The 72,089-nt window shown below is 34.0% G+C and overlaps 5 protein-coding genes across 8 annotated transcripts in view; 1 reads left to right on the top strand and 4 right to left on the bottom strand.

Moving 5' to 3' along the window:
• LOC105338525 (probable G-protein coupled receptor B0563.6) overlaps positions 1-6,248 on the top strand; it is a 22,209-nt gene extending 15,961 nt beyond the window's left edge. For 3 of the 4 annotated variants that reach the window (XM_066066912.1, XM_066066910.1, XM_020071523.3), the window contains one exon: positions 3,325-6,248. In XM_066066912.1, coding sequence (XP_065922984.1) covers positions 3,347-4,372 — 1,026 coding nt within the window. In that variant the 5' untranslated portion in view covers positions 3,325-3,346 and the 3' untranslated portion in view covers positions 4,373-6,248. Of the gene's footprint in view, positions 1-611; positions 736-3,324 lie in introns of those variants that run through there. The other variant, XM_066066911.1, reaches the window with a different exon arrangement.
• Positions 6,249-21,147: 14,899 nt separating this feature from the next.
• Positions 21,148-46,194, bottom strand: LOC105331781 (glutathione hydrolase-like YwrD proenzyme). The gene is made up of 11 exons (XM_034455807.2): positions 46,058-46,194; positions 44,485-44,638; positions 41,530-41,686; positions 39,258-39,348; positions 38,222-38,337; positions 37,098-37,338; positions 34,200-34,371; positions 32,841-33,000; positions 30,588-30,696; positions 27,336-27,480; positions 21,148-22,169 (listed from the first exon to the last, which is right to left on the bottom strand). Exons 1-11 carry the CDS (start codon positions 46,149-46,151, stop codon positions 21,923-21,925), a joined length of 1,686 nt encoding a protein of 561 aa, XP_034311698.2. The 5' UTR covers positions 46,152-46,194; the 3' UTR covers positions 21,148-21,922.
• A 2,422-nt stretch (positions 46,195-48,616) lies between these two features.
• On the bottom strand, positions 48,617-51,146 carry LOC105338537 (RYamide receptor). The gene is made up of 2 exons (XM_011443717.4): positions 49,257-51,146; positions 48,617-49,091 (listed from the first exon to the last, which is right to left on the bottom strand). The coding sequence occupies exons 1-2, from the start codon at positions 50,028-50,030 to the stop codon at positions 48,747-48,749; spliced, it is 1,119 nt and encodes a 372-aa protein (XP_011442019.3). The 5' UTR covers positions 50,031-51,146; the 3' UTR covers positions 48,617-48,746.
• Positions 51,147-51,290: 144 nt separating this feature from the next.
• Positions 51,291-55,438, bottom strand: LOC105338528 (nucleoredoxin). The gene is made up of 3 exons (XM_011443696.4): positions 55,280-55,438; positions 52,886-53,085; positions 51,291-51,658 (listed from the first exon to the last, which is right to left on the bottom strand). Exons 1-3 carry the CDS (start codon positions 55,368-55,370, stop codon positions 51,518-51,520), a joined length of 432 nt encoding a protein of 143 aa, XP_011441998.1. The 5' UTR covers positions 55,371-55,438; the 3' UTR covers positions 51,291-51,517.
• A 2,959-nt stretch (positions 55,439-58,397) lies between these two features.
• Positions 58,398-70,561, bottom strand: LOC105338527 (tryparedoxin). The gene is made up of 3 exons (XM_011443695.4): positions 70,375-70,561; positions 60,776-60,972; positions 58,398-59,561 (listed from the first exon to the last, which is right to left on the bottom strand). The coding sequence occupies exons 1-3, from the start codon at positions 70,559-70,561 to the stop codon at positions 59,415-59,417; spliced, it is 531 nt and encodes a 176-aa protein (XP_011441997.3). The 3' UTR covers positions 58,398-59,414.
• Positions 70,562-72,089: the final 1,528 nt, after the last annotated feature.

The raw sequence follows: 72,089 nt of genomic DNA, 5'->3' as shown, positions 1-72,089 counted from the left end.
TGACACTTGACCTACAAATATCCATCAAGCTCACTACATACCCTTTGATCGTAAGCACTCTGTGAGTGAAGTTTGAGCCAGATTGGACCAAAGGGAGAAAAGATATGCTCCAGACAAGGGGGTTTCATATAATAATCCTATGACTTTCATATTTGACATTGAAACTTGGTTCAAGGTCCCTGTAAACCCATTACCCTAAAGCTCTACTTATGTGAAGTATGAGCCAAATATGTCTAAGTGGACAGTATATTTGCTCTGAAAAAAGAATTTTTGCGTGATCCATTATGACCTTGAACCTTGACCTACAAACTTCATTTAAGGTCACTGCACACTCTTTTACCATAGGCACTATGTGAGTGAAGTTAAAGCTAGAACGGACGAAAGGGAGAGAAGATATGCTCCAGACAAGGATTTTTCATATAATTCTGCTGTGACCTTTACATTTGACCTTTGAAATTGGTTCAAGATCACTTCACACCCATTACTCAGAAGCTCTATTGATGTGGAGGAAGAGCCAAATAGGGCTAAGACAAGTGGAGAATAAATATGCTCCGACAAAAGAATTTTTGCGTGATCCAATATGACCTTAACCTACAACTTAATTCAAGGTCACTGACTTTGACTCTGTGAGTGAAGTTTGAGCCAGACCAAGGGGAGAGCAGATATGCTCCGGACAAGGATTTTTCATATAAATCTTCTATGACCTTCAGCTTCGACCGAGAAACATGATTCAAGGTCAGTGCACACTCTTTACCCAAAGGCACTCTGTGGGTGATGTATGAGCCAAATTGGGCCCAGAGGAGAGAAGATATGCTCCGGACAAGATCTCGGACCGACAGACGAATGGACAGTCGGAAGGACGGACGGACAGACTGATTACTCTAGGCCCTATTTAACAAATATATGAATATTCTTGTGCAAAGGGTATGCAGAAGGTGACTATTGAACATTAAATTTTGTGCAAAAAATTAGCACGAATGCACATAAAAATAACATGTCAGATTCCAAAACGTTCTTGTGCAGTTGGTTATATTAACATAATCATTCAAACATAAATTTTATTATACTGCTAGAAGTAACTATGTTTTAAAAATAGAGCTCGCTATAAAATAATTGCACAGTTGCGTTGTTATTTAAAAAAAATAGGAAAAGAAAACATTTTTTACGACATCCCTCTTGTAATTAAAAAAGAAACTATTATTATAGACAAAACGCGCTTTTTATCTTATCGATTTTTTTGGAAGAAAAAGTTGAACTCGGCATTAAAGATGAAAGTTTGTTGATGGTTTGATAACTTTGAAAACATCTTATACAGATTCCTACAGTTTACTTCAACTAAACTAGGTTAACATACAGGTAAATAATCATAATAATAAACAAATTATTATACACACGGAGCCTGTATATATCGATGTATATAAATCAAACCCAAACACATTTATGACACCTTTTGCACCTAAGAATACTTGTATTTGATCGAACTCAAAGTTGCGTGTCTAATAATTAATTGAATGTCCCTTTGCTATTAACGTTATTACAAACATGTTTTGAAAATGGTTCTTCATCATTTAGAAAAACGCTTTATTTATGAAATGTCGCTTGAAAACTGTCAATTATTAATAGGCCATGTAAGTGGTTCTAAATGGGTTTTAGCTGAAACGCGATCTTCCAATTTACCGATTTCAATGTACAGTAAACCTCGGTTAAAGCGAGGAATATGCACTGTGTTACCTTATCTATATCCGCAATTCATAGTGTGGATATACATAGATTTAATATTCTCATTTATTTTTGATGTAATAGTTAATCATTGCTATTAATCACGTTAAACGAAATAAGATATTAACAAGAACAGAGGAGCAAGATTTATTTTTGAATCGTAGTTCAAACCCTGCAACTTTCGATTACAAAATTCTTCTAATAAGAGACTCGGTTCAATCACAAAAACTGGAATTTCAATTCCAATTACGACATTAGCTGTTGGTCTTGTAGTTTGAGTACATGTATGAAATTTTAATGATGTTTGTAACCAAAAAAATGAAACTTTTTTATATCATAAAAACATATAAGTATTGAAATTTTTATGAGCACCCTTTGAAGATTGGGCGATGAAAGAAAAAAAATTAGTATCACTCAAGACAAAAAAATCCAGGAAAGATGAAAAGAATTTCAATACCCACAATCAATACAGAATAAAAAATTAAATATCCAAATAGCCCGTTACCAACGCTATCAATAGTACTAGTGTTTTATTTCCGATCGAATACGCGAGTTCGAGTTCTTATAGTCCTTAAACAAGCAACACGTGTACGAGATTTTGAGTTTAACATATCCATCGCTACAATTGTATACTGTAATCATTCTGCTCCTGGTTATTATGAATCCAAGCGTTCATCTAAAGCGCTTCTCCAAATTGATCTCTCGTCACCGAAATCATTTGATGTTTTGCTGACGTCCATGTATAGAATCACCGGCTATTTTTTAATTATTTCCCGAACTTAAGAGGTAAGATTAAATTTTGCTGCTATTTTAAGAGACTACGAAATATTCTATAAATTGAATGATCTTGCTGTAGCACCCGAGATACACGTACATGTAAGGTGTTGCACATCGATCTGTACATAAATGTATGGGCGCGTCATAGCGGTATTGCTCTGTCTTTATTTTTTCAATAAAATATCTACCGTGAAATAGTGATGTGTTTCAAGCAAAGATGCTAACACTACGAATTAATGACAAAAATAAACTTTAATTGTTTAATTAAATTTTGATTTTTAAAAAGTTGAAAATCAATAAACTGACACATGTACTAGTAGTCAGAATCCCACTTGGTTCAGATAATTCGTGAATTTGATACTTTCCCCTTCGGCTTTAAATCGTTCTCCCATTTTTAACATCAAAATCAAATGCCTTTCATAATTTACAAGAGCCCATGTTAATTAAAAGAGCGGGGTGTGGAAAATAATTTTTAAAAATTCATTCTTGTGGCCTTCTTTTAATTATGAATAAACAGGGGGGTTTTTTTATCAAGAAAAATATATTCCTATTATACATATACCTGGTAACAAATTATATTTATTCAACTTTTGTTGGACCTGAAATTGACATGTTATAAGACATTTAATAATTTCTTTATATCCAATTTCGCGCATATTTAAAAGCTTAGCCTTTAAGAAATGACAAAAGTCCTGACATGACTTCTGTCGTGACGTAATTCTGTGGCAAGCTCGCGCGGAAATACGCAATCGCACCAATCACTTGCACCCAAATAAGATAATATTCAAATGAGCTGACAATGTAATGTGTTTGTTTTCATTTTTACAGCTCATCCGAAGCTGACAAGACAATGAGCAACATCACAGAGCCGTACAGCGTCGTTGTCAATTCAACGCAAGCCGTAACGAGCAGCCCTCCGCAATCTCTGGAGGACTTCATCGAAATCCTGTGCAACAATTACATCGCACCTGTTATCTGTGGAATCGGGATCATCGGGAATATTATCAACTATGTCGTCTTATCTAACAGGAGACTGAAGAAAGGATCGTATCTTTACCTGAAGGCTTTGACCTTGTTTGACCTAATGGCCTTGGTGTTTTCCATCCCCTACATGGTTGTGGGGGTCCGAAGTTCGGACTACTTCTGGATGTGGTACTCAGTGTACATATTCTTGCCCATGGTGAACTTTTTCACCGCGTGCAGTGTTTGGATTACTGTTGTCATGGGGATCGATAGATTTATCTTCGTCAAATGTCCGACCTGGTCCCGCCGGAGGAACTGGAAGTTGAAAACACAGATCAAAATTTTCGCAGTTATAACTTTCTCCATTATCATATGTGTTCCAAAATTGTTCTGCTACGAAATTATCGAAAATGGACCGACAGCTCGGATCCGGGACTCTGAATTCCGCCACAGTCTGTTCTTCCGGTACACTGAGATAGTATCTACCGGCGCCCTCCACTTCTTTCCGTTAGTCATTTTGTCCGTTGTAAACACATACCTTGTGAAGAAACTTCAGTCGGCCCGCGAGATTAAAAAGGAGATGAAGTCGTTGAACTCTGAACACGAGACGGAGTGGCAGAAGTCTCAGCAGACCTTTACCGTCACCCTGGTCAGCATAGTCATCTTGTCCATCATCTTCATCCTCCCGGCGTCCATCGTCGACGTGGCGACGTTTGCCGATCCTACTTTTACCCACCTTCGGACAATGAGAAACTTGTCAAATCTGCTGCTGTGGTGTAACTTATCGTTTAACTGTTTCTTGTACTGTATATTCAATAGACAGTACCTCAAGGTTCTGAGGTACGTAATCGACAGAGGTTGTGACCGTGTGAGGCGCTCGCCAACACGGTCCACCGATTTTCAGATGGCGTAGAATTTTTCATGGAAATGTTTTTTGTGACTATCTAGACTCTTCATACAATGTTGCTTATTGCGTTTTTCTTACAGAAATAGAGCGATCGACATTTTCTAATTTGAGATAAATAAAAATTTGGAAACAGATTCTAAATACAGAGACATATTCTTTATATCATACAAAGGAAATATATGATTGTGTAAAACTGTATATGGTACAAAGAGAAACAGAGGGATTTATCAGAGCTTTGTATTGTTAACGTTTGGCCAACTCCCCGCCCGTTTTAGGGTTTTTTTTCAAAAATCGCCCAAAATTAATTGAATTATAGTATTTATTAGTTGTCTTGATGTTAAAGAAAACTTCACTTCATACAAGAAGTTGAGACACGTGGAACCAATACTTTGCCATTTCACGAAATGAATGAATCAATAATAGAGTGCTTAATGAATAAAAATCATACACCATGTAAATACTGTTTCACCCTAAAAACTGATTTTTAAAAAGAAATATTTATAATACTTTTAATTAATGTTAGCTGTAGAAATTTAGATACATGTATTTCATGAGAACGTTTTTCAACTATGGGATTGTTTTAACATAAGCTTTAAGCATTTAAATGTTAAGACAAAAATTATATAAATTACCCATGAAAATGTATAAGTTTACTTTTATAACGGACTCACTGACAGGTGATATAAGAGTTTCATTGTAACGTCTTATGATGCTATATGTATCTGAAATCATCGAACAATCTCCTACAAATGCAAAGTTAACAAACAAAACAAAAAAACAAAACAAGAAATTTTATCGATGTTTGCCGTTTGAAATTTTGGCAATCACTGTTTTAAAGCGAGCAAAAAAAGCAAAAAACAAACAAACAAACAAACCCTAAAACAGAAAAGACCATACGATTTTAGGGAAAGTGCTATAGACGATTATAGGGAAAATGCTATAGAACGATTAACGAACGAGCATCTTGCAACCCATGTGCGAGAATTAATCATGAACTGTAGACCAGCTTCTGTTTCGTTATACCAAAAAATGTCATTAAAATGTGTTTATCCTTTTCACATAGGTGTCTACAATTCATTTCCTACTGTTCTGTCTTGCTTCATATAAAATTTTGGTCTGGTTTAATAGATAGAACTTTATTTTTCTATTTTGTCGTCTTTTGAATGATCGATGAGAATCAAATATCGTCCCTATTTTGTACATTATCAAATGATAGAATTACGTGACTTAATATTTTGTCGTCTTTTGAATGATCGATGAGAATCAAATATCGTCCCTATTTTGTACATTATCAAATGATAGAATTACGTGACTTAATATTTTAGACGGACTAACCCAAAGCAAATGTTTTACAAAATAATAATATTTATCGAAACGAGGAAAAGAATTTTATGAAAAAATACGATAAATATTTTATAAAGAAAGAAAAAGGAAAATGCAAGACTTAATCATTTTGATGACCGATATTTAGTGCATTAGATATTAACATCGTTCTCAAACTTGATAAGGGACGAAATAACGTTTTACCCTTAAATGTAAAGTTTGTTTTGTAATCAAATTTTGTATTTCATATTCCCATTGAAGTATGGTTTAAGTGATCGAGAATAAAGCCTATTGTCATACAGTACATACTAAATACATGTAAAACAATCCTTTAAGAGCGTACATAAAATTAATTATTATATTTGATTATAATAGTTTAGGAAATTATTTTACAATTGATCATTATGATAAAGAGTTTTTATATCATTGATTTATTTTCTTTTTTTATATATTCTTGGAGATATTTCATTTTTACTTTTCATGCATATACATTCTAAGACTGTTCTTGATAGGCATATGTTTTGAAACACTACGTATTGAATAAAGTTTTTATAACGATTTAATGCATTTATTGGTTTGTCGCTTGATGATAAGAAATTATAAAGGTTCAACGCCAATTTTTAACAGGACAGGGGTTCAGCAAATGCATCCGTTAATAATATACATTTACCTTGAATCCTCAAAGAAGTGTGCTCCCGTTTTGCTCACATTTGAAGTTTTGGTATCCAGCAATGAAAATGTTCCCGTTTTGCTTACATTTGAAAATATGGCATCGATACATGAATTTAGTATTGGAAAATACACTGTTAAATGCAATTAATTCAAATTCATGTGATAAATAAACCACTGTATCGAAAACGAATTGGAAGTAGCTCAGAATATAAATAGACAAAGATAAACTCTTGGGCCTAAACAAGTAGCGTGTAGGCTCCATTTCTAACCTCTGCAAATTGTGATTGACTTAAGGTTCTCAAGTCCTCAGCCTCAAAGTATTTTTTTCATCATTAAAACGTTATTTATCATTCAAACTTAATGAAATAAAATGAAATGAAATTATTTGATGATATCCATCCATTTTATGAAGCTATTGCAGTTTTGGCCACGATGGATATAATGGAATAAATATACAAGTTTAGATCAAATTAGTTTTAAAAAAAACGGTTGTACCTGTGCATCGGTGCCTCAATCTCCTCTTTCTTTATGAAGTTCCGGATAATTTAAAGTTATCGAACATTGCTGAGGATCGGAGATTATAAAATGCTGCCGTGTTCGATTATTACAGAGTGTCCCAGAATATCTTATACCATTTGAAATTCCTATAAATTAAATAACAATTGACCAAAAATTGTAAATTGTGATTAAAAAAGGAAACTCTTTTAATGTTTTCCACAAAAAATTGGGAGAACAATGTACTTTTATTAGAATTATGATGTTACAAAACAGCATCATATTTCTTTGATTGAATTAAATTTTTATAAGGAATAAGGAATCATTCTTTGAGTATTATGAGGGGATAATTTTGGTCGGGGCGTGATCAAATCCAATAAAGCCCGAAGGGCTTTATGATAGATTTGATCACGCCCCGACCGAAATTATCACCTCATGATATTCAAAGAATGATTCCTTATTACTTATATTTATATAATTTTAGGCCATCGTGCGATTAAATCTTTAAATATAAATAAGCAAACCCCACCGGCGCCTCAATTTGGCGTAATGTGTATTATGGGTTTTATAGTACAAAATCGATACGTAGTGTTATCACAGGCAAAGACACTGGAAAATGTAAATATATCAAGATAAATTAGATACGAGAGCAGGCATCTTCCGTTTTAAACTGTATTACCGAACACACACTCTTGATAAAGTTGTAGGAATTACGAAAAAAGAATACCCTGGGGAAATTTAAACCAACTCAACAAGCAACAGATTCTTTCAATTGTTAAAAGATTTGAGAAAATGGGATCCATACAGTGGCTGTTGTTAGGAATTTTAGTAATTGAGTTGAGGCTGTCAATGAAAAAAAGGAGGACATTTGGAGCACTTTCTTTAAATTTGCATTGTTTCTATAAACAATGCTGAATTTGTCATAAACGTTTGAATGTTTGTCAAATTTGTTGAGCGAAAATTTACATCATTTAATCATAATTTTATACATTTATAAAAAATCTTTAAATTTTGATTTCATTTTGGTCAAATAAATTAAATCAAAAGTTATTCAAAGAGTAAACGGTATCAGATATTCTGGGACACCCTGTACTTTTGCACTTTACATAAAGGAGATGCTGTGAAACCTGGTTTATTTAAGGAATGAGGAATCATTCTTTGAGCACTATGATGTGATATAATACGGTCGGGGTGATCAATTGATGGATTTGATCATGCACAGCCGTATTTGATGACCAGATACTATTCAAAGAATTATTTCTTATTGATTATATTTATATGATTTTCAGTAATGGTACGATGAAATATTAAAATTGTCATTGATGAAATGTATTGGAGTGTACATTATACAATACGAAACCGATTCGTAATATTCCACAGACAATGACACTGGAAAAATATTTTGTTTTGGTGAAATTTATACCTTAATTGTTATTAGTCCAGATGATGGTTCTATGATAGGAGCTATGGTTATGCCAACAATTACTTTTCCATAACAAGGTAACCGATAAATACAAAACGGATCATTAATTCAGAAGTGTGCAAAACGACCCTAAAAGCTCTATTTTTTTTAAATTTAATCTATTATGATTTCATTTTAATATTCTTGCCGATTGAAATGAAATCATATTATTTATTTCTGTGGTAATATAACCCTTCCAACACCAAATAAAACGTTTGAAAATATATATCTGCTTCAAAATCTATTTTACTTATTATTTTATATTCAGTTTGCTTACCTTATCAATACTTAATGGCAAATCGCTTCAATTATATATCATTTTTTTTTTATATCAGTTTTCCTCTAAGGGGACAAAGTCTTAATCCAGACAAAATAGAAAGCCCTTCACAAGAAAAAACTTCACATATAAAAATATTTTTTTAGAAATTAGATAATGGTTAAATACACCAATATTGACAGTTGAACTAAATGATATTTGATTTAAATCTCAAAAATCCTTGCTGAACATACACCAAACTTGGTGCACAGGTTATTGAAACTAATCTGATGGATTAATGGAGAGATTTACAGACAGACAAAACAGATAAATATGTCCACAAGGTACTGGCATGATGAATAATCCAGACGCTTTAGACGATTTTTGTTTTCCTGTTAACAGCATTGGGGTCTTCTTTTATGTGCCACTGAGGTATTTAAATACAACGTTTAGGTTACAAATTTACAATATACACTAGGTACTTTAGGGTTTTCAATGCAAATTGTTTCGTTCTTCATTTCCTCTTTTTGAACCGATACATTCCTGGCTTTACCGTAATTTTATTAGTATTAAATTGCGTTAAAAAAAGTATTGCAGGAAGGTTTCAAAAAATTGTTTACAACTGTTAAATTCCTAAACGGATTTAAAAAAAAAACGACGCATCTAACAAAGTAAAATCATTTTTATGGTAAAATCTCAGACATTAATAAAATAATGATTGCAGATATTTACACAATATAAAGGTTTTATTTTAAAGCAGTCGATGGTCACCAATAGCCAAGTTCTGAAAAGATAAACAACTAAACAGGTCCGGATAAAACCCCTTAAGTCCGTGGAAAATAATTACAACAAACTCAGATTCAACAAACTGTGTAAACCCTTGCTTCTAATCTGAAAATTTAAACTTTTTCTCTTTCATATGCACAAATTTTTGTTTTTAAAATCTAATAATTCGTTTATATCAATTTACATGATTGTACGCTAAATCAATTAATATTGTTGTTTTAAATTGTGCGAGTCACGATCGCTAACAGCTCATGTATCACCGTATGAAGCCAACAGAGCTAGACACCAAGTGTGACATAAAGACAAATGCGAGATAAAACCTTGATATAATTGATGATTCTATCACACCATTTGTTTCATCCGATCTGTTATTTTATTGCCATTCTATCGACGATGTCTGCGCATTAACAGATGAAGGAAGCCTTCAGACGAAGTGTCAGGGAGAATTACTGGATGATCAACAGACAGAATCAGAAGCATGTAAACTATCAGCTGCCGAAATCACACCCTAGGGATTAACCGGATAATCCCCACAAATCCCTAACCTCAATTAGCGTTCCAATTCTTGGCGGTCTACATCTGATTCATTGACAACCATCTTTAGTTGTTTTTTGGATTTCTGAATCCTCTTGAACTTTTGTATCCATTCTCTTCTCTGTTCAGAACTGTTAGACCATTTCCCGTGTGCACCTTTGATGTAAAATCATTTCTTTGCAATTTTTATGTCTAATGCGTTCCGGATTTCTCCCAAAGATCGCCAGTAGACTAAAAAGGTGATGGAAATGACTTCTGAAGGATTGTGGAACAATGGAGGAATTTCCTAAAGGGGCAATGAAGCACAAGTTATAGTGATTTGAAATCGATCTCTTCACAAAGGTGTTTAAAGAAATTGTGCAACAGTTCCATGTAACAAGATCTCAAGACGAGTGATACGAACCCGGGTTCTTTCAAGCGACGTCGCGCACGATACTGGTCTTATTAATGTATGGTAGTAAATGTTCTACGATCACATTATGTCTGTAAGTCGACCAACATGTAAGAAATATAAGTAGCAATTGTAAAAAGTGTACATCTTCATTTGAATAACTCAATCATTGTTTTAAAAAAAACATTTTGCAGAATTTGAATGTGATTTTTAGTACCTTTTCAGCTACATGTATGCCTATAAATGCAATTAATTCAAATTCATGTGATAAATAAACCACTGTATCGAAAACGAATTGGAAGTAGCTCAGAATATAAATAGACAAAGATAAACTCTTGGGCCTAAACAAGTAGCGTGTAGGCTCCATTTCTAACCTCTGCAAATTGTGATTGACTTAAGGTTCTCAAGTCCTCAGCCTCAAAGTATTTTTTTCATCATTAAAACGTTATTTATCATTCAAACTTAATGAAATAAAATGAAATGAAATTATTTGATGATATCCATCCATTTTATGAAGCTATTGCAGTTTTGGCCACGATGGATATAATGGAATAAATATACAAGTTTAGATCAAATTAGTTTTAAAAAAAACGGTTGTACCTGTGCATCGGTGCCTCAATCTCCTCTTTCTTTATGAAGTTCCGGATAATTTAAAGTTATCGAACATTGCTGAGGATCGGAGATTATAAAATGCTGCCGTGTTCGATTATTACAGAGTGTCCCAGAATATCTTATACCATTTGAAATTCCTATAAATTAAATAACAATTGACCAAAAATTGTAAATTGTGATTAAAAAAGGAAACTCTTTTAATGTTTTCCACAAAAAATTGGGAGAACAATGTACTTTTATTAGAATTATGATGTTACAAAACAGCATCATATTTCTTTGATTGAATTAAATTTTTATAAGGAATAAGGAATCATTCTTTGAGTATTATGAGGGGATAATTTTGGTCGGGGCGTGATCAAATCCAATAAAGCCCGAAGGGCTTTATGATAGATTTGATCACGCCCCGACCGAAATTATCACCTCATGATATTCAAAGAATGATTCCTTATTACTTATATTTATATAATTTTAGGCCATCGTGCGATTAAATCTTTAAATATAAATAAGCAAACCCCACCGGCGCCTCAATTTGGCGTAATGTGTATTATGGGTTTTATAGTACAAAATCGATACGTAGTGTTATCACAGGCAAAGACACTGGAAAATGTAAATATATCAAGATAAATTAGATACGAGAGCAGGCATCTTCCGTTTTAAACTGTATTACCGAACACACACTCTTGATAAAGTTGTAGGAATTACGAAAAAAGAATACCCTGGGGAAATTTAAACCAACTCAACAAGCAACAGATTCTTTCAATTGTTAAAAGATTTGAGAAAATGGGATCCATACAGTGGCTGTTGTTAGGAATTTTAGTAATTGAGTTGAGGCTGTCAATGAAAAAAAGGAGGACATTTGGAGCACTTTCTTTAAATTTGCATTGTTTCTATAAACAATGCTGAATTTGTCATAAACGTTTGAATGTTTGTCAAATTTGTTGAGCGAAAATTTACATCATTTAATCATAATTTTATACATTTATAAAAAATCTTTAAATTTTGATTTCATTTTGGTCAAATAAATTAAATCAAAAGTTATTCAAAGAGTAAACGGTATCAGATATTCTGGGAAACCCTGTACTTTTGCACTTTACATAAAGGAGATGCTGTGAAACCTGGTTTATTTAAGGAATGAGGAATCATTCTTTGAGCACTATGATGTGATATAATACGGTCGGGGTGATCAATTGATGGATTTGATCATGCACAGCCGTATTTGATGACCAGATACTATTCAAAGAATTATTTCTTATTGATTATATTTATATGATTTTCAGTAATGGTACGATGAAATATTAAAATTGTCATTGATGAAATGTATTGGAGTGTACATTATACAATACGAAACCGATTCGTAATATTCCACAGACAATGACACTGGAAAAATATTTTGTTTTGGTGAAATTTATACCTTAATTGTTATTAGTCCAGATGATGGTTCTATGATAGGAGCTATGGTTATGCCAACAATTACTTTTCCATAACAAGGTAACCGATAAATACAAAACGGATCATTAATTCAGAAGTGTGCAAAACGACCCTAAAAGCTCTATTTTTTTTAAATTTAATCTATTATGATTTCATTTTAATATTCTTGCCGATTGAAATGAAATCATATTATTTATTTCTGTGGTAATATAACCCTTCCAACACCAAATAAAACGTTTGAAAATATATATCTGCTTCAAAATCTATTTTACTTATTATTTTATATTCAGTTTGCTTACCTTATCAATACTTAATGGCAAATCGCTTCAATTATATATCATTTTTTTTTTTATATCAGTTTTCCTCTAAGGGGACAAAGTCTTAATCCAGACAAAATAGAAAGCCCTTCACAAGAAAAAACTTCACATATAAAAATATTTTTTTAGAAATTAGATAATGGTTAAATACACCAATATTGACAGTTGAACTAAATGATATTTGATTTAAATCTCAAAAATCCTTGCTGAACATACACCAAACTTGGTGCACAGGTTATTGAAACTAATCTGATGGATTAATGGAGAGATTTACAGACAGACAAAACAGATAAATATGTCCACAAGGTACTGGCATGATGAATAATCCAGACGCTTTAGACGATTTTTGTTTTCCTGTTAACAGCATTGGGGTCTTCTTTTATGTGCCACTGAGGTATTTAAATACAACGTTTAGGTTACAAATTTACAATATACACTAGGTACTTTAGGGTTTTCAATGCAAATTGTTTCGTTCTTCATTTCCTCTTTTTGAACCGATACATTCCTGGCTTTACCGTAATTTTATTAGTATTAAATTGCGTTAAAAAAAGTATTGCAGGAAGGTTTCAAAAAATTGTTTACAACTGTTAAATTCCTAAACGGATTTAAAAAAAAAACGACGCATCTAACAAAGTAAAATCATTTTTATGGTAAAATCTCAGACATTAATAAAATAATGATTGCAGATATTTACACAATATAAAGGTTTTATTTTAAAGCAGTCGATGGTCACCAATAGCCAAGTTCTGAAAAGATAAACAACTAAACAGGTCCGGATAAAACCCCTTAAGTCCGTGGAAAATAATTACAACAAACTCAGATTCAACAAACTGTGTAAACCCTTGCTTCTAATCTGAAAATTTAAACTTTTTCTCTTTCATATGCACAAATTTTTGTTTTTAAAATCTAATAATTCGTTTATATCAATTTACATGATTGTACGCTAAATCAATTAATATTGTTGTTTTAAATTGTGCGAGTCACGATCGCTAACAGCTCATGTATCACCGTATGAAGCCAACAGAGCTAGACACCAAGTGTGACATAAAGACAAATGCGAGATAAAACCTTGATATAATTGATGATTCTATCACACCATTTGTTTCATCCGATCTGTTATTTTATTGCCATTCTATCGACGATGTCTGCGCATTAACAGATGAAGGAAGCCTTCAGACGAAGTGTCAGGGAGAATTACTGGATGATCAACAGACAGAATCAGAAGCATGTAAACTATCAGCTGCCGAAATCACACCCTAGGGATTAACCGGATAATCCCCACAAATCCCTAACCTCAATTAGCGTTCCAATTCTTGGCGGTCTACATCTGATTCATTGACAACCATCTTTAGTTGTTTTTTGGATTTCTGAATCCTCTTGAACTTTTGTATCCATTCTCTTCTCTGTTCAGAACTGTTAGACCATTTCCCGTGTGCACCTTTGATGTAAAATCATTTCTTTGCAATTTTTATGTCTAATGCGTTCCGGATTTCTCCCAAAGATCGCCAGTAGACTAAAAAGGTGATGGAAATGACTTCTGAAGGATTGTGGAACAATGGAGGAATTTCCTAAAGGGGCAATGAAGCACAAGTTATAGTGATTTGAAATCGATCTCTTCACAAAGGTGTTTAAAGAAATTGTGCAACAGTTCCATGTAACAAGATCTCAAGACGAGTGATACGAACCCGGGTTCTTTCAAGCGACGTCGCGCACGATACTGGTCTTATTAATGTATGGTAGTAAATGTTCTACGATCACATTATGTCTGTAAGTCGACCAACATGTAAGAAATATAAGTAGCAATTGTAAAAAGTGTACATCTTCATTTGAATAACTCAATCATTGTTTTAAAAAAAACATTTTGCAGAATTTGAATGTGATTTTTAGTACCTTTTCAGCTACATGTATGCCTATAAATTTGTCGTTTATTGCATGCAAAACGTTAAAGTGAACACATTCGTTCAAAACAGTACTGGCCCTAGTATCCATTTCAGAACAGATGTAAACTACTGCACTTGATGGCACTACTTCTTTTCTCCTGAGTATAAGTTTAAATGACAGGGGATTCAATTGTCACAATAAAGTTCCGTGATGACCTTAATACCAGCTGGGGGAATTGAGTCTCGTGCAACGCTGTTTTTACGCGATAGCTGTTTAAAATTTTAACTTTTTCCGGAACTTTTAAATAAAAATAGTCATGATCTTGCCCAACCGCATGTACAGCAATTACCTGACCCTAGGATACAAGTTCGGACAAGGGCGCCTCTTCATTATCCCGTTCCACGTCAATTGTGTTACATGTATTTGTGTCCTTGGCCAATGGATGAAGTTGAATTTGTTCAGTTCTTCGAAAATTTACGCATTCATGATTATTCTATGAATCGCATTTTTGCCAAAAGCAGGACAATTCTCGTATGATATTGGCCGATAAATTGTCAACAATAACTTGATGGACAGATAAGATGTTTGAAATTGGTTTGAAGCTTAAATTGCCTTCTCTTGGTACAAAATCAAGAAACAAAAAAGCTGTCTCCAGCAAACAGATTTTGTCCGCACCAAACTCGGGTTCTTTGAAGGGCTCTAAAGTTTTGAGATCCCGTGAGAATTCCCAATCAATAGTCACCAAATCCCTAAAACCCTGTCATCAATTTCTTTTGTTATTGGGGATTTATCCCCCTTTCTCAGACTGAAGAAAATAGCACAAATCTGTAATTTGAGCCCAATTTTATCCTTAAAACAACGAGTTACAAAATCATCTTGGTACCAAATCGGAGTATATACATTCTTCTTTACATCAAATTAAAACGATGTCCTAAGTCTCTTCACTGTGCAATAACTGCATAACAAAGAAGAAATTTATCTCTATTGTTCATACATTATATATCTGTATTGTGAATTATCAGGTAAAACATTAAATCTGTATATAGTAAATTTATATATCAGGTAAAGCCTGTTTACTTGTCTACACACTGCCATACTCACTTTGATCTATAAAAAGTAGCATGGTAACACAGGACAGCCCAAATGATATCAGAATGTAATGGAGCTCAGATCTGCTCAGACAACCATATATCTTGCTTTTAAGATAAGAAATGTAAAAGAAAAACTCGGATGCAACTTCATTTTGTGATTTATATTATAATACCATCTGTAGAGCAAAAGTGTAGCCATACATTTTCAATTGGACACACTTAATTAATAATACCTCTTATTAGGCTATTTAACCCCTATAGGATTTGAAGAGAATTACTGGACAATGATGATTACCACATGATGATTGTTTGTCGTCCGTTTTTCTGCCTGTATAGCTAACTCAAGCTTGACGGATCAGGTGAGCCTTTCTGATCAACCTCTGTTTGCCGACATAGCTTTCAATTTAGCTCACGTATCAGGCGAGTTTTTCTGATTATGTTATGTATGTTGTCCGTTTGTTTGCCTATATAGCTGTCACTCAAGCTAACAGATCAGCTGAGCCTTTCTGATCATATCACATTTGTCGTTCGTTTGCCTGTCTGTATTAATAGCTTTCACTGTCTGTCTGTGTAGCTTTCACTCAAGCTGACAGATTAGGCAAGCCTTTCTAATTATATTATGTTTGTCGCCCGTTTGTCTGTCTATATTTACATTCTACTGTGTTTTTCCATTAAATTCCGTGATGTTTAAATGCCTCTAAATGCAATACCTATTCACTGCGTATGGATTTACGAGTAATTTACATAAGTAGTTCTCAAACAGTGATTTCTATGTTATCAGTTAAAAATGTATTTCATGAATGTTGTCAAAACACCATGTTTTATAATTATTCAACAAAAAAGTTGACTTTATTGTTAACAGCAACATTTCAAGAGTTATTTATCATGGATTATATTTTCATGCTCGTCGATCTTATCTCAACAGTCTATGTGAAAACCAGTTTAAACCGATTTTACAAAACAGCTGTTCTTGCTGTTACTTATTCACTCCCTCCGTGATCTGCACTTTATATCGATTTATTTAATAAACAATTGATTTCTTCAGTAAGGGAATGTAAATATAAGCATTAAATGATTTATTTTTGACGTCGTCGTGTCAATAACTGCCGTCAGGTGAGCAGACAAATTATCATAACGCGCTAACGCGCGTTATTCAATTTGTCTGCTCACCTGACGGCAGTTATTGACACGACGACGTCAAAAATAAGTCATTCAATGCTATAGTATAGCTTTCGCTCAAGCGAACAGATCACGTGAGCATTTCTGATTATGATATGTTTGTCGTTCCTTTGTCTTTCTTAGCTTTCACCTCAGCTAACCGATCAGATGAGCCTTTCTGATTACACTTTGATTGTCTGTATAGCTTTTCTCGTAATTTAACGAGAGCTTTTCTCGTAATTACGAGATACAAATATTTTTATGTGGTCCTATTCGTCTTTTGTACACATCTTTGATGTATGTTTAACTGATCTGCAAAACAACAACTTTCTATTATGAAAACTGTAGGAGGAGTTTACTGTACAATAGGTGTACCTATATGCAATATTCTGCAAGAAAATGACTTCTAGTAAGTTCAATAGCTAGTCTTCTTTCCATAAATTATCAAAAATCAAAATCGAGTAATATGCACACCTCATATATATGTACAATTGATCTGCAAAACAACAACTTCCTATCTTAAAAACTTTTGGAAGAGTTATCCGTACGAGAGGGGTATTCTTTCGGCAGCCGTCGGCCCGCCCTTTTTAACATAATTCAATAACCGGATTTTCCCCATGGAAACCCAGTTAAAATCAGTGGTAAATACTGCCATTTAATGTTTTCCCTTTTTGTTTAGATAATGTCATTTGTCGAAAATTTTAAAAACTATTTTTATTTTCAATACAATTGAAACAGAACACTACAATTAAGTTTTCTTATTCGACAAACAATTAAATGCGTTTCGATAACCTTATTGCGATTGACTGTTTCACTTTTTCAAAATTTCTCTTTATTCTTTTTATTAATGAAACTAATGTTTTAGCTTTTTTTAACTTGTCAATATGTTTCTCATTATGTTTTTGTAAATTTTAAAAGATATATTTTATTTCAATACCTCGTCGCTGAAATCCAGTTTTCACGGCAGAAAAAAAGCCAAGTGACATTTGTGGATAGAGAATCTGGTAAAAGTTTATTATACATGTATCTGATCAGGATAGAATCAATATGTACTTTACCTGACTGTACAGTCTCTACAAGTACGTGTACCGAGAAATCTTCCAAATAGGGCGCTGATAATATTTAATATAAAATTAGCATAGATGGAAGGATAGCGATTACCTCATTGATTTCCATTCAACAATAATCTTGAATAGGAGGAAATGGCCTCCGTTTATTTGAATATAGGTAATGATATTATTTTCATTCCAAAGGAAAAATCCGATTATTGAAATAGTTACGATGTCTGGCGGTCGGCTGTCAAAAGGATAACTTCTCCTACAGTTTTCAAGATAGAAAGTTGTTGTTTTGCCGATCAATTGTACATATATCAAAGATGTGCATAATACTTGGATTTTGATTTTTGATAATTTATGAAAAACACCAGCTGTTGAACAACCTAGTCATTTTCTCGCAGAATATGGCATAAAGGGTACTCCATTCCTCTTAGATACTGGAAAGGTAGTGTTTATTAATTCATGGTTGACAAATGGATTATAAATACAGATCACATACAAGAAAACCCGGTTTGCTGTCACATTGACAGCTTTCCACTTGTCATAAGCATATCATGTACATAATTAGATGGGAGAAATATAATATTACCCGGTATAGCAGTGAAAGTAAATTTAATTGCATTCTTCATCAAAATAATTCCCTAAGCACGATATAGAAGCATTCTTACGACTAAGACATATCTTTCAGGCAAAAGTCGGTCACATATATTATTCATGTAAAGGAGGACATAAAATCTGTATTTCAAGATTTCTCCTTAAGACATGCCATGAACCGTTCTAAAATCAAATTACGAATTATCCTATTATATTACAAGGACCTTGAACGTTACATTCCTTTACTCTTCAAAAATCACAAAGGTATACGATTTTCGCTCCATTTTGGGACAAGATCTAAATTTCAAACAGATAAGTACATTATATTAATGCTGCTGCTTCTTGGTCGTTGGTTATAGACCCCTTCACGTTAACTGCGGTACTGCTCTCTTGCAGTTTAAATTGATAATACTTTGCCGAAGTTTTAGTAAATAGATAACTAAACGAAGTAATTTAAACAATTGACGTTACGTCATATTTCACCCAACTATGTCATTTCGCCCTGCAGAGGAGTAGTGCCGCTGTTATCTTGAAGGGGTCAATGGCGTTTCCTTTTATTTTCTCAATAGAAGTCGCTCGCTTACCTCTCTTAATATTTATTGACTATATTAATCTTTTGTTAAATGATGACCTCTGTTTAAATGGTTAAAATCAGATCCACTATCCGCTCCTTTCTACAAGTTGACATGTTTATCAAATCAGTATGGTCAGTGTAGAGGGGGTTCTCATCACTGGGTTAGAGCACATTTTCGTATTGATTTTCAATATCAAAATGCAATGATATCAATCAAGAAAGAAATACTTGTTTATCAAAGTAAATTTTGTTTTCAACGTATTTTAATCAATAGAAAATCACGGTTTTATTTTCTTTAATTTGATATCAACCCGCACAAGAAAAATCTAAAATACTATAGTATTTGGAATTGTTCTTTATACAATAAATAGTTTATGGCAAAGAAGATTTGAAGGCAGATCTGATGGGCAATTTGTTGATCCTCCAGCTTCCTAGAGACCAGAAAGAGATTGATGGTGAGCACTTCTTTTCGGTAAAAAAGGGAGAACAAAAATTTTGTTTCCGGTAACCACGCATCTGTCAACGCCATATTTTTGTCAATTACTGACAACTCAGCGCCAAACTTGTTTTATTGTGCATTCCTGTGTTATCGCCTTTTGGGCAATAATTAAATTAAGCTCCATGGCTATTACATGTACTATTCGTTTGAAGTTTGTTTTCTCAAAAATATGTTGATTGAAAACTACTAATGAAAATTCAAACATTTCACGAAACATTTAGTGTACAATAACAAATTTTGAATTTTGAAATGTCATGTTAAACATACCAATAATCTTTTTTTAAAGTATAAAGTCTCGAGAGAGTTGTCGATCTTTGACAGTGAATAGAATAATATAAAATAACACAATATTTAAAAATATAATCACCATTTTCAGCAAATAGTTATTTGGCTATATAAACACAATGATAAAAGAATAAAAGGATTTTAAAGTAAATGCATAACGAGACAATTATCGATAACTCTAAAATGTTTTTGAAATTTTAATTAAAATTACATATTTTGCAGTAAATTTACAACTCATATAACTTTGATATATATATATATATATATATATATATATATATATATATATATATATATATATATATATATATATATATATATACACACACACACACACACACACACACACAATGGTTGGCCATAAACGAGTTCGCAAAATAGCCGACGTTTACGTAGGTCTCGTCATCAGCTGAATTTTTTGGACCAATTATTTATAACAACAAAGTAAAAATGACTTAGCAGACATATATGTTACTGTGTATTATATCCTTGGGAGTGAAATAATCATAGAATTTTTTAGGTGTAGCGATGTACAGGCTTTGTATTGAATAAAACGGGAGACTACTCGAAATGTAAACAACAACTCTTCCTAGGTCACAAAAAATGCGGGTTTCATTTTTAGACCTTTGTACTTGTGTAATCAATATTTTTCCAACGGTTTAATGATATTAATGTCTGAACGTTATGTATGCCCAAAATTGCGTTGATATTGTGTTCCTTTACGATTTAATTGGACATAGAATTCGTGTTATCTTTTTTTGGACAAACTATCGGCGATTTGTAAAGTGCCGAACAACGACCGATGAGAAGCAGTCTGATTACGGTTTTATTCAACACCATAGACTCTGATCTTGCAGTAAATCAAGCTTTTCAGTTCTTAAAAGCATATTTTCTGTTCTTTTTTGGGGCTCTAAAACGGCATTCGGTCATCTAGCGGTGCCCTTTTTCAACAACTTTTAGCCTACTTCGAGTTACAATTTTAGCCTTATCTGACATCTGTATGACGATTTGTTTCTGCCTTCCCCTATTTTTTCTCCGCTTGGGTGCCATGTCGGTTTGCAGACGATAATTGTTTAACAAAGGGAGATAACTTAAAAAATAACATCGGCAAAAACAGTATCGATAAAAAAGTCGGAGAATCACCGGACGATTTTTTGATTCTGGTTATCGTAGAAAATAGGCTTTATTTTCTTTTTTAAATCTACCTTACAGAAAAAAGTATGTTACGGCGGCCATTTTGCGAACTCATTTATGGCACGCGACTGTATATATATATATACACACCATCAATGATATCTACTAATTATGCCATAAAGGATTTAGCATTTTTTATTACACTGTACTTTGCAAATATAACAATTCATCTAATACATTATCAGAACAAATTTATTTTCAATCAACCTTAAATATATAAATCAAAATATATAAATCAATATATAATCAACCTTAAATATATAAATCAGTAAAAAAAAAAAGGTGGCGTCTACAATGTAAAATAAAATTAAGTCTTGAAGTCTTGAGGTAATTTTATTGCATAGTTGTTCATCAAAAGAATTCCTGAGCATAGTCATAGCTTCCATTGAAACACGGGCAGGATATTGCTAATACCATGATAAGAACAGGTGCAAAATAATCTCATTTCCTGTCAACTAAAACAATAACATCGTCCACTAATTTAGGTACAATGATACTCTGACAATGGAGATAACTCCTGCATGTAAACTTTTCTTAATGTCTATAATTTACATAATATTTATCATGAATGTATAAATGCTATACCAGCCATTTTTTGCAAGGTTAGCTACAGTTGTTTGCATACATTTTCAATAATGATTTGGATTTATCGGAGAGATATCATTAACAATGAACCAATATTTACTGAAGATGTTAACGTGCAGTGGGTTGATGAGCTTATGTGCTGAGAACTAATTATTGTAATGATTCATTGTCTGTGCTATATTGCATGTTTAAACCTTTAAATCTAAACATTAGTCATTTTTAATTTGATGTAATATTTAGAAAAGAAAGGTAACGAAACATTCTGTATATAATTTTTGTATTAAATCCAGGTAAATGTAGTCTGCATATTTATATATTATTTATATTAGATTCAGGTATATGTAGTCAGCATCGTTCGTTGATATTATATGCAGTAACCAATAGCAACACCATCGGCCCGGGGGTCGGACCCAGCCCAGAGTGTGGGGTGCGACTCCTTTCTCCCCTCACGCCCTCTGAACATTGGTCCGCGGGTGATTATCTGTCCTCTGCCGAATCGACTGCGATTTTCTCCAGTCACAGGCCCCTCCACAGTGTGACCAATGCTTCTCAGTTTCCTTATCACATCTGGGGATATTCCCTCTTCCACTCCAATTAAGGAACTATCATAGCTGTAGGCAGCATTTGGAGATCAAAAGAAGATTTAACTAGTGTTATCGTACACGATACCTCTGTTTTCATCAAAACACATCAAATCAAGAAAGTTACTACTACATATTTACATTCACTTTCTTTCCCCCTATTAAATTGCATTGATTTATTTGAGTGATATTTACGCATCAAACAGAAGACCCAATCACCAAATCTGGTGCGTATGAATACATTCAGTATTCCTTCAGTATTTCTCGAAGAACATGACCGACTCTCCTTGCGACTTCAAACTGGTTCACGACCTGATATTATATTTACGCCGATTAATATATCCTTGATTTAAAAATATTTTAACAGTTAAATTAATTCAATTGATTAATGTCTTAGTATACCAAAAGTAAATTTATCAAATTACAGAATGAAAAATAAAATTCTCTTATTAGTTATCAAACCCCTGTGCACTATTTTTGTAAGCATGATTCGGCTATTCCAATGGCTCTTCCGTTAATGGCGCATTACTCTTAAATAAGGCAGTGACTTTTGAAAATAAATCATATTTGCGCAAAGGGAATAAAAGTTAAAAAACGTAAATATAAGTATTGAATCATTATTTTTTGCAAGATGTGGTCTCATAACTGCAACGGTGTGTGCAAACAAATTTTCATAACCAGCTGGCACGCGTAATTCAATTTGTATGCACAAACCGTTGCAGTTATGAGACCACATCTTTCAAAAAATAATGATTCAATGCTTAAATGTACACCATTAATGTAAATATGCTTACCAATTTAAACTAATAACATTAACGATCCTCCACACAAAATGCCCGTGCAAATAACAACCACAAAACATCATCAACCCCAATCAAATCCACCACAAAACAGAAAGAAATTAAACAAGAGGCCAAGGGGCCACATCGCTCACCTGAGCAACAATTGCCTTAATTCTGATCAAATTAGCATTACAGTATCAAAATATCTTGACAACTGAGTACAGTAGATCTTGCTAAAAAAAAATTGAAAATCTGCCAATTTTTATCCACCTCTTATTTTTTAGTAAAGCCCCTTTTGTTGTTGTACCTGTAAGAAGATTTTTCTCTATTCCTATAACCCCCCCCCCTCCCTCCCCATTTCGTGGCCCCACTATTCTCTAGGTAATCATGGTTTCATCAAACTTAAATCGACCTTTAATCTCATAACCTGTGCTTTCACACTAAGTACTGAGTTTTGGACCGAAAACTTTCCCAGAATATTTTTAAGGATTGTAAAACTTGATCCCACAATTGTGGCCTCACCCTACCCCCGGGGACCATGATTTGAACAAACTTGAATCAACACTTCCTGAGGATGCTTCCATTTTAATTTGAGTTTTTCTGGCCTAATAGGTTTTGAGAAGAAAATTTTTAAAAATTTTCTCTATATATTCCTATGTAAAACTTGATCCCCCAATTGTGGCCCAACCCTACCCCCGGGGACCATGATTTGAACAAATTTGAATCTACACTACCTGATGATGCCTCCACTCAAAGTTGAGCTTTCCTGGCCTAATAGTTTTTGAGAAAAAAAAATTTCAAGATTTTCTCTATATATTCCTATGTAAAACTTGATCCCCCAATTGTGGCCCCACCCTACCCCCGGGGACCATGATTTGAACAAACTTGAATCAACACTTCCTGAGGATGCCTCCATTTCAATTTGAGCTTTTCTGGCCTAATAGTTTTTAAAAGAAATTTTTTAAAAACTTTTCTCTATATATTCCTATGTAAAACTTGATCCCCCAATTGTGGCTCCACCCTACCCCCGGGGACCATGATTTGAACAAACATGAATCTTCACTTCCTGAGGATGCCTCCATTTTAATTTGAGCTTTTCTGGCCTAATAGTTTTTAAAAGAAATTTTTTAAAAGATTTTCTCTATATATTCCTATGTAAAACTTGATCCCCCAATTGTGGCTCCACCCTACCCCCGGGGACCATGATTTGAACAAACATGAATCTTCACTTCCTGAGGATGCTTCCATTTTAATTTGAGCTTTTCTGGCCAAACAGTTTTTGAGAAGAAGATTTTTAAAGATTTTCCCTATATATTCCTATGTAAAACTTGATCCCCCAATTGTGTGGCCCCACCCTACCCCCGGGGACCATGATTTGAACAAACTTGAATCTACACTACCTGATGATGCCTCCACGCAAAGTTGAGCTTTCCTGGCCTAATAGTTTTTGAGAAGAAATTTTTTAAAGATTTTCTCTATATATTCCTATGTAAAACGTGATCCCCCAATTGTGGCCCCACCCTACCCCCGGGGACCATGATTTGAAAAAATTTGAATCAACACTTCCTGAGGATGCTTCCATTTTAAATTTGAGCTTTTCTGGCCAAATAGTTTTTGAGAAGAAGATTTTTAAAGATTTTCTCTATATATTCCTATGTAAAACTTGATCCCCCAATTGTGACCCCACCCTACCCCCGGGGACCATGATTTGAACAAACTTGTATCTACACTACATGAGGATGCTTCCACTCAAATTTGAGCTTTCCTGGCCTAATAGTTTTTGAGAAGAAGATTTTTAAAGATTTTCTCTATATATTCCTATGTAAAACTTGATCCCCCAATTGTGGCCCCACCCTACCCCCGGGGACCATGATTTGAACAAACTTGAATTAACACTACCTGATGATGCCTCCACTCAAAGTTGAGCTTTTCTAGCCAAATAGTTTTTGAGAAGAAAATTTTTAAAGATTTTTATCTATATATTCCAATGTAAAACTTGATCCCCCAATTGTGGCCCCACCCTACCCCCAGGGACCATGATTTGAACAAATTTGAATCTACATTACATGAGGATGCTTACACTCAAATTTGAGCTTTTCTGGCCTAATAGTTTTTGAAAAGAAAATTTTTAAAGATTTTCTCTATATATTCCTATGTAAAACTTGATCCCCCAATTGTGGCCCCACCCTACCCCCGGGGACCATGATTTGAACAAACTTGAATCTACACTACATGAGGATGCTCCCATTTTAATTTGAATCTTTCTGGCCCGATAGTTTTTGAGAAGAAAATTTTTAAAGATTTTCTCTATATATTCCTATGTAAAACTTGATCCCCCAATTGTGGCTCCACCCTACCCCCGGGGACCATGATTTGAACAAACTTGAATCTACACTACCTGATGATACCTCCACACAAGTTTAAGCTTTACCGGCCTAATAGTTTTTGAGAAGAAGATTTTTGAAAAATACCAACAAAATTTCAATAATTCTCAATTATCTCCCCTTTAAAAAGGGCGTGGCCCTTCATTTGAACAAACTTGAATCCCCTTTACCTAGTGGTGCTTTGTGCCAAATTTGGTTGAAATCTGCCCAGTGGTTCTTGAGAAGAAGATGAAAATGTGAAAAGTTTACAACGACGACGACGACAACGACAACGACAACGCCAACGACGACAGACAACGGACAAATTGTGATCAGAAAAGCTCACTTGAGCCTTTGGCTCAGGTGAGCTAAAAAAACACTATATGTATATAAACAGCATTAACCTCAAATTTAACATCCAGATTATCAACAAAAGCTTGGTAAGAAAATAACACCAAAATAGACATCAACAATGCACTTACCCCAGCTAAAACATACAAAAACAGCATCTTTGAAAACAGGAGGCCATAGGCCTATACGGTATACTAAGTACAATAGCCCTTATTAGATGAACCTGTCAGAAAATTAATACCCGAGCTCTAGGAGCCAAAAGTTGTCAACTTATGGTAAGAAGAGAGCTGCGTGCATTTAATGGTCAATATTTCATAATATTCGGTTTTATTAATGATAATGCACACAACATGCATAGACTTAATTACTACAAGCATACGATGCACAGAAAGTTTAAGATTTAAAATGTAATATTGTTTACAGACGACACACCACCAATGGCAACAGTTTACCCGATAGTTTAAGAGACTTAAAAATTCACTAAATGGCAATTTTTGTCACCCCTCCCCCTTAATATAAAACCTCACCCCGTGCCCCATGGGTAAATTTAAAATTAAAGAAGAGGACATTATGGACATAAAAACAATGCATTTAGTATACTAGTATCTCCCAACGACTGTGAAGAAACAGAAGAAATAATATGCAATGTTATATATTTTTTTTTTACTTTGTGGCCATGTTAGCCATACTCAAGGGACTGAACCCCTAACCCAGGAACCATGAATTTCACGGGTTTTTAACATTTAGTTTTTCTATAATATACTTGGGAGAAAAGAAGGGGATTTCCAAAGATTTAATCAAAATCTGGCCATATTGGCCCCTACCTAGGGCCTGAACCGGGTAGAGGGCTTCTTGGACATTATAACCATGCATTTAGTTATCTTTAAATATATATGGAAGTAGAGAATAAGATTTAATTTCTATTACTAAATCCCTTACTCAGAGACCATGAATTGTATAATTTTGGTGGAAGGTCTCACGGACATCATAGCCATGTTTCTAGTTTTTCTAAAATATATATAGGAGTAGACAAGATTTTCTAAGATTTAATACATTTTCACTTTATGGCTATATTGGCCCCACCCTTAGGCCTGAACCTGTGACCCCGGGACCATGAATTTTACACGTTAGGTAAAGAGTTTCATGGACATCATGACCATGCATTTAGTTTTTTCCCACATCTGATTTTTTTTGAAAATTTGGCCTTTGTTGCATATTTTGCCCCATTCATGAGGCCCCGGGGGTGTCAAGGTCATAAATTTTACAATTTAGATTGTTTTTATTCTTATGATATTTTAATCCAATCATGGTTGCAATAGGTCTTCTAGTTTTCAAGATGTTAAATTGTTAACACTACGCACGTCGCACGACGACAGACGAGGAACCAATTGCAATACTGTGGTTTCATTAATTTTCGTGGGTATCAATTTTCGTGGATTTTCTGAAAACCACAGTTTCAAGGATACGTAAATTCGTGGCCAATGATCCTATCAATACTGAATGTTAGTTGAAATTGAACTTCAATGAACATTTAATTTCGTGGACCAACTTAACAACGAAATCCACGAAAATTGGTATTCAACGAAAATTGATGAAACCACAGTACATGTATGTTACTTGAGTGACATTCATAACATGAAGCTTTAACTTGCTCAATAACAGTAAAAGTTCAGCTAACAATCTTTAAACAGATAACTTACCCGTAACAGCCGCCCACGCAAAGTCTAGGAGCGTCCAGAGCTTTCTGTGGATCCATTCCAAACTCCACCATGTTAAGAAGAGCCTGTACTTGCCCCTGGGGCTGCATGAACCCTCCCATCACACCGAAACTGACCAGAAGGTCGTCTTAAAACGTGTAACAGCAAAATTACCGAAACAGGTTGAAAGATGTAGATAAATTTGGAAAAACAAAAGATTAAATTCTTGTTTTACAGTGTCCAAAACTACGTAATTAACAATAGAACAAATAAACATTTCATTGTTCAACTGAACGAAAGCCATTCTTTTTCCTTTGATCAGAACTTTTACATGATTAACTGAATGAATTTATGCGACACTATTACATATTAAAACTTATATAGATGAATGTCTAAAAAATATTTTTAAGCGTTCAACGATTTTAAAATACCAGGATTCTAATATACAAAGCCTTGAAATTCAAGCACTAATATACTGTCAGACAGTAGAAAAACATAGGTAATCATAGATTACTAAGCTCACCGAGACGGAGCATCACCCTTATGAGACATCACCTTCATAAGACTACCTTTATCATTTTATATGAAAATCATACTTTATGATCTTGGATATTCATGGATTCTGTTTTGACAAAATATCGTATATCATCTGATAAATTTTTTTATGATAATCGTATGTTCATATGTTAATCAATTCAATGATATAAAATTAAATATTGCATCATGTCATATTTATAATATATATCATATAATACAATAAAATACCGTAATAAACAATAATGAGATATGATATTGTAACGTATGATATGACATTGTATTGTGTTATACCTAATTGTATTTGATCACATAATACAATATCATAAAATATAATACAATATAGTATTATATTACAATATCATATTACATAATACATCATACCATTGAAACATGATATTATATTGTATAATATAGTATGATATTGTATTGAGTGACACTGAAACATATTTGATACATTATATGATATTATATCATATAATACAATATAATTTGATTCCAACATTGTATCTTATTAAATGATACAATATTATGTGATAAAGTAAAATATTATAAAATACATTATTATATTATACATATAGTATCATATGACACAATAATATATATTACAATATCATATAATACAATTTCATGTGATATGATAATATATTATATAAACCAATATCATATCATACAATATCGTATGATACAATATTATATAATATTACAATATCATATAATACAATTTCATGTGATATAATTCTATATTACTGAAACCAATATCATATTATACAATATTGTATGATACAATATTATAGAATATACAATATTGTATCATAGGATACAATTTAATATTTTGCAATATCTTATGTAATTGTACCATGTAATAAAATAATAAATTAAAAACACAATATAATATTATACAATATTGTATCATAATATACAATACTATACATAACAATATCATAATACAATATCATATCATAAAATATCAAAAAAATTGATACAATATCATATCATATCGTATAACTTTTTATAATATAACATATGATATCATATTGTATCATATCAAACAATATTGTTTCATATCATACAATATCATAGGAATCATGTTATATCATTTATCAACAAACAAATCTATCTATCAAGCTGGTTTGAGTGAGGTAGGAGATTTCTTTAGCATCCTTGATAATGGAGATCAGGCTCTGCATCTGAAGCAACCTCTGCGTTTAATTTATAATAAAGTTAAATCAACTATGCAAGCTTTCATCTATAAAACATGTGACCTGTTCCAAAAAACTAAACCTCATCCAGCATCCGAAACCTATGGCTGAGATTCAGCATTCAAGCCCATCAGGTGCATTGGTATCATAAGACGCATCATCCATGCAAGTTTGGTGAAGTTTGGACCAGTAATAACTAAGATATCATCATCAGAGGGCACTAGCAATTAAAACCTTTACTTCCTCCAGCATCAGCAACCTATAGCTCAGATTCAGCATCCATGCCTGTCAGGTGCATCTGTATCATAAGACACACCATACATTCAAATTTGGTGAAGTTAGGACCTGTAATAACTAAGATTTATTTTTTAGCATCCTTGATAATGGAGATCAAGCTCTGCATCTGAAGTTACCTCTGCGATTCATTCATATTACAGTTAAATCAACTATGCAAGTTTGAAATAGTACTATCATCTATTAAACTTGTGACCTGTTCCAAAAAACTTAACTTTATCCAGCATCCGAAACCTATGGCTCACACTCAGCATTCAAGCCTGTCAGGTGCATCAGTATCATAAGACACACCATCCATGGAAGTCTGGTGAAGTAAGGACAAGTAATAACTAAGATATCATCATCAGAGGGCACCTGTTTCAAAAACTTTATTTAACCAGCTTTAAAAACCTTAACCTCCTCCAGCATCCGAAACCTATTGCTCAGATTCAGCATTCAAGCTTGTCAGGTGCATCAGTATCATAAGACGCACCATCCATACAAGTTTGGTGAAGTTAGGACCAGTAGTAACTATGATATAATCATCAGAGGGCAACTGCAACAAAAACTTTAACCAGCTCTAAAAACCTTAACCTCTTCCAGCATCCGAAACCTATTGCTCATATTCAGCATTCAAGCTTGTCAGGTGCATTAGTATCATAAGACGCATCATTCATACAAGTTTGGTGAAGTTAGGACCAGTAGTAACTTAGATATTGCTATCAATGGGCACCTGCAACAAAAACTTTAACCTGCTCCAAAAACCTTAACCTCCTCCAGCATCCGCAACCTATAGCTCAGATTCAGCACTCAAACCTGTCTGGTGCATCAGTATCATAAGACACACCATCCATGCAAGTTTGGTGAAGTACGGACCAGCAGTAACTAAGATATTGCTATCAAAGGGCACCTGCAACAAAAACTTTAACCTGGTCCAACAACCTTAACCTCCTCCAGCATCTGAAATTTAGGACCCAGATTCAGCATCCAAGTCTTTCAAGTCCATAAGTAGGTCCAGATGCATCATCCATGCAAGTTTGGTGAAGACAGGACAAGTAATAGCTTAGATACAGGACCTGCAACAAAAACTTTAACCAGGTCCGGACGCCGACGCCGACGCCGACGCCGACGCCACCGCCGAGGGTATAGCATAAGCTCTCCTTGACTTCGTCTCGGTGAGCTAAAAATTGTATTCCATTGATTTAATTTTTCAGGTAATATGGATATATCAGCAAATAGTACTAACTGGTCTCAGCATCAGTCACCATTCCAGGTATGATGGTGTGGAAAGGCCGTTTGTTTGGAGCTACAACATTCGGGTGTTTGGGGTCCAAAGAAAATCCACAACCTCTATTCTGAAAATAATCTTTAGATGACAGTTGGGGCAATGTGTGACTTTTCAGAGGCATCGGAAGTACAGAAGTAATAAACTTTATTGTTTATCAATATACCTAGTATTACTTTTTTTGTAAATTCAGTGGTGCCTCCCCTGATTTCATTAACATTCATTTCAATTTTACCATTTGGCAATACTTTAGAAAAAAATATAAAAATTCTTTAAGAGAACAGATAAACCATAATTCAGGAAACACTTCAAAACAATATATGTTTAAAGGATGAGGAAGCTGAACAAGGTATGAACCTACACCGTACACAAGTATCTGTTACCTAAAGTGGAAATCCAAAAGGTATTCAGTATTTTGTTACCTGTAGTGTTAACACATAAGGTGTTTTTGTTACCTGTCGTGTGAACCCACAGTGTGTTTTGTTACCTGTAGTGTGAACCCACAAGGTGTTTTGTTACCTGTACTGTGAACCCACAGTATGTTTTGTTACCTGTACTGTGAACCCACAGTGTGTTTTGTTACCTGTCATGTGAACCCACTGTGTGTTTTGTTACCTTTACGGTGAACCCAGAGTGTGTTCTGTTACCTGTAGTGTGAACACACAGTGTGTTTTGTTTCCTGTTGTGTGAACCCACAGTATGTTTTGTTACTTGTCATGTGAACCCACAGTGTGTTTTGTTACCTGTACTGTGAACACACAGTGTGTTTTGTTATCTGTCGTGTGAACACACAGTGTGTTTTGTTACCTGTTGTGTGAACACACAGTGTGTTTTGTTACCTGAGTGTGAACCCACAGTTTGTTTTGTTACCTGTCGTGTGAACCCACATGGTGTGTTGTTACCTGTCGTGTGAACCCACAGTGTGTTTTGTTACCTGTCATGTGAACCTACAGTGTGTTTTGTTACCTGTACTGTGAACACACAGTGTGTTTTGTTACCTGTCATGTGAACCCACAGTGTATTTTGTTACCTGTAGTGTGAACGCACAGTGTGTTTTGTTACCTGTACTGTGAACCCACAGTGTGTTTTGTTACCTGTAGTATGAACACACAGTGTGTTCTGTTACCTTTACTGTGAACCCACAGTGTGTTTTGTTACCTGTACTATGAACACACAGTGTGTTTTGTTACCTGTCACGTGAACCCACAGTGTGTTTTGTTACCTGTCATGTGAACCCACAGTGTGTTTTGTTACCAGTACTGTGAACCCACAGTGTGTTTTCTTACCTGTACAGTTAACCCACAGTGTGTTTTTTTCCTGTCGTGTGAACTCACAGTGTGTTTTGTTACCTGTACTGTGAACCCACAGTGTGTTTTGTTACCTGTAGTGTGAACCCACAGTGTGTTGTTACCTGTACTATGAACACACAGTGTGTTTTGTTACCTGTCATGTGAACCCACAGTGTGTTTTGTTACCTGTCATGTGAACCCAGAGTGTGTTTTGTAACCTTTACGGTGAACCCAGAGTGTGTTCTGTTACCTGTAGTGTGAACACACAGTGTGTTTTGTTACCTTTACTGTGAACCCACAGTGTGTTTTGTTACCTGTAGTGTGAACACACAGTGTGTTTTGTTACCTGTCATGTGAACCAACAGTGTGTTTTGTTACCTGTACTGTGAACCTAAAGTGTGTTTTGTTACCTGTAGTGTGAACCCACAAGGTGTTTTGTTTCCTGTAGTGTGAACGCACAGTGTATTTTGTTACCTGTAGTGTGAACCCACAGTGTGTTTTGTTACCTGTAGTGTGAACCCACAGTGTATTTTGTTACCTGTAGTGTGAGCGCACAGTGTGTTTTGTTTCCTGTTGTGTGAACACAGTGTGTTTTGTTACCTGTAGTATGAACACACAGTGTGTTTTGTTACCTGTAGTGTGAACACACAGTGTGTTTTGTTACCTGTAGTGTGAACCCACAGTTTGTTTTGTTACCTGTAGTGTGAACACACAGTGTGTTTTGTTACTTGTCATGTGAACCCACAGTGTGTTTTGTTACCTGTATAGTGAACACGCAGTGTGTTTTGTTACTTGTACTGTGAACCGACAGTCTGTTTTGTAACCTGTACAGTGAACACACAGTGTGTTTTGTTACCTGTACTGTGAACACACAGTGTGTTTTGTAACGTTACCTGTACAGTGAACCCACAGTGTGTTTTGTTACCTGTAGTGTGAACCCGCACCCTTCAGGAACAAAGCCTGTGCCAAAGCCCATGAAGTTACTGTTGATGAATGAGCAAGCATTTCCATCACAGTCTGCTGTCGTGAAATAAACCGTATCACTCCCAACACTGATACCTCCATGCTGTACGTCACTCAAAACACTGCAGAAACGAGAAGGATCAGTCACTTACAGTGATAAAAACAATAAACGTTCAGCTTCGTTATCACAGCATACTAAAATATCGCATCGTCAAAATTTAAGGGTATTCATCATGTGATCAATTTTGTTTCCATAGGTACACCTGAACCTTGACTAAGTGGTAATGTATTTTGCAGGTACATGTATGTTAAAGGCATATTTTGTCATAAAAGATGTGCTATTATAATAACCTGCAAGGAGACTTATAATATAAAAGATTCTTGAGAAATGCATATTTGCCATATCATAAAATATCACATTCAAGTATTTCAAAATTGCTGTTGGGGCTTTCTTGTTCATTCTCACCAAAACCACTCAGTTTTCTGTATCTTGTTGTTGTTCAATAGCCCTCAGCAAGGGGTGAAAAGAAGACGCATTTTGACAGATTTGACATTTTGAAAAGGATCAAAAGAGATGGAGACAATGCACAAGTGCAAACTTAGAAGAGATAAAAATAATCAATCTACTTGTGTCACCAATAATCATTTTATTATAAGAACATCTAGATCCGCCGAGTAATTTAATTTCCCTTCTTCGTCAGATGCCTCATTTAAAATAACGTTCAAAGGTTGTACCAAAAGTAGAATTTTCTTAACACTTAGAGTTAAGAAACTTTATTTGATTTGTCATGTCATGTGCTTGATCCTGTGTATGAATTATTTTTGCTTCCTGTTTATTTCTTTTTAATAACCTCCAATTTTCCAACAGCAACTGCTGTCTTTCAAAATCATGTGATGTAAATGAAACCTCAAAGTTTAAGTAGATGTGATATAATTTTGAATTTCGAAACATCTTTACCACAAATTGCAATCTTGTTATTGCATTAAACAAATGTAATTTTCAGTACATGCACAACTTCTATTCTTTTATTGAACTGTGTAAAAAAAAACGTAATAATCAAGATGAGGAAAATTAGCTGAGTAGTGTATCTTAACATAATGAATTGACAGTAGTTTTAGCTAGTTGCCCTGAAATTCTCAATAAGTGACCTGTCACACATTAGGCTAAAACAACGTCTTATGTCATGAAGGTCCCTTAATTTCCATATGAGACTACAGTCAGGTGCCCTTAATTATCAACTTTATAAGCAAAGTTGCTATAGGCATCCTGTGATAAACAGCATCATTTTTTAAGTCATGCAAATTATCACACAGAGCTCACCTGTCTGGTTTGATCTGTGATCTTCTCTTAGCTGCATAATCTTTGGACAGAAGTTCAGAAACAGGGACTTCAATCTGAGACATGTCGGCACAGAACCAGGTGGTATCTGCGAAACTCAGCTTAAATGACTCACTCAGACTGTGGAGGTACTCGGCAGAGTTATGTCCCATACCTGGAATTCGAGTCGCCATGTAGTTTAAAATAAGAGGAATACAAAGCAAATGGAAATAGACCATCTCTCTTTCACTGTGACAGATTCAAATTGTTTTTTTTAATTAGAAAAAAAAATCACATGTAATAGAAATCAAGAAATCAATATCCTAAGCTTGGTAATCTTTTTTACATGTATAAAGTTTAACATTATATAAGTGTTCTATTAAGTTTGAAGTTTTTCACAGTTAAAACATTTTTGGAATCATTACAGAGATTCTATAAAGTTTAAGCTCTCTTGATAAAATGTCAGATGAAATATCAGAGTGGAATATATTACAGTAATAAATCTATAAGTACAAACATTCATAATCAATTACATAGAAAGTAGCCATGCACCATAAATAGGTTACAAAGGGTACATGTACCTGTATGTTGCTAGGGTGACTGACTAAAGATGGAAAAAAGTAAGATAAATGACTTTTAAATCATACAGAATTTTTTCATAGATGTTTATTACATATGTTCAAGGATGAAATGCAAAAATCATAATTTGTCTCTCGGTGACAGGAAAGCCCCGATGCCTGTTCAGTGGAGCAGATGCTTTCAAGCAGGGAATTTTGGCCAATGCTGAATTTTGGAAACTGCTGAAAAAGCTTTGTTGGATTGTAATTATGAAGCCCCAGCCTTCTGGATTGGCAATCCCATGTGTTATACACTTCTGGGCTTGCATATAAACCACGGGACAACTCTTCTGTTATTGCTGCTTCAGAAGTGATGTACATGTAAGCCATGTTAAATCACACACATGTACATTGTAATTTTAATTTTTTTAATTAATCAAATGGTTCTTTCACATTCAGAGGACATACATGTATACCCTGCACTTTTAATTTATGATACTGTTTATGACTGCTTAGCAATTGTCTCATTTAATTTCAAACCCCTGCTAAGATTTAAGATTTAGATCTGTAAAATGAGTGTTGATTGACTTTTTGTTGCTAGATTAATTATGTACAGATGTATTATAATTATTTTGGTTTCATATCTTTACCCAACTGTTTTGGTTATGAAGGGTTTTCTAAATTAAAATAATATGAAGAAATTAATCCTAAAAGAACTTTGTGGAGATAATGTTCCAATTGGTTAGTTTTAAATCATATCAAAATATTGCATGATAAATCAAGGTCCAAAGACTTTTATAACAAGATTATCATAAAATATGAGTGTTTTGAAAATGTAACTTTTTAAATTTTCAAACTCCAAAATAACAAATCTGCAAAATTTCAAACCTTTAGAAAGTCAAAAAGGCATGTTAATCTTTAACTTTTTTTAACACCAAGATGGTTAATCAATAAAAATTATTAATGCGTTTTTAGTGCATATTTGAATCATATAAACATAATTGCTATTGTAGGATTGTACAAAAATTAGTACCACTAATTCTTGCTTTTTGTTCAAAAGTGTTTAACCTTTATATTCATTAAGACTTAACATTGCTGGATCACCCTAAACATCCTCTTGCTGTTAAAATCTATTCACTAGTGAAAATAAATGAGAAAAAAATCATTAAAAATCTCCTTGGCAACAGCTTTCCTTTCTGCTTAACTCTTTTTCATTTGATAGTTTCAAATGTTAGGTCTTTACCTTCAAATGATTTCAAAGTATTATCTTCTACTTATGAAAAAGGGTAGAAACTATTTTTTAAAGTTCTTAACTATAATATCCATATTTTTTTTTTTGCTGCACAAACAATAAATACAAAATTTCTATGATGATTTGCATGCAGTGTAAAAAACTAAAATGTCACCACAGCAACACTCTTAAAATTATTCATTTATCACCATTTATGTCTGCTAATTAAAATTTTGACATTACGGTGGAATAACACACATGGAAAAAGTCACTCAAATTAACAGTAAATTATTTAATTATGAAAGATATTATGATAAATAAACAGCACATATGTCAAATAAGTGAACAATTTGCAGTTTGGGGATAAAAAATGAATATCTGAAAATTTCAATTCGGTAAGTAATAGCAAAAGCTCCCAGTAGATTAGAACTCGGGAAGTACGGATCACAAGCCCAACACTTTAACCACCCGGCTATGAAGTAGGTACATGTTGCCGTTGCTAAAATCCTTTTAATATGACAAAATGTCGTTTCGATCAGAGGTCAGCCATTTTTTGATGATGTGTTATTCCACCTTAATCATTTACAGCTCACATACATCGCATTATTCATTTTAAAATGCCCTTGTATTTACTCAGATTTAACATTTTCAATTTTTGGTCTGTAGTAACTAACATTTCACTTAACATCTACTTAGAAATCATGAGCTTTTGTTCAGACATCATAAAAGCCCTTTAATCATGATATACTGTAAACGTACTACATTTGGCTTTGTATTCTATTAAGGCCTAAGTGCTTTTGGCGGAATGCGGCTTCCGCTAAATCAAGTACATCGCTAAATGCCATGCATAAATGTATATGAATGGTTACATTCAAAATACGCCAACTTGTTCAAAAACTAAATTCCGCCAAATATGGTACACGCAAAATATAATACGTTAACAGTATGCCATCCCTATAAATATTTACTGTTCAAATTTTTAAACAATTCACTTATCTATAAAACACTTTCCCTGCACAAACAACAAACTCTGGACCATGATACACAGGTCTGAGTATTCACTGTCCATGCACAATAATGTGAAATGATGATATGCAAATTGGCACAACCCACCTTTTAAATCCATGCCCTCCAGTACGTTTAGAGCCATCAGGGTGGTGATACCCTGACCATTGGGGGGCACCTCCCACACCCGGTAACCTTTGTAATCAGCACTGATTGGGTCCTCAAAAGTGGTCACATGACTGGCCAGATCCTCTGTTGTCATGACACCACCATGCTGCTGCACCACTTCAGCTATGGCTTTAGCCAATCTACCACTGTAAAAACCAGCTTTACCATGGGTTCCAAGTTCCTTTAGATAGAAAATAAAAAATTTTAATGAATCTAATTAATCATTAATGCTATAAGTTTAAGTAGTGTTTTGTTCTTTATAGAATCTGTTATCAAAGTTATAAACACTAATTCTTATACAACATATGGAAAATACAAAATGGAAAAAACTTATGTAAATCTAACCAGTTAGGTAAAGATTGTTCAGAACAATTAACTTTCCCTGTATAATTTGAACAGCTTGAATCATCAATGTGCAGAAACATCTACACCTGGGCAGCTAAAAAATAATTTTGATAAAACTATTTCAAATTATATTCTTTTGATTTTTGTTCATCATGTTTATCTATTTTAGATAACTATAAATAGCTTTATTGCCTTAATTTGTGAGGCATTGGTATGTGTTCATGAATTATTGCTGAAAACAACTGTGCTCATTCATGTCCAATACATATCTCTTTTTCGATATCGTCAAAATCGCATTGTATACAATATTGATACGATATCGATTTTACATTGTCAATATTGCTGATATTTCTTTGCCATTAAAAATCGTCGACATTGTCAACATTGCAACGTTGACTATGGAAACTTTGATTTTCCTTTTTTTGATTTGGATTGTACGTGTTATATATTAATGGATTGAATAACTAAATTTCACTATATATAAGTTTCATATTAATCCATAGAATAACTCAATTTCTCTGTATATAGTTTTCATGACTATCTTCAGTCAGATATTGATGTCTACAGGATTTGAAATCATAGCCTGGCTTAATTACTTTTGATACAAAGTAAACAAATAATTGCATTGTTTATCATGATTATGGCTGATTGACTTTGCAATAGAATACACATAACTCTGCAGACATCCATTGTCATTTTTATTCCAATTTTCTACCAACCTTAAATGTATTAGCCAGCAGAGGTAGTCTGACAACTTCTCCGTGCCGCGGCGCTCGTCCATTCAATAACATGTCTTTCCCATAGTAGTTGTTGGGATCCGACAGAAGATGAGAACCTGAAAAGATCCTTTGTAAAAACCATATTCTCCTTAATAGCAACATCTAAATTAATTCTGAGAGTTTATATTTGATTGTTTCAAACCATATTTAGGGTAGTATGGGACCTTTGTAAAAACCATATTCTCCTTAATAGCAACATCTAAATTAATTCTGAGAGTTTATATTTGATTGTTTCAAACCATATTTAGGATAGTTTGGGACACCTCCATATTGTAATGTACTTCTGATCAAATTTTTTTTAACCTTTCTGAAAATTTTTAAAACTTTTTTTTGGTCAAATGTTATAAAATTTTGAAATTTTGAAATTCTTAACTGGTGAGAGCAATTTGATTATAATGTAATTTTATCCAGGCTAATACTGACATGTGCCCCATACCACCTTAAGTAGATTTCAATCACTGAAATGTAATACTTTGAGGTCGAAGCCCCAAGAAACAAAAATATCATGTGATTACATGTAAATGTCAAAAACGTTTAGTTAGGTATTAATGATTCCATTTTTGACTTAGATTAAGAATTAGAGGCTTCAACCTTTCATAACAAGATATCTGTGAGCCAATGCTCACTAGTGATAGTCCCCTGCTCTGATCATGTGAATATGCAAACTAAGCAAAATTGACATTTAACAGAAAGTTGGCATTCGATTGGTACAAAAATATATCCCACATTAAGGCATGCCTAAACAAATAATGTGTTAAAATTTCAAGCATGTGCGATAAAAAACTGCTGAGAAATCTTTGAGGAAAATTTTTGTTACGGACAGACAGCCAGACAGACAGACAGATGGACAGACAGACACACAAGGGTAAAACAGTATACCCCCTTCTCCTTCGGAATGTGGTGTAAAAACAATGCAAATACAGTGAGTAGTTTTGCATTTGATATTGCTACACAACACTCTGCATGCTGTCCCTACCTTTATTCCAGAATGAGGCTGCTATCTGCTGCACAGGGAAGCCAGTCTCTGCTAACTCAATGGCTGGGCGTAGAACTTCCAGCATAGACAGCTGAAATAGACAACATTACTAGATAGACCAAAAATCTCTAAATGATTATGCTTGGGTCTATAAAATTAATCAGTGTACTGTGTGTGTATTTAAACAATATTTAAAATGCTGTCTTTGGTGATTCATGCAGTTTTTGAAGGTGGCACCATTGCAGAAAAAATACATAACCTGATGAGTTTTCTGCAATCATCATCTTAAAATTGTCCAACTTGATGTGGAGGGAATAAAGCATCCTTACTATGTGTATGTGTGTTAATGTACAAATTAAGGTCTATGGGAAAGATTATAGTCTCCGTGATTGTGAACATCATTAGTTAATTCCAAAAATATCTTTTATAACTCAGTAAATACATCTCAGGTTTTAATATTTACATCATTGTATGTTTCCTATTATGTTTGCAGTGGAAATATGCGACATTAAATTTTCTGTTCTTAATAATACACTTAGCTAATTCATGCACCAATAGCACAAAATCAATATAAACATCATCATGTGTTTTAAGTATCATTGTAAAATCAAATGAAACGTTCAAACTTACATAACCAATTTGATATGCACTAATGAAAAATAATCAATAAATCACATCTATTTGTTATTAAAAAAGATTTTCCAAACAAAGTTTCCAGCACTGTGCTTTCAGACAAGGAAGCGAACTAAATAACATGTTAATATGGCTGTTCCATGTATGTTTCATATCCCTGACTAAGATGGTATTTAATGTATATTATTACTCAGTTATTATCCTAGCTTAGGAGGGGCTACAGTAAAACTCGGTTATAGAGAATTCATGGAGACCAATGGATATACTTTGTTATATCCGTAATTCATCATATTCATTTAACGAATTCTTAATAATAACTATAGCGAATTCACTATATACACGTTTTCTTTCATCAGACAATAATTTTTGCTAATTGAGGCTTAGAATAAGAATACTTACTTTGATACCTTCAATAATCAGATTGTGAGTTGAAAAAATTAATATGAAAATAAATTCCTTCTAACTATTATGTTGAATGGCTGTGCTTACTTTTTTAATCTGCTTAAAAATTCGTTATAAAAGTGTTAAATTTCGTTTTTATTCACCTTTACAGGACTCAATACGAGTTCGCTATATCCGTAAATTCGTTATATCTGAATTCGTTATAACCATATAATTTAGAAAAGATTTGTTAAAAATTTTACCAGGGACTCAAAAAACTTTGCTATATTTGAGAATTCGCTATATCCGTGTTCGTACTAAACCAGTTTTACTATATATAGAAGGGGAAAATTGCATATTGGGATTGAGTTTCACACCTTTTTCATGTGCTAGACACTCAAGGGTAGAGTTTATAAACATTCTAAACCACCTAATCACTTTGAAATTTACAGAGAGATCTCGCCAGACATGCAGGATTAGTCATGCCTCACTGCATGTGGCTTAGGTACTTGTGCCTGCGCACCTGTTAGATCACAAACATGTCAAGGTTGTCTATCGTAGATCTTTGAATTTGAATAAGTGAATGCCTCTTATTTCAATTTTGAGTAAAATTATTTTTATCAAAACTAATGAGATACATGTACTTTACTGCATGTTCCAATTGACGATGTATTCTTTAGTAATGTAATAACAACGCCTTTTTCAAACATTCTTTTATTTTATGGGAGAATGTGCTAAAAAAATCATCGGGAATTTTTGCATAACCCTGTGGTTTATTGAAGGTGAGGTTGAGATAACTCACATATTTTCATTGTGACGTATCACTACTCTTTATTTCAGATATGACATCGAGATTTATATGACACAACAATTCATTTCATTTTTTTATTTTAATTTGCTAGGCTTTGTAGTTTACAGTGAAAAATATATGTGTAAATTAATTCATTTAAACAATTATGTCAGTAAGTACTGCTAAGTTTTAACAAATACAGATAATTTGTTCTGAAAGATGTAAATTTCATTAATTTTCATTTCTGTGGGACTCAAAATTGGTTTCCTATATCCACAAGTTCATAATAATCCAGTTCATTATGTCAAAACTTTCACAAGAATTTGTCAAAAACTTTAAAAAATTGCTAAAGACTCAACGAAACTTCACTTTATCTGTGATTTTGCTACATCCGTGTTTGTACTAAATTTACAGACTTAGTTAAAAAAACTTCTTGTTTTCATAGATTGAATGATGTAAACTCCAAACCTTTCCACTTCCAAACTTTTCCACTGTGTCCACCCATGCAGCAGGTGCCCCTGGGACAGTCACTGAGTGTCCGTGGGTTTGGTCGGGGTAGGGTTTGTAGGTGGAGTAGCCTTGTTGATGAAGCAGGTCCAGGGTCAGCTTGGACGGAGCCCTCCCACTGTAAAACACCAGGGGCCAGTGGTCATAAAGGTGTAAACAAACCAAAAAATATCATTATTTTCAGCATCAAAAAAATACTGTGGTTCCATTAATTTAAAAATAAAATGCTTTCTTTGGTGATTCATGAGGGATATGAGTGTTATAAGATATTGCAGAAAAAATATATTACTCGTGTAAGTGGCTTATGTAATTTTTTTGCAATGATCCTTTTCTTCATAACCTGCATTAGTCATCAAAACATTAACACATTGTTTAATTATGATTACTGTTCACAGTTTAATGTTTCCTTGAAATTGGTACATGTATTTTCATCCAATTCAGGAAGACTGATGCCCACAAATATTGATGATTCAGAAATCACAGCATGATGATTCATTCACTGGGCAAGATTATTACACAAAACATATTTAACAATTAAATTAATCATCATTGTTCACAAGAACAGCAGCTGATATGTTGCACATTATACAAATCCAGTAATAAACCTGAAAACATTTTTGCCTTTAATACAAAGGATCCCGTAATTTTCTTTTTGTTCTGCACTGTTCTTTCAAAAGAGATTTTTTTATTGAACAGCATCTAGTTAAATACTTGACAGAAGCAGAAACACATTGGACATGTGCCTAGTATTTGGAGCAAAATATGGGCCTTTTCCTACTGTTTTTCGACTGGGTAACATAGAGTGCATACTTGCTCAAGTACCATTTTTAACCATGATGTGTGTATCTAAATGAACAAATCATGACAGGTACAAATCGTACTTGAGCAGATCGGCACTCCATACTTCCAAAGACAAAATATGAAGGAAAAATTATAATATTTTTCTTAGTTTGCAAAATTGCAGGAAGAAACCAATATAAGTGACATCATGGATGAACAGCTATTAAATAATGATGACTAATATCAAGATAAATATGTTATTAGACAACCCTCTGTACATAATGTTTTATAAAGAATTGATTTTGATACGATACTATTTAAAATTACTTAAAATGGGGAGCAGATAATGGACCACATCAAATGTAGTCCTTTAGTGAATCGAGCAACCTTGCTGACTATGACGATGCTACAATTTAATAAGTTTATTTCAAAGAATACATGCCCTAATTTATAACTGCATGAAATACTATTTCAGCCCCATACTATCATCAGATTTCTCTTGTGGTCATGATTTTCAGAAATTTGGGAGACATACTCTTGCACTTGGCAAATGATGCATAGACAACCAAGAATTGCAATTACAAGCAATATAATTTACTTGGGATGACCATTTTTATTTTAGCATAAAGCACGAGTCTTGGTAAAATGGTTAGGCAAACCCGGGCCGGGGCAAAATAAAAGCCGGGGCAGATCAATGTTTTTCAATTTACTTTTTTAATAATCAACCATTCTAATTGAAATTTTCAGGATATGTTATTAATCGATATAACTGTATTCGCTGTAAATATTTCTGCAAAACAATGTGTATTTAGAAATTTATCGACGATTGTTGATTTTCAAGTTGGTAAAATGGGTAGGCAAACCGGGGTCGACATTTTACGGTTTTGTGGACTTATTTTAGAAAAAACTGAACATTTTACGGTTAATTCTGGTAAAACATATCAAATACTAATAAGAAATAGTCATTTATTGAACGGAAAGTAATAATTCTTCAATAGATAATATAGTTTTTAAGAAAAACCGGGTCATTAAAACCGGATCCGATCGCCCGGGACAAACTAAAAAATTACGAAATTATGAGGATGTTAACTTAGCTATCATAAATATAGTGATATGCACAGCTCATACCCTAACCAATAGGAGTTATTAAATATTATATAGCACTAATTATTTTAAAGAGCTGTGATAATATAAACGAATACCAATGCTGATTGGTTTTTTGTAGTAAATTTTTTTTTTTTTTGTTTATTGTTTTTTTGGTTTATGTTTATTTTTTTTTTATTTTGTAAGCAAGTACTTTTCTTATTGTATAACCACGATGCCCTACCAGGGCCCAGATTCAGTTTGCCTATTCAAAAAAAAACTATATCTTACAAGCACTATATATATAATATAAAAATAGGCACAATATCTGTAATCTTTATTCTCTAATATAATGTGAATTATTGTAATGAAAAGTAACATTAATAAAACATAAATAATATTCATGTGGGATTCATAGACACGCAACTATTACGGAATTATCAAGTTTGTCCCGGGTGATCGGATCCGGTTTTAGTGACCTGGTTTTTCTTCAAAACTGTAATTAATCGCAGAATTATTGCTTCCCGCTCAATAAATGCCTATTTCTTATTTGTATTTCATATGTTTTACCGGAATTAAACGTGATTGCACTGAAATGTTCAGTTTTATCTTAAATAAGTCCACAAAACCGTAAAATGTCGACCCGGGTTTGCCTACCCATTTTACCAACTTGGAAATCAACAATCGTCGATAAATTTCTAAATACACATTGTTGTGCAGAAATATTTACAGAGAATACAGTTATATCGATTAGTAACGTATCCTGAAAATTTCAATGAGATTGATTGATTATTAAAAAAGAAAATTGAAAAATATCGATCTGCCCCGGCTTTTATTTTGCCCCGGCCCGGGTTTGCCTACCCATTTTACCAAGACTCATAAAGCACAGTACATGTACATGTGTCTGTGAGTTACCAACAATATACCGGTATGTATTCGGTAATGATTTCATCCCAGCTGAGGTAAGCCTTTGTCAAGGATTGCAGGGTAACCAATGCTAAGTACCTGTAACATATAACATGTGTCATTGTGATAAGAAATATTGACATGTACCTTCCATTCACACACTCAACCTTCCTCCTTTTGGCATCATAAAACAGACAGAAGGCGTCGCCTCCGATTCCAGTTGAGCAGGGCTCGGTCACATTCAGGGTGGCTGCCATGGCAACAGCTGCATCGGCTGCATTTCCACCAGCTTTCAGAATATCTACCAGAGGATGGTTAAAACAAATAATCTTAATTTCATTACTACACAGGCGAAATCTCATTAAACATAAAAAAGCAAAAAATTTATAAAACCTCATTATTATACTAAAAATTAATTTTTATGACAAAATACTGTTTTGGCATGTGAGACATTGTGATGTAACAATATCGAAATCAACCTGTATCCATTATGAATTCATAAAATATTTTTTTGCTATTCTCTTCAGGAGAATTAGAATTTGGTTTATTATAATAAAATAATTATAGTCTTTTGGTATCAGTCACTACATGGTTTAAAACATTGTAGTTCTTCAGAAATTTGCCTAAACATTTTTTCGGTCAAATATTTATATGTTGAACTTTGAACCCCTTTTTGGGTCCCTGTATTTATTAGTGGTTCATTGATCATTTATTGACAATTTAGAATCTACACAATGGATGTTTGCATAGTAATATCATAAACTGTACCATTGATAATTTCGAAGATTTTTTTTTACATTTTCTCTCTATATATATCTCAATGTTTAACTCTGAATTCCTCTTAGGGCCCCAGTATTGATTAGGGGGTCATGGTTTAAAAATTTAGAATCTTAACTACCGGTATATATAAAAGCTTTTGGTATAAATATTGGCATTTCTGGTGCAAAAGTTCTTGAGAAGAAGAGTTTTTAAGTCACGCACCCTTTTTATATCGTTTCATTATTATCTCAGTTTTGAAATGGGGTTTGCTTTTTATTTTCACAATATCAAAATTCCCTTACCAATAAGGATCCAGAATTATCTGCTCTATAGTGTCTAAATGACAGCTGAATATTCTAAAAATTTTGTGTTTAGAAGATTTAATTTCAAACAACTTTTCATAGTACATGTGTATTTCTCTTTGGTTTTGATATTAATCATAAATAATAGGACAGTAGGTACACATGTAAGTTTTTATTTATTTAAATATTCATGATTGCACACTAACATTCCTTGTTAGACACCCACATGCTGTAAGAATGTTAAAGTTTCCTTCAGTTGATAAATATTTTCATATTTACACTATTTAAATGGCTAAACAAATAAAAATGTTACTTATCAAGTTATGTGACATCATAAAATGATTATTAGATCATAAGTAAAACAATAATTTCTTTTCATTGATTACAAATCTGTGCACAAGGGCTAGTCACTAAGTTTTTCAACAATCAATTTTATTGTATAGAGGTGGGAGATATAAAAGGTTGAAAAACTTCGTGACTAGCCCCTGTGATCTGTGTTTAAAAGTATTAATTTATGAAAAATATTGGCCGTTTCGACTACAAGTCGGAGTCGATATCCAAAAAATGATTAATCCCGGACTAAGTCCAAACTACTTTCAGATTTTAATAATAATTTTATGGTTTATAACTACTTCGAATTACATTAAACTACAGCTTACCTATTCCAATTTGTGATGCTAAATGCTGACTACTTGCCACGCAGCCCTTCGTGCACACAACACATGATCTTCTAGAGTTGTATTCGACATGCATCGTCTCTTGTAATACTTGAAGTACGATCCCGAACTTTAATGCAACACGGCTGGGTCGATTTTTTTTATAATAAAAATCATATTTAAAATATTCAATGTTAAATTGTCTTATTATAGACCTGACTCCACACGCATATTATACTTTTATGAGTTTATCGTGTATATATCAAATTTGATGTGCATTTTGTCATGACATGATTAACTAGATTTATAAAAAACAATGAAGCCTTTGTCATTAAATGGTGTGTATTTTCTTATACTATGATGCACTCTTGTCATTCCATTCAATGCTTTTGTGAATATTTGGTATATATTTGTTTCACAAGAGCGGAGACGATTTGTTGATAGAATTAAAAGTAACAATAAAATACATGATCGTGTACATCGTTTTTGGGTTTTTTGGGGCTTTTTTCTATAAAAATTTTAAAAACCACCTCACTCCATCGGGGTGGGTCTCTGCTTAGTAGTTTCTTTGTGAAAGTGATATTATTTCTCTTGAAATATTTAGTATAAAATTTTGGAAAACTAAAAAACACCCAAAATACTTGTCTAACTTTGACTTAGGGTTAATTTTTCAGACCAGAATCCCCACAATACTCCCCTCTCCTTTTTTTAATAACACATTTTCAGCCATATTCTTTTTTTTTCTTGGCTGTTTATAATGCACCGTTCAAACCAAAGACCTCCTGAAGACGAAGATTTAACACTTTCCAACCAAGTGTGTGTTACGGACACGAAATACTTCCAAATAGACCAAAAATTATCTGCAGTAAGGAGCAGTGCATTCGCGAGATAGGTTGAAAGTTATCAATATCATTTCAAGTGCCTTCAAACTTTAGAGAAGTTCCAACTCGATCCTTATGTTGTCAACTACACCTAGTAGGCTATTTTTCGATTTTTTGTTTACGGTTTGTTTTGTTATCCTTTATTGTTTTGTGTGTGTGTATGTGTGTGTGTGTGTGTGTGTGTGTGTGTGTGTGTGTGTGTGCTCTGCTCAGTACAATGTGTATGTACATGGTCAATCAAACGACTTCCCGTCTTTCCACGTCAATTTATCAAGTACATGTATGTGAAATATCCAGCCCGGTACCGCGTTTTTATATGCAGATTGGAAACATTTTACTTTCCATTTTATCTTAGGTAAGAGTTTCTTCATTCATTCATTCAATCATTCTTTCATTTATTTATTTATTTATTTATTTATTTATTTATTTATTTATTTATTTATTTATTTATTTATTTATTTATTTACAAGCTCTTAACATTATCAAATGTTTGAAATTATATATGCACATGTATCAGTTAGAGGGTACAAAGCAAGCATTTCATAAAAACATTTTACTATTAGCATTCAGTTACATCTATTTCTGAATAATTTAATCAATCATCCATATGAATGAGATAACATATGTAAATTATCTGTCGATGAGGAACAACTAATTCACCATTACGATATAAATGCGAATGTTACCATGGTGATTCGTATTTTTATCTACTTGGATGTCCGAGGAGAGCCGTGTATTAGTTCGAGGATTTCGTACTGTAAGAGTATCTAACATGTATTATTCCCTCTATCTCTAACGGAAATTTATTGGAATTTATAGCTCTATATTTACATCTAAAAAGTATTATAATTCTCTCTATTTCTTACGGAAACTTATAGATAATTCATAGCTCTATCGAAACAGACAGACTGAAATCTACACGCCCCATTTATCGATTGGTCGAAATTTACAGCGGCTGAAACTGACAAGATACTGACAGGACTGGAATGAACACGCCCTGTTTATCGATTGGTCGAAGCCTATATACAGCGTCCTTAGAAAAACTGCACGAAATAATTATTATGATGTCAGACTCAAAGTCTCACAGAAGACGATTTGGCTGTTTCTTTTAGCTAATGTAATTTTTTTCTGCAATATCGCCACCTTCATATGCCTCATGAATCACCAAAGAAAGCATTTTATTGTTTAAATTATCCAAAGAAGGTCAACACAACACCATATTTACAAAGAAAACATCCATGAACGAAGATAAATACTTAGTCTAGATCTATTATCGATAAATCTAAAATGCTATCTTTTGCGATTCATACGAGCTTTGTATAATACATGTAGGTAGCATTGGAGGGAAAAAGTATAATATTTTTTTGCAACGTTAGATAAGAAAGCATTTTAATGTAACGGTTGTTTTTTTTCCCTTGCATTGTCCTTTCGATACGTCATATCTAAATGCAAAATGTCCATATTAATAATCAGTTTAATGTTTAAAAAAAATATAATTTCTGTCCTTTACCCATTTTCTCCAAGTCTTTATCAAGTTTAAATTTGTTCTGATAAATTAGTGATTGTTTAGACATTCTGTCATCTTTGTGCATGAATGTACATGTATATTCATTAAATGGTATACCGCTCTCTGAATTTATTTACATTGAAAACAATTCAGCATTCTGACTTAATTGAAACACTTTACTTTGAAGAGGTACGTCGATTTATAGAATACAGAAAACGTAACCAACAAAAAATGTGATTGTACCAGAACTAGGTTTATTCTAATATTATCAATATTACTGTGTCTTTTTGTCTACAAAACAACCTCAAGTCATTGATCCCGTTGAAGTAAGGTGTGAATTTTGTAGAGGGGCACTGGGTTTTCGACCACGCGTGACTCTTACGTGTTTGTCGTGTGTCTTTGAGAAGTGTTTTATCAACATTTCCTTGAGGCTTTTAAAGGCCATGCGGTAATTCCTGTTCCTCCAATAGTAGATGATGACATTTGTGCCACCGTTGCTAAAGGAGAGAAGATGCGCAACTACCCAAAGCATGTGAACGGCCTTGGAGTCGTAAATGGTGGGATTGACGTCACCAATAAGAGTAATCACGTGATACGGAAGCCAGGAAAAGAGGTAGTTCAACACAACCATGATCAGCATTGAGAGCATCTGTAAAGCAATGAAATCCAGAATGCAGAGTTAATATGTCATCGATCAATAGTTTTCTGATAGTATTAAAAGAGAAAAAAATTCGGCCAATATTTTAAGTAAGAATATTGTTTTTGATATAATGATGATCATCTTATAGCTGAAAAAATAGGTCTTCTTTCTCACCTTCTTTTTGGACCTTTCCCGCCTCTGATCGCGTTTCCTGTTGGCCTCCCCCGGGGTTTTGTTCCTCCACACAATAACTGCAATGTGTGAGTAGGTTGCAAGCATCAGGACCAGGGGCACGAAATACTGCATCACCATGATGACGACTCCATAGATGTGACGTAATGTGTCCTGGGGCCAAACCTCCACACACAGACCGCTCGATCCCGGCTCGTGTGGTAAATAAATGATCTCCGAGAAGATACCAGAGGGAAGGCAAACTATGAACGAAAATATCCAGATCCCAACAATGACAAGTTTTGCTTGCTTTGCAAGGAGACGCCCTTTGAATGGCCTTGATAGGACGTAATATCTATCGCAAGTCATTGCAACTAATGTCAAAGCCCTTAGCAATGTTGTCATTAGTTGGACGAGAGAGATGGATGGACACAGAAAGGCCCCGAACGGCCAATACATAAAAACAAGGTTACTAAGAACTGTAAAAGGGATGATAAATGATATCAAAACATCGCATGCAGCTAAGCTTCCCATAAAGAAATTTGTCACTGTTGGTTTAAGGAACCGGAGACCTATAGCAATGCAGACGGTGCCATTTCCCAGGACTGAGAGCACAAAAAATACTAGGTAAGTTATTAAAACAAGCGTTACAAATGTTTCCGGAAGACAATATTCATCGACAGAGTTTTCCCAAGTCGTCGTCGCATTTTTCGAAGAGTTTGTAATGCTTGAGATATTGGTCTGAAGCAACAAGCTTGCGTTTGAAAGAAAATTCATTTTGACTGTGTGAAGTCCTCTAATTGCTTAGAACTTATACGTGAACTTTTGTCGCTAGCTTTGGGTTTTATATAAACCCAACGCCAATGATTGGGCCTGCAATCAATTTAATTTTCAAGAAGCTACCGATTGGATTAATCGGAGACATTAAAGAAGCGACAGTATGATAAACAATAACAGCTTACACGTATAATATCTGATTGGTGATTGCTGTCATGATACAGTATGATTTCAAAGCAATTGATTGGACGGTAGGAAGCTGTCACGTGGTCATGTTATAATATTTCTTAAAGACCTGACTAGTGTGCTAAAACAAAATTAGAAATTTTACAAACCTAATTATGCTTTTAAAAGATTTCGTTACAAAACAAGTAATTTTTGTAAAGTTCGGTGTTTGGCAGGTGCGTTGCCAGTTATTGATAATTCCATGTCCGTATACTCTATTTAGGTCTTTAAAAAAGATTATACATTATAATATGTACAATGTACACAAGAGGCACACCGTATGTTAATAACATATTGTAAATATTAATTATAAAACCAACTAACTGTATGCTTATGTAGACAAAGATCTATATTTGTGGCTTTTTGATTTAATTATATTTTTTTTAAAAACATAATCATAATAAAGTAATCAAAATAAATAACGATGCAATTACCAATACATGTAATTGTTTCAACGAATGAACCATTCATCCGTTATGCTAATTTGATAAGCATTTCATTCAAGAATATAAGAATACATTGGATCGAGTCGAACAGCAGGGGTAATGCTTATGTTCTCTCCTATAGTCAAGGTATGATAATAATTAAGGAATAAGGATTGATGATGTAGACTGTGTAACAAGAATACCCATCACCAGCCCAGATGTTAAGTTTACACTAGATAGGAAACATCATTTGATTGTAAAGAGAAAGTATTGCTTAGTTATCGTAACCATACCAGAGAAGGCTATAATGTAGCCAGTTTTCCGGGGGGGGGGGGAGAGGAGGCTACAATGGGGGTATACAGTGTAGCTGCTATACAACAACGGTTAGAGCGATCGCTCCCGTCCCGTATCTATTAATACAGTAGGAAATTCGTACACATATCCTTATATGGGGTTTCAATTGCATTCGCACGGGTCGATTGATTATTTTATTTGGAAAATTATTTAATAAAATAAAGGGGAAAAACTGTAATAACGAACGGTTTAGTTATGGTGTTTGTGGCTAAACAATTCTTCATATGAAACTGTGTTTCGTTCTATAAAGAGTCTATTGATCGTTACATAAAGGTTCTTTTTATTTGGTTCTCGACATGTACACATCAATAAATACGTTACAAAAATATATAAGCATTGATGTTAAACGTAATACAAACAAGATTACATGTACTTTAAAAAAGGAGAGGTTTTAGCTCAGTCAATAAATGAAATGAAATAATAAGACAACGATTGAAATGTAAATATACACGAAGTCACACATTGACGACCGGCACAGATATCCTAGCACCACTTGTCCGGGAGTTTGTCTCCCGGGCAGTTCTGGGCGGTGCCCCTCGCCTCGGCGTCTTTGATGTTTCCGTCTTTATCCAGAATAATTAGGGTAGGAATTCCTCTAACACCATATTTTTCTCCTAACTTCGCCTGTAACAAAATATAAACAGTATTATGTACATGCAATGTTAGTTCATCAAAATCATTGAAGTAGTTTATCTTATCATCTAACAACTTTCTGTTAAGGTCATACGTGTATATACATTTTTATTATACTTTCATGTTAAATACTGAAATCTGATTGGTTTAGACGCAGTTAATAATTCGTTCTATTACCTTCAGCGTTAGCAACACACTTGGCAACGAATATCACAACGAATTGTTGCATGCGCCTTAATTATGCGCGTACGGTTCGCCGTAAAGTTCACTAGCTTCATTTCTGTATGAAAGCAGTAAAATTTTCTTTAAAATTAAGACATTCAGTATAATAGAATAAATAGTGCCTGTTTGGGAGTATAACTTGACATTGACACCCCTCGAAAACCATTGTCAACCTCCGCTTCGCGTCGATTGACAATGATTTTGATTTTTCTCGGGGTGTCAATTTCAACAGTTACCCTCCCAAACAGGCACTATTTATATAATGTTAAATTTTATCAAACCTCCCCGCGAATACATGTTAACACTATCTTTGAAGTATAACTATAGCCGATTCTCATGAATAAAATTGTTAACCATGATGCAAAGATTGCATCAATAATTCATCAGGTTTCCACATACAAAAGCCATCAATGAAACAGTAACCGGGGGTTTTCCACAGGGGCCAATAACGTACGATGGCTTATCAACCGATGTTTACAGTCCATCGTGTGATGGATTCCGAAGATATGGAAGGACCCGGGGCCTTACGATGGTTGACTGGGACTTTCTTATACGTGTATGTTCGGTGCCTGTATAGGACAGTTGCTTCGATGTAAAGACTACGCTACTCACTTTAGATTTTTCCAGACGTATCTCACGAGAAAACGACTTTTTATTTATCCTTTTTCAATCTGACCTGATCTGACTTTTTGTAATTATCCTTTAAGATTGGGCCAAACTTTACTGAATCTAACCATATGATCTATTCACAATAGAAGAGAGATTAAACTCCGTCTAACTCACACTTCAAATTTGTGGGGAGCAGCTCCATTAATTACAAGCTTTAACGTGGGGTGGTTTTAGAGCTCTGGCGGAAGGATCCGAGAATTTGTTAATGTTACCAAACCGAGAGCTAAAGACAGTGTACAAACTCAGTTAGTTCCGAGCAGACATGCACTTTACCGGAACTAAACTGAAGGTACTCAAAGACTATAGTGTTGGGTCACTGCAGCTTACCTTAAGGTCACGCTCACTGAAGGGAAGTGCGTGCCACGGCATCTCATTGAAGTACTCCTTGAAGCTGTTTTCGTCGCGGTCCGAGCTGACGAAGATGATTTCTATGCTTTGGTTGTTTTCCTTCAGCTTGGTGTATAGCTGGGCCAAGACGGGGGTGAATCCTCGACAGGGTGGACACCAATGTGCGGAGAAATACAAACCTGGAATAGAGTTATCGTATTGCATTAGGGAAACATAAAAATATAACTTAAACAAATGCAGCCTATGATGTGTATTTTAAGGTACATATATATGGCGCGTGTGTGTGAGTAAAATTGTTTTACTTAAGAAATTAACAAGTTCACCGGGATATAAACTTGGTTGATCACATGATAAATCCCGTAAAGTCCGAAGGGCTCATCACGTACCAACAAAACTTCGTTTATAATGATTCTAATTTCGATTAAGAAAGGCAATACTAATGTTAACCTGGAAAAATCTTCGTTTTTCGTTTTATTTGAACGAGACAATGCTTTTCCCAATTCTGTGCTCATGGGTGCGCGAAGAAACAACAAGTAAACTTTTGAATTAACATTGTCATTTCGTACTATTTCAGAAGCGTTGACTACAGTTTCGATCTGATTTGAATAAATATCATCGTAACATCAATGTCGTCTGAACTGGGGGTTAAAAAATAACAGAATTACATGGCCAATTTTTGCAAACTTGTTCAAAGCATTTGGTATTTTGTATTGTTAGTAAATAAAAGGACCGGCGGTGCGATCATGTTGTAACATAATTGGTCGCAACTGACATATTTGCTGGAAAGTTACGTCTTTAAATTATCTGTGAAATGGATTAAAATGTCTCTAAGACTTTGAGGAGTATTTGAGATGGTTACAAGACTGCTTTTAACAGTCTTGTTTGGATAAACTTGACCAAACTCAATTCTTTTTACAGCGTTAATAACCTCCTGCACTTACATATGTAAGGTTGTCTGGGACACCTGTCGGTATTAAGGTGGATAAAAGTACATTATAATCATGACAATTCTTCAATTTTTGCAATATTTCACCAAATACTAGTAATATATACCGGTATGTTTTAAAAACTTTTTGAAAAGGTAAAATTTATATAGTCCACCAGCGGGAATCGAACCCATGTATTACAGATTGGTATTAAACACTTTAGCTCATTACATTATGCTATTAGGTAACAACTTTGAGAAAGAAATACATTATTAAATTATGCTTGATTAATTGTTCATTTTGCTAGGAAATACTTAATATAGAGGTGTCCCATACGACCTTAACCTTTAAACACCAAACCAGACACTGTGTTTTGTTTTGTTTTTACAAATTTCGATGTTTGTAAAAGAGCTCGCTGGTTAGATATATACCAATATTTATAATGTGTCCAATGGAAACAAGAATATGCAACATTGGCCGACATATAAGTCAGCATATTAAATTGTGCCTGTCTCATTCTTCCGTGAATTGATATAATCACTCATACGGAACAGCTGAGAGAAATTGATATATATCAATATCCTAGTAGGATTTTTCAATAGTTTAATGGTAGGATTAAAACGTGGCGGTATTTCAAAATCCCCTTCTCTAGACCAGGCCTGGACACGCACATAAAATAACAGGCTTCATTTCCGTCAATTTAACTAACCATAGAAAACTTCAGTCCTCTCTCTCTCTCTCTCTCTCTCTTCTCTCTCTCTCTCTCTCTCTCATTCTCTCTCCGTAGAACAGCTATTGTTTTTCAAAGATATGCACTTAATTTTTCGCATAATTGATTAGCTTATGCTCTTCATACTGTGTTGTGTGGGTGGTTCTCTCTCTCTCTCTCTCTCTCTCTCTCTCTCTCTCTCTCTCTCTCTCTCTCGTACTAAATAGATATAAGCATCCTATAATCATTAAGTATGGACAAAACTGACAATTAAACGACACCAGCTGCTACGTGACGCACTACTTGATGCGGAAACATAGGGGTGTGTACACAATATAATTCAACTTCCGTAAATAAAGGGAAATTACGATGCAGTATACCTAATTAAATGATTTTGTTGTTTTAACATTTCCTGAATAAAGCTATGGTGGGATTTTTTAATGATCGGACCAGTGCCCCTACATTCATTTTTTATGAATCGCCAACTGCCACGTTTCATCCAAATGCAGGAGGGGATCGATTTTCTTCTGCGTGATGCGTTCCTCCATTCATTACAGTTAGCAATGCCTCCATTATATACTTGTATATAGTGGATCTATGGCAACGCCACATAATGACATAAATTGTGAACTCTCCGTCCATTAAGTTTATACACGGTGACATGGCGTACCACAATGTCGGCCTTGAACTGCTGTATACTTTAACATTTACCTGTTCAGGTTATGAAGGTTTACTTACCTACACAGGTTTTTCCTTGTACCAAATCGGAAACCTGGACTTCTCCATCCTTGCCTTCGACTTTAGTCATTCCACACAAAGCGGCGTCCATGTTGGCAGTTCAATCGGCTCGATCGACTTCGATTATTTATGTCCCTTCTTATATACTTACCTCCACCATGGAAAATCCCCAAGGTCTATTTATAGATATGCGTTGCTACGATAGATGTAAATGAGTATAAATAGAAGTATGACCGCAATCTAGAGAATTCTTACCATAACATATCTTATCTCATTTCTATATTCGACATTTTGTGTCAGATTTCAGTGTGACTTCGCACTTTTTACTAAAAAATTATTCCAGTCCCCCGTGATTTAGGATTCTGATTGCCCCGATGTCCGATATCAAACGCATTCAGATTCCATTCGTGGAACTGCTTCTACATTTGAGATATGTTACCCCATCTTATTTACCTCTACCTTTCAATGTCGATCCTCTCTATATAAGGTATGAGAATGACCTGCGTTATCTACTACGACGTCAGGACTGATCAAGAATGTCTCTGTTACCAAAAAATGATCATTCTTAAACTTTTCCGAGTAGAATTATAGTATAAGATGGATGCGTTTCTGAGTGTGTGTGTGTGTGTGTGGGGGGGGGGGGGGGGGGTGGAAAGTAAAAATGTCGTCTGAGTGAATAACATCACGGCAAATATTAACTACGTATAACAAATGACTTGCATGACCAGGTGCACGTAGCTTAATAAAATGTGTGTCAGTGAGGTTTAAAAATCGCACTACTTCAAATTCAAAATCAATTGAAATGATAAATGCAGGTATTTTTGTATGCCAATTGCAATAAAGTAGGTTAGACATGCATAGACAAGTAGCATAGTTTTTGAAAAAATTGGGAGGGGGGGGGGGGCTCAGACTAATCCAGGTGGAGAGGGCTTACATCGTACAGTGCCTGCTGTCTAATCCATTATGTAAATAAATAATAATTTGCATAATAAAATATGTTCAGATCAAAAGTCAAACAAGCAAAAAAAAAAATTAACCAAAAAAAAAAAAAAACCAACAACAACAAAACAAACAAACAAACCGGCAACTTTTCATTTATTATTCATTTCCTCTTTAACACTTCAATTTTTACATCTTATCCTAATAACTGAGAAATATGTTTGATGCAACAAGGGTGGGGGGATCCCCCCTGACCACCCCAAACCCTCCCCCTTCCGACGCTACATATGTACGTGCCTGTAGACAAAGTATTTAATATGTGAAAATTCCTGGGCATTAGTAATGTCAAAATAAACAAAAAATTGCACAGCAGAATGTTGTTTGGTTTCTATCCCTTCCCCCATTTTCCCGAAAGTTTCCCGATTTTGTTATTTGCCAAATGGATTTTTCAGATCCTTCACAATGAAAATGAGTGACTATATTAAGTAAGGATAGAAATTCCATATTTCGTATAATCTAATATAAATTTTTCAAATATTTAAAGAGAAATGGAACTAAGAGTGGCTGCAGCTAAGTCAAAAAAGATTCTAAGAACAAAAATTCGATGCATTAACTTTTTTTTTTTTTTTTTTTTTACAAAAAATAGGATGGGAACATTTTCTTACGCAATGTATATACAAAAGTATATTCCAGGAAGTTCACGTTTCTTAGAAAATGGAGTTCGGGAATGTTCAGGTGTATGGTAATTGGAGCGGTTTTTTTTTTAGAGGGGTGAGGGTTATCTTCAGAGACCCATCTTTTTAACTATAAATATCTCATAATGACTTTTATGTCGGGTAAATCTATGTCTAAATAACTATAATTGTAACTCTGGCATTTTTATTAACTTAAGGCAAAGTTTTTTTGAGATTCTGAGAAATTGCAAAATTTCAAATGATTGGTTGATTACCACCCAGTAATTCAAAAACGGGTTTCTACAACTCATAGTTAAGGACGTTTTGCACCCCCGCTGTATTTTTCAGACTTGCAAAACCGTGCACGTGGTTTTTTTATTAATGAAAATCTGCAAATGTCAATTAAACATTTTTCAAAAGAGATGTTATATGCATCCCAAGAAAAGATATTTGGAAAATGGTAGCAAATACGCCTCTGACAAGCTCACCCGATGTTCTTACATCACATACATATATATGATTCGATGATATTTCCACATCTATGTTCTGATGTCGACCAGGGAACAAGTCGACTGTTGAAAGTTGACATTTTCAATAACATAATCTACTGTCGACCAGGTGACAGGTCGACGGTTGACAGCTGACACATTCAAGAACAGTATTTTGTCGATTGAGGGACAGGTTGGCGGTTGGCAACTTTTCATGGAAAGTGTAAACTGTCAACACCATTCCTCAGTTGACATTAGACGCTTTCCGTAACAGAATCTACTGTCGACCGGGGGACAGGTTGACAGTTGACACTTACCATGGAGAAATGAAGACAAAATTACTACTTTCCAATTACAAGCTTTTGCATAGAGACTACGTACCCTTATAATGGAGTTGATACAATATAATATATAATAAATAAACAACTTTACTATCTTCTTAACGGCTATTGTTAGTGGATGCTAGTTTCAGCACAGTACGTCGTAGGGAAAAGGTCGTTACAAACATGTAGCTCAGTAGTGCCATCATTGCTTTTATTAACTTCGCTTTATCTATTCTTCAATAGCATATTGTGGTGGAGTTCTAAAAATATTAATAATAAAAAACAACTCCCTATGCTCAAGTGTTCTATGAATTCTCAATTCCCAACCAGGAATTATTGAATTCAAGGACTTTTCAAGCTTGAGCTGTTATGCGGTATGTACATGTAGGCTGGAGACGGTATTTTCCTTTTGCAATCTCAAATTCACGGGAGTATCTAAATTAAAGGAAATCCTGTGACATAGAGATAACTTTAAATCGGTCGGGTTTTTGTAACAAGTCTGTATCATATTAACAACACTTGCATTTAGATACTTTCTCTTTACTTATGTTATTATTTAAATACATGATTATATTTGATATGTATATTATACTTTATACTTATAAAATTCTTGTTACTTGACCTATAATACAAGGAGAGGGTATACATAGGCTATATACCTGTCCAATCCTATTGAATTTATTCAGTGAAATATGTTCAAATTAAATTATACTTTCTCCTAATGAGAACAATGAGAAACTGCAGAGACACGGGGAATGAAATTTCAATTACAAAACTAAATAAGCAAATGAAGCGAAAACGTGATGGTAAGAAAGAAAACTATGTCGCTCTGTCACACTTTTTGCGGGATTTAGAATACCTAACATTTCCTGTCTCCCTTATTCATTACAGTGACACCCTGTTTTCAGTTTTCACCCTCCGTCTCGTATTGAGTGTCAGGACTATAGTGATTTTTTAAACCTTCAACTTAAACTCAACATCTGACATCTATGTATCTGAAGACAATTTTAGAGGGGGATCCCTTTATTTCTTCTCTTGTGGTCCAAATCCCAAAATGTCACAACGTGCAACTGGTAAATCGCGCTGCGACATTACGTGAAACATTCTGTGAGTAATTTGAAGGGGAAAAAATCAAAATTGGAAAAAAGACATCATTGGACATTATGATGGAAAGCGTTGGCAATGTAACACACACAGCATCATAGATATATACATGCAGCATTTTACAAGACACGTAAAATAAAGAAAATTAAAAAGCCACACAACACATAAAACCAACAAAATGAATTATTTACATAAAACCGTTTAATTACTAGTAACCTCGATGAGGTTATAAACAGCCACCAGTCCTTTCTAAATGTTTGAGTTTTAACAAAAATATACTCAATAACCTTACTGGTTCGTTGTCCGGGTTTTCCAGATCGTTTAACCAGTTAACTGATCCTTTGAAACTATTCTTTTCTTAGGAATGCTAAATCTTAGACAATGTACCTGTATTCATGGATGATACACCAAGAAGCAGTAAATTAAAGTGTAAGTAAATACATGTAACAGGTTTTATATAAACAGATCAAGTCGTATGTAATGAGTTTTCATTATTCTTAGTACATGTACATGATGCATTCCTACATGGAAGTATCGACATTCAATTGTTTTCTGTATAGCTTGTACAAATTATAACTTCTGGTTCGACTAAAAAAATAAATTTATCTTAAACGGTCTTCCATTTTTCCGGAAGTTGTGTACCGGAAGCAGTTTCTACTGTTCCTCTTCCTTCTTTGTCTACAATGTTGCCGTGTTGGTCGATGATCACTAAATAAGGAATGCCTCGCACGCCATATTTCTCTGCCAGACTCTCCTGAAATATACTCCGCATTACATTGATTTGCATTTAACGTTGTAAGAACAACTTTTTCATTCCGTAAATGCTTTCTCTAGTTAACAAGCTGTTCAGTCATTCATTAATTGCTGCAATTTTTCTAGAAAATTGTCGTGTTTACAGAGATGTAAGGCATAACGTGAGTCATTTAAAATGCATGGATATAAAGTTAAAAAAAACAAAATCACAAGAGTAAGCAGATCAGTCAGAATCAGAAGAAGAAGGAAAATGTTCAAATTTTGAAGCTAACATGTTTGGATTTATTCTTTGCTGAAAAGGGTCTGGTCCAAACTGACGGTTAATTAGCTGAGCCTCCTGACTCCTTAAAGGAAAGGAAGCCTTAGGGACATTTTAAATATATGTTGAAATCTTTAAATCTGTTCTTAACAACAATCATCGGGATTGGTTTTAATAGATTAAATTTAGGAAGGATTAAGGAATCATTCTTTGAGTATTTTGAGGTGATAAAATACGACCGGGAGTGAGACATATTTAAAGAAAGTTCCTTGTATTTTCATTAATTCAGCCATTGTAAGAATAAAAATTTAATATAGTCATTAATGAAATGAACTGGACAGGTCTTTTTCTTAAATGGACCAATATACAATGTACTCTAAAAATAGCCGCGACCATCCAGTCTTCTTTAAAGAAAGGGCAGCGTTATTTCCTATATGGGTATTATCAAAATACCCATGGACCGCGATACTCGCACAAGTAAAAGTTATTGAATGAGTTCTAGTCGTCGTTTCTTAATTGTTTTTATGCAAAACTATTACTAGTAACTTCCTTCCCCCTCGTCACCTTTGCAGAGGGCATAATATCCTTTGCATACGGGTCCTGTAAAAGAACCCATTCTCAATTGAAAATTGACTGTTTTTTCCCAAATTCTAATTTAAAATTGTGTCGTATTGTGTTATCAGTATAAAATATAGGATGCTGAATTTGTAGCTATACTGAGTGAGACTCCTTATATGGAATTTTTGTTTTTTTTGCTAACTTGTATTGAGCCATATTTGTTTATAAACTATTTTTCCCAAAAGAGCAATTTTTCGACGAAAAATTCCCAACCGAAAGGGTACCGGACCCTATACCAAAAAAGGTCAATTAAGCCATGTCAGTTCTTCAAAAGATATCTTCCCTAATAGCCAAGAGTTGGTGGTCCAGTTGGAAATTGCTGAATCTGTTCTACTCACTCTGGCATCGTCCTCATAAGGAATGGTATACCAGGGCATGGTTCCATAGTACTCATCGAAGCTGGCACGATTTCGATCCAGACTGACGTAGATGACCTCCAACCCCTGGTTATTGGCCTGCATGGTTTTGTAGAACTCTATCAGCGTGGGGGTGAATCCTCGGCAAGGCGGGCACCAATGGGCGGAGAAGTATAAACCTATCAGTGACAATAAGAAGCATGAATTTGTATGAATGATAAAGCATGGAAATTTGCCCCCCCCCCCCCCCCTAAAAAATCGAAAATGAAACAAAGCATATCAATAGTAATCCAATACTACTAAAACGGAAAATACAAAGGCCAGCACAGCAATCTTCGCTTGCCAAAGGTTTTCGGTCCACTCCACTTCCCATTTATTATGGGGAGCGGAGTGGACTGAAAACAGATCAGCACAGCAGAACGAAAATAATAATGCAGGTAACTTTAATATAAAAAGGAACAAAATCAAGTGTTTGCTATGCTAGCTGATAGTTGATGGCTTGTATATATGGTTAATCGAATGATTTTTATAGCAAGACATAGAATTCTGACGTAGAATGATAACTTTCTGTGCTTTATTTCATTTTTGATGTCTCGAAGTTTCTTTAATGTGATGTTAATTTGGCGAAACCATGCAAGTAGTATGGCTGGGGATGAGGGGCAGAAGGACCGCCTGCCCCCCCCCCCCCCCCCCCCGCTCCACACCAACCACCACAACTTTTTCTGTAAGATAACTTTTTAATATTTCTATACGCGAAATAATTTTTCCCTTGGTGAATCTCTGAAAAATATGATATTACTTAAACAATAAAACGCTTTCTTTGCAACTGGTGATTCATTTGGGATATGAAGGTGGCGACATTGCAGAAAAAATACATATCCCGCGTAAGCGGGTTATGTAAAAAAAATTCCTGCAATGATCACTACCTTCATAACCCGCATGAATCATCAAAGAAAGCATTTTTAGACGGAGGCTGTTTAACAGCCTCCATATATTGTGATTGTCTTGCCCGTGACGTCAAATAATGAGGATTCCTTAAGCACCATCTAGCGGTGGACGAAATAATGAATAATTATGAGATTCAATGAATAAGCATGGCGTGCTTCTTTGTCTCTGTCGTATATCGTTCGCATATTATCAATTAATTTGATTTCTGTTAAGAGAGATTTCTGTTGAGAAAAAAGAAGTATACAAATCAAACTTTACAAACACAGTATATCAATCTTTAAATCAAACATCACAAACAGTGTATAATGCTTCATTGTTAAGTATGCTTCCTTTCTCTTAACTTGAAATCAAACATCACAAACAGTGTAGAATACATGTACTTTATTGTTAGACATACTTTTTTCTCTTTGCTAGAAATCAAAATATCACAAACTGTGTAGAATACTTTATTGTTAGGCATACTTCTGTTTTCCTTACTTGAAATGAAAACTATTAGAACGAAACTTTTTTTCCCTTATCTTGGAAGGAACACGTGGTGCACCTCACGCGTTGATTTGATTAACAGGGGTAACACCACCACGTATAACACAACATGCGGGGTGTATGCTATATTGTACACGGGGTGTAGGCTTCCGAAGCGAGAAAACGGTGCCGAAGGTACGATCTTTGTCCAATTTATTAACTAAAGGACTTATTTTGCCAAAAAAGTATGCTTACGGAAGAAAGCATGAATCAAGGAATATAAAGACATGTTTTATTCCATTTTACATGTTCTAGTTTTCTCAAACACCTCAACACAATTCCGACAGTCAGGGTGAGTTTGACCCTGACGTTCGTTAATGATCAAATATCCGGACAAATGTTCCGTTTATCATCACTGTTTTGTTACTAACAATTACTTACCATCAGTGTTTGATTATTCATAAATTTTTTGTGAAAAAAATCAATCGCATACAGAAATATTTGCGAAAAAGTGATGTTGTACACGAGGTGTATACAACGTGTTGTACAAGGGGTGTATACAATCGGTTTTTATAACGAATTAACGACATTCTAGAGTCTTGACAAATCTTAAAAAGCAGTTCATATTCTTTAACAGATAATATATGTTGCTTGTTTCATATTTATTATGTCTATCACTTCCATCATTGATACGATTGATCAATTAAAAATAGAAGAAGACGATATTATATATCACTATTTATAAACAAGCAATATATGGGTATGAATAAAGATTAAAACGTTATATTTTACACCTTGTAAGTTTACTTTTCAATATTCATGTTTCAGAAAACATGTATACAAATGTCTCGGAAAAAGAGGAGACTCTGCCTTAATAAACCAAAGCGCATATCTTTCAAGGCAACTAAAAACAAATATGCATTACTTACTGATTCACGTAACTTGCACTGCAATACACACCTTCTAGTAAAAAGCATCAGTGCACTCCTTCAAAAGTGGTTTCATGGGGTGTTTTAATGTGCACTTTCAGGCATCTTCTCGATACATATTTTTTGTCGCAATGATGGCAAGAATACGTCTGATCTGATTTCTCCTTTGTGCAATGTTTCGAATGTTCTTATAAGTTTTTAAAGTTTTTCTTGCAAATGGAGCAGTGCTGTGCCTTTTCTTCATGAGATGACAAATGCCGTTTTAAACCGTAATTGTCTTTGAATTTACGTTCACATATGCTACATTCATTACCCCCACCCTTATGCTTAAACCTTATATGGTTTGACAATGCACATGAAGTGTGGAATGCTCGACCACAATGGGGACAGAGGAAGTTTCTTGGCTCTGTATGGACATTTCTAATATGAAGATTCAAATAATGTCGCGTGGCAAATATTTTGGGCATTGATTTGCAATTAAACAGTTCATTTTTGTGAGCATTCAGGTGTCTATACAAAGATGATCTGTGTTTTAATGACTTTGAGTAAAATTCACATGTAAAGGATTCTTCTTCATGAACTTTCTCTGTATGATCAATTTAAATCTGTCTCCATCTACAAAGCAGTTTTGGACTAATTAAAAACATTTGATCAAAAGATTTATCAATATACACTGTCGAAAGTCTGTACCTACCGTGTGTTGTGCTAACCAAGCTCTATATATGATAATCTAGAATCCAAGACAATATAAAGAGCTACATTATCAAAATCAAAGTACTGAAGTACTGACGGGAGTTGATTTTATCGATTGTTATTCATTTTAAAATCAATGATATGTTATTTTGCATGGCAAGTAAATTCCTGTAAGTATTTGAATTACGCACAATTTTATAATATGAATCCTACAGGAATTTCGTGAAAATCCAATATCAATCATGTTGTGTAATATTCAAAGAATTATTCCATCAAACTACGTATTAGTAATCGAAATACTTATGAGAAATTGTATGGATCCAAACAAAATTGAACTGTACTCTCGTTCAACTGTATCCGTTAATCTCCGACAAGCAAGAGAGACTTTATGCTTGTCGGAGATTTACGGAGACAGTCGAGCGTCTGGTTGAACGAGACTATATTGAACTCTGGCGTAGGAATACATAAAATGTACGACTGAAAAAAATATCTAAATTGTTTGTACCATTTAAAATCTGACTATTTACAAGGTATCTATAAATGAGTTTCCTTGACTTTTTTAGAACAATGCTTAAGAACTCATTACATCGAATTTATTGATTAGAACTAAATATTGTCAGCGGTGTTGATTTGTGCTTGGGTCCAAACACTGTTTTATTTTCGGTTTGCCTGAATAACTGCATAGGAGAGTTGATTAAAATCAACTCCCAATAAATAAGCATTAAACATTTTCCATTGATATTATGCACTAGTCTCTGCAAGAAAAAGCGATTGTATACACCCCTTGTACAACACGTTGTATACACCCCGTGTACAACATCACTTTTTCGCAAATATTTCTATATGCGATTGATTTTATTCACAGAAAATTTATGTATAATCAAACACTGATGGTATGTAATTGTTAATAACAAAACAGTGACGATAAACGGAACCTTTGTGCAGATATTTGATCATTAACGTACGTCAGGGTCAAACTCACCCTGACTGTCGGAATTTGAGAAAACTAGAACATGTAAAATGGAATAAAACGTGTCTTTATATTCCTTGATTCATGCTTTCTTCCGTAAGCATACTTTTTTGGCAAAATAAGTCCTTTAGTTAATAAATTGGACAAATATCGTACCTTCGACGCCATTTTCTCGTTTCGGAAGCCTACACCTCGTGTACAATAGAGCATACACCCCGCATGTTGTGTTATACGTGGTGAACACGTGGACTCGGACCGAAACTGCATGCTGGATTCAATCACAATGTCCTATATTCTTTTGAGGATACTAATTTTATGAATATATGATATTAGTATATTTCAAATAATTGTACGTAAAATTACGCCTAAAACGCTCTCTCTCTCTCTTTCTCTCTCTCTCTCTCTCTCATAATAAGGGAATATCTGGATCGACGACACTCATTAATCAAGAAACCCTTTCTGCAAGATAGAAAAGGAGGGGGGGGGGGGTGTTGTACAGTTAGACAAAATAGTTTGCAATTTAGAGGTTTTCTTTTGTCTTGAACAGGTGTGGAAACCTCTATGATATGCCGTTTTCTACCTTGGGTTTGCAAATCACTATACACTGGAAATAATATCAACTTAAACTAAATATACCCAAGAAAGAAATGTTTACATAAAAAGTTTGCATTGTATTATTCGAGTTCGAGTTGTATGCATTTAATAACATGTACACTTTCCCATGTTGTTTTGTGACGCAAAATAATTTCCCCCTTCCTTTTTTGTAAAGAATAAACACCTTTAAGTAGTAATATAACAAGCTTATAAGGTTAAAATAAGAGAACAACACTAATTATTTTAATATTATCTACCTAACTCTGATGTCAACCTGAAAAATATCCTCGCGACCTTAAATTGCCATAATACTTAACTGCTTCGCAAATATTTTAACATGATAAGCGGTAAGCGCGCTGTTTTCCTTAAATAAAAAAAAAATCATATAAATTTTCATTAGTTTAATTTCCTCCGAAATGATGCCTCCGTCTATCAGTACTTTCAGTACTTTGATATTGTTTATATTTGCATCTTTCTTTTAAAGAGGTTCGCCCCTGAAGTTTTTGGTAGCCATTTTGGGCACCTCTAGTCTGAAAATTCTGCATCACATATTAATTCTAGTAGAATATCTATATTTTACAATGCCAGATAAACTTTATTGAATAAAATTGTTTTTAAAAAATTACAACTTTACGGAGTTTTAGTAAGGGACTATATTTTGTGGCGGAAGGTATTCAAGAAGGAAATGAACAATTGTCATAACTCACTAGTTTTAGAACACTGTTACTTTAGCTTCCTAATTTTCAGACCAAACTTTTTGATAGCTTGTGTATGACGATATATTTATGATGTTCTAAAAACATACTTGAACAATATTTTGATATTTCTATCGATATATTTTGGCATATTTCGTTTATACTAGACTTTGACCCGTGCGTGCACGGGTTGACATTGCATATCGGACATTTACGAAATAGGTACATCGACACAGTTTATTATTGAAATTTGCATAACAAAGCTATAAGCCTACAATAATATGGAATTAATTTCACTACACTTTCCTTAGTTTGATAAATCTAACTGTGTCTCGGGAAAGGCACTCCCCACAGTTAGAATGCCTCCCTTACACCCGTAAAGTAGCAGAAAATTGCAGAATCGCTCCGGAACGATTATGGAGAAAGTTACTGAAGTTGCCTTGAAAATAACAGTCAAATTCATCACAACAAACCTTTTTCAGACTGCAAATACCTTTTATCTAAAAATTTTAATCCACAGAATGGAAGAATTTAACACCTTTTCACCAACGTACACGTATTTTCTTTGTGAAACTGGGTCCGTAGGACATTATTCATTTTTACGATAAAACATATTCTATCTTCACTCTAAAAAATATAGTGTAACTTTTTCGCATGTAATCAAATATTTTTTGTCATCACGAAGACAAAAGTAAGTACTTAGATGAAATGTATATTTGTTATTTTATACTTTCTCTCATAAGAAATCATTAATATATGTGAACAGAATATATAGCAAAAGTCCAATGAAAATTTACCCGTATATGTATTTATTCATGCAGATGTGATATTGTGGAAACGTAAACTAAAGATCCCGTTAGCGTGAATGTATTGCGCAAGCGCAAGATTGTAAAATCCAAAAAATCCAGGTGATTTCCGGGAGTTTTTGAGGAATTTTCGTTGATTATTAATTACGAAGCTTAACTGAGAAAAAATAAAAACAAATTGGTAATCTTCAAGTACCAATTATGTTTTAAATATATAAAACAAAAGACAGTATTCTTTATTTTAATATAGTAGTATAGATTTCATAGAAGTTAAGATAAAATTAACTCCAATTTTGGCCTAAAATAAGCTTATTTCATTCTATATTTCAAATTTTTGAGATGTGATCCCTACTTGATTTACTTTTAAATGAGACATTAAATGTATGTCTATTTGTATGCAAAGTCTTGGAAAAATGACATTACTATATTTTTTTATTTGCGTTTTAATTTGATTACTCCAAAATTTTGTAACATCTGTTGTTTTGTTCATTATGTAATGGCTTTTGAAGCCACCAGTAAAGTAAGAATATTTAAACTTTGACTTAGATTTTACTTTTATAGTCACTACATGCGTTAAACTTCATACTGTATTAAATCATGGCTAAATGATAGTTCAAACTATGATTTTTTTAAATTCCTTCAAATTATCAATTTCCATATCAAATTTTAGCAAAAATTTCAAGAAAATTATCATTTCTGTTTGGGGTCCTATATTTCCAAAGAATGGCATGTGACGTTGGTCACAAATAAAATAAAAGAACATTCTAGGTCCCCATATTTATATCCAAGTGGTTTTCGGATAATTGACATTAATATTATTTCAGGTGCCGAACTCCTTAACTAATTAATAGATTTATCATAAAATATAGGTAAAATTCACTAAATTACTGCTAATGTACATATGTAGGTTAGCTAAAAGAAACAGCTAAATCGTCCCCTGTGAGACTCTGAGTCTGACATCATCATGATTATTTCGTGCAGTCCGTAATTTTTCTTAGGTCGCTGCAGGTTACGACCAATCGATAAACAGGGCGTGTCGATTTCAGTTTGGCTGTTTCTATTTAAGCATTGAATGCTTATTTTTGGATGTCGTCGGTCCTATGACATACCAAGCGGTGCAGACAAATTGAATATCGCGCGTTAGCCAACGTGAGTTGTGTATTTTTTCTGCAATGTCACTACCTTCATATCCCGAATGAATCACCAAAGAAAGTATTTTATTGTTAAAATGGCGTCAAAAAATTATTTTTAATGAAAAAATGTCACATTTACCTATCAGACTTTAGAGTTCTGTGAAACATTACTTCTATTTAAACATATTGTGTAACGGATAGATCTAATGGATACATCTTGTAAATCACTTAGCTTCCTTGTGTTACAAAGCGTACAGATCAGGACACGCAAGAACATAGACGTATATATACAGATAGCAATCGGCTGGTCGTATCTTGTTTTCCGCTCACATTGAAAACTATAGATAAATGTATATACAAGGACTAAAATTTGTGTAAATCATAAATCAGTTTCCAAAATCTATCATGTAAAATAGATGTACATGTATAAATAATTATATGAGAAGTTAATTTGATATCAATGTATCTATGGTTTTCTAGATGGAAAAAAGGAAGAATTATTTTGTTCCAACTGAATTCTACAATTAACGTGATGGATATTTTTGTCGACCCATGCATTAATAAAAACGGCCATTATTAAAATGTTTTTGTTACGTCGTAACACTTGTTCCGGTACAAAACATTTCCGGTGAATTAAGCGTCTTGATGATCATCACAATCTGAAGTAATGATGTCGTAGAAAGGCGTCTTTCACCTACTGTATTACATATTCCTTTAATGAATAATTTTTGTTAAATCAATAGTTTGCTGTAGTTTCCGCCGGTTAAATGCACGTGCACTTTTGCGAACAGTATTCATAATTTTACGGGGGAAACGTGTTCGATTAAGCTAGTTCACTACACCAAAGTTTATACTTTATATGACACAAGAAAGACAAAGGGGTTTGAATATTTTGGGAAATTATTTGTACCATTATCAATTTAGTTGAATATTTGCATATTGTAACATATTGTAAATTTTCCATTAACTGGGTTGATATAAATACAAAATTTACAATATTTTATTATCTTATTGTAATTTTTTTATTTACACCCAACCATTAAATTCGAAATTTACGCCATGACTAAAATCTAATCTGAGTAAATTCTTAGGATTTTAGATTAAACTTAGGTAAAAACATTTTTGTGAAATCGGAGCCAGATCTTAGTAGTTATATAATCGGACCATCTGTGAATCGCAGATCCTGCATGGGTTCAAATCTGCCTAGGCTTTGCCCATATTTATTGAATTAAATTTTTGAAAATCATGCATTTTTAAATCCAAAATAGGTTTTTTATTAAAAAATTTTTTTTTTGCATATTTGACTCAAATACTTCTTATGCATTATGCTATCTTTAATAACCAAGCTATTTTCTGCTGAATTTAAAAACTATTTATAAGGTATAGTGAACCACCTTAATGCGACGTCCGTTACAAAATATTGCAGATTGTAGCGTGTCTTTGACCTTCCCTCCCTCCCTCCCAGCAACAGTGTGGGTTTTCGCAATGAATTAACATGGGATAGTACTGGTATATGGAATACTAGTATTTGATTTCTTATATTGTTTTTAATACATGTGTAATAACTGTTAATAAATGCGATTTGTGGAATAACTGTTATTAAATGCAATTTGTAACGAACAGTTTACCAAACCTATTTGTTTTTATTTTGTTCTAAAAAGATTATCCAAGAAAAGTGAAAAGCGGGAGAAAATTAGGGCGGTGAGTGTACATGAATTTATCGACGGTTACCCCTTGCTGCGTTCCAGACGAAGTGTTAAAATGCTAAAGGGGACGTCAGGGTAGCGTCACCCTATAGGCACTTGTCTTCTATATATTTACACGTATTTACCAAGCAATATTCAATCAAATATATTAAGCAGAGAACTGGTGATATAATAGCTACATAAATAGAAGCACAAGGAAATACCATCCTGCTGTCTCATAAAGGACCGAGCACGCTGGATCATCAACCCCACTCCCAAACAATCATCATCCCACTCTCAAACAATCATCACCCCCCCCCCCCCCCCAAACAATCATCACCCCACTCCCAAACAATCACCACCCCCTCCCAAACATCGCCTGGGCGTGGAATCGGTCTCTTTATCAAGTATTAATCAACCCGTGAGACAGTTCATAAAGGTCTGTGACATTTGTTGCTGTGCGTGAGGCAAACTTGTTCGCTTTGTTTTTCATTATTTTATTTCCCCAAAGCCTGAAAGTCTTCTCAGAAGAGAGAGAATAAAACAGTTGTCAAATTGACATTTTCGACGATGACAAAACGATATTTCAAAGAGCAAGATCTGAGGCATAAGATAAAAAGACAGTGCATACCTTCCAAACTCTTACAGACATACTTATATACTTACCTACTACAGGTGTGTCCTTCAACATCTGCGTGACGTTGACCAGACCATGTTTACCTTGGACCTCTGTCACAGAGCACAGTGCAGCATCCATGTTAGGAACCAGACAGAGCCTAGCGTCTGATTCCTCAGGCTGTCCCCCGGTTAAGCCTGATTGATAAATGTAGTCGCCAGTGAACAAGGTTGACATTGACTGATGCGCGATGAACCTAATCAACACATTCTTAACATGAAAACATTGACAGAAGACGCAAAAAAGAGAAAATCATCAAGAATTGATTAAGGTCATATCAACGTAGAGAGGACATGCTCGTTTCCTGTCAGAATGTCTTTATTTACGGTAAACGCGCATTTTGATTCATGAACATTTCAAGTTTTTAAAGAGGCATACTGGCACTGTACCAGTTATCGGCTAAAATTTAACGTTTTCTTTTCGTAATTCCTTATTTCTTGATATTTTTGGATAAAACTTGACATACTTTAAAAAATGAACTCCTTATTTATCAATCTGTTAGTTTATATCATTATTTAGAACCCAAAACATCTTGTTTTGTGCTTTTAAGCACGCCCCGAATTTGCTGAGTTTTTACAATTTACTGTACCAGTTATCGGCTTCGTGATAATAACATAGTAAAAATCCGTGTTCGTGTATATTTTTATACTGTGCTAAATGTAGTTTGAATTATGCCCCTTGTGAGGTCAGACTAAAGTATTCGGGGTCATGATACATTATAAACAAAACTCATAAAATATTTCTTTAATTATCATACGGTAATACACCAAATCTTATACTATTCAATACATAATTGTGTAATCAGGCGTTCAATTGCGCTACGGATCTCTCGGAAATTCGTGAATTCCTATTGTTTATAAATGTTAAATGTATTGATTTTATATGTCAAATCAAAGAAGGGATATAATAACGTATCACAAAGAGGTAATATTCTATTTTTAACTTATTACGTCACTTCCCCCACTGCTGAAAGTGCAAAGATGTAAAATCAGCGGTAAACAATGATCGTTTAAGCTCATGTATAAAACATATTCAAGAAAGTTTTCAAGCAAACTTACTTTTCTTTATTCGAAAAAGACGACTGAATTAAAAAATCTTGGATTGTCGCGTGCTATAAACCCGAACTCTCACTTTAGCCGATAACTGGTCTTAGCCGATAACTGGTACAGTACCAGTATGTGTATTATAATTACATGTATTAATAAAACATTTTATTTAAAAACTTTAATTGTCTAGTAAAATGATATTTGGCATCATTAAGTCCGTTGCGAGCAAAATGACCCCAATACAAGGAACCACCATCTGACTGCTTGGTTCTTCACAGTTTGCTGCAGTAATATAAATGTACGTGTATATGTTACATGGGCCTCGGACTTAGGGGCCTCGGTCCATGGGCGCGTGCGATGTCCATGTATTATTATACGTAAGCTCGAAGGATCTGATTCTAATGTGGAATGTGATACCTTGAAATATTAATGTTCATCAAATTTAAAATGTAATCTTATACTTAAAATATTAGAATTGAACTGTATTTGACCCTAATATGCTATAATCAGAACATAGAAATGTATGCACTGTTAAAGCCCCTTCAGGTTTTGAACTCAGGTCTGGCAGAGAAGTAGATTGCGCTCTATACCACAGCTGTTAGACATCAAAATTGGGTGACTGAGAGAAAATTAGCAAAATTTTAGTTACTGTAATTCTG

Source organism: Magallana gigas, chromosome 7, assembly GCF_963853765.1.
Source record: "Magallana gigas chromosome 7, xbMagGiga1.1, whole genome shotgun sequence".
In the NCBI taxonomy this organism is placed as follows: domain Eukaryota; kingdom Metazoa; phylum Mollusca; class Bivalvia; order Ostreida; family Ostreidae; genus Magallana; species Magallana gigas.
Note: the sequence above shows the minus strand (reverse complement) of the source record. Positions and strands in the feature narration are given on the sequence as shown.

What these genes read in the sequence shown, in the direction of transcription:
- LOC105338527 (XM_011443695.4), bottom strand. Translation starts at nt 70,561, where the DNA reads ATGTCAACCTTGTTCACTGGCGACTACATTTATCAATCAGGCTTAACC. An exon ending in GAAGGACACACCTGTAGTAG is followed by an intron (nt 60,973 to 70,374) that starts GTAAGTATATAA and finishes TGTCACTGATAG; the next exon opens with GTTTATACTTCTCCGCCCAT. An exon ending in CTTATGAGGACGATGCCAGA is followed by an intron (nt 59,562 to 60,775) that starts GTGAGTAGAACA and finishes AGTATATTTCAG; the next exon opens with GAGAGTCTGGCAGAGAAATA.
- LOC105338528 (XM_011443696.4), bottom strand. Translation starts at nt 55,370, where the DNA reads ATGGACGCCGCTTTGTGTGGAATGACTAAAGTCGAAGGCAAGGATGGA. An exon ending in ACAAGGAAAAACCTGTGTAG is followed by an intron (nt 53,086 to 55,279) that starts GTAAGTAAACCT and finishes ACTCTATTCCAG; the next exon opens with GTTTGTATTTCTCCGCACAT. An exon ending in TCAGTGAGCGTGACCTTAAG is followed by an intron (nt 51,659 to 52,885) that starts GTAAGCTGCAGT and finishes ATTTTGTTACAG; the next exon opens with GCGAAGTTAGGAGAAAAATA.
- LOC105338537 (XM_011443717.4), bottom strand. Translation starts at nt 50,030, where the DNA reads ATGAATTTTCTTTCAAACGCAAGCTTGTTGCTTCAGACCAATATCTCA. An exon ending in GGGAAAGGTCCAAAAAGAAG is followed by an intron (nt 49,092 to 49,256) that starts GTGAGAAAGAAG and finishes ATTGCTTTACAG; the next exon opens with ATGCTCTCAATGCTGATCAT.
- LOC105331781 (XM_034455807.2), bottom strand. Translation starts at nt 46,151, where the DNA reads ATGCATGTCGAATACAACTCTAGAAGATCATGTGTTGTGTGCACGAAG. An exon ending in AGCATCACAAATTGGAATAG is followed by an intron (nt 44,639 to 46,057) that starts GTAAGCTGTAGT and finishes ATCCTCTGGTAG; the next exon opens with ATATTCTGAAAGCTGGTGGA. An exon ending in TCACAGATCAAACCAGACAG is followed by an intron (nt 33,001 to 34,199) that starts GTGAGCTCTGTG and finishes TCGTTTCTGCAG; the next exon opens with TGTTTTGAGTGACGTACAGC.